This window comes from Micrasema longulum, unplaced genomic scaffold (assembly GCF_059751315.1).
Source record: "Micrasema longulum isolate JH-2025_06_02 unplaced genomic scaffold, ASM5975131v1 h1tg001617l, whole genome shotgun sequence".
NCBI lineage: Eukaryota > Metazoa > Arthropoda > Insecta > Trichoptera > Brachycentridae > Micrasema > Micrasema longulum.
In genome coordinates, this window is record NW_028278798.1 from 182,713 (window position 1) to 254,801 (window position 72,089).

A 72,089-nucleotide genomic window follows, 5' to 3' on the forward strand; every position below is an offset into this window, starting at 1 on the left:
AAGAACATTGGTTTTAATTGATTTAGTGGAATTTTAGTTTCCCTGCTGATGAAAGAAGGAAAACGGAGTGGATAAAAATAATTCAAAGAGTACGGCGAGATGAGTTTTGGATCCAACAAAGCGAAACATAGTATGCTCAATGCATTTGTAGAAGAAATGTCTTTATGGCACAAAAGATCATTTATCTAAATGTAAAACTATAATGATTATTTCTGTTTTTAAAGGCAATATTACAAAAATCTTACTCAAAAAAGGGGAAAATAAAACTATCGGGTAGACTGTACTAATATTTTCTTATTGAAAAGAAAAGGTATTATTTATAGGAATTAGGAAATTGGGAAAAAAAATACTGAACTCTTCATTTGAAGAAATCGTTGATGTCTTTCTCTCGAAAATAGTTTAAATGACTTTTTTTGAACAGGGCATAAACTTTTAATTTCTTTATCTTTTATACCACATTCTTCGAAACCCGGCACCTTGATATTTATTTGAGAATTTAGTTTAGCTTTTCAATCATGGATTAGCACTTTGCTCATCTAATAAGAGAACTAACGAAAATTTGACCTCTCGGATTAAACAACGCCTAGGTGGACAATTGGCCGAAATTATCTTTAAAACATCAAATATTATTTAACATGACATAAAAATATCCGTTTTATGTAAAATAGAATTTGTTTTATTTTTTAAGTTTAAAGTTCATTAATTTAATTACTCTAACTAAATGACTCTTCACTTGTCTACTCTATTGTGTTTATCAATATTTCCGAATTTACTATAAGATTTTAGAGAAATTAACAAATTGCTTTTTAAAAAATATAATTATCTTACATTTGTGTTATGGTTATATTTTTTGCAATCTGGCAACATTACACGGCGACTTCAAGTATGCGTGCGGCGAAAGTGGAGCAGAGTGAGGGGATTTTTTAACACAGTCCGATGTATTCAAGTATGAGTCTACGCTCCTTCTGGACTATTCCTAATCCTATGCGTATAACCTTTACCATTTCTTTGATTTTTTTTGTAAATTTTTAATTTGGAAAAAAAACGGACGCATCTTATGTTAACACACAATACATGAGGATAGTCAGTCTCCGGTCTGAAAAAAACTTAAACTTGATTTTTATTTCAGACTAGTAAACTGAATAATATTTTTTGTTGTATTTTATAGATTCACTGGATATGAAAAAATCATTATAACGCGGTGCAGGCATAAAATAAATGTTTTTCTAAATATATTTCATCGACAACAAAAACTAATGGTGCCCATATTTGAAGGTATATGTCGTAAACCATTAAGCATAATAATGATGGATAGTATATCAACGAGGATAATGAGTAGAAGGGGAAGGGTGGGGGTCAAATCCACCCTCATGATCGTTACAACCGGAACATTTTTATATGGCCTTTGTAAGCGTAACACGTCAGATCAAACCATAAAGATCCTCGAATCGTTCAATAACAATTTCATAATAATGCGCTTTCAATTTAAACCAAAATAAAATTTTACCAAACATTTCAAAACGTTAAATCATAAAAAATCAACAATGTGAAAACCATAATTTAGTTTATTTTTTATAATTGTTTGATATTAGTTATTTTAGTATGATTTTGCATTAATTAAGTTTTTGTCTAAAAAAATGTCCGGAATTGAAATATTACTTTCTGCCATATGCATTAACGTCTCGTTTTGCGAGAACACATCCAATTTTATGGGTGAAACTTATTTTAGTTTTAAGGCTGATGAGAATTCGCCGTCGCTAGGTAAATATTTTTTTGATAGGTGTTTTATAATCCGTTTTCTTTTATATTTCTTTAAAAAACAATATTTATTTAAGGAGAGTTTCAAAATAAAACGGAAGAAATTGCAGCTTTAGAAGAAATGTACAATGGAAAACATTTGAAAATCGGAACAGTACAGGTAAACTTTTAAAATTAATTCGTATACATATATAATTGATTCAAATAAAATCGCTCCGTAAGCTGTTAGTTCACATGTTTTTTGTTTTGGTAAAAAAGTAAAACTTGTTATGAAATCAAATCTATGTTTCTCTGAAAAATCAAAATGAATTGAGGTATAATCCTGAAAACAATAATTTACTATTTATTCGTTTTGGATCGACTTAAAACCATTTGCATTCCGCACAAAACCGAACTACATTGCAACATTATTTATCATTAGAAATAAATAAATAATAATAACTGCCCGCGGGGCCGAATTTATTTATTTAATGCATTACAAGTATACATTCTATAATTGAATTAAATATGTATCCCTCACTGGGAAAACCCGTGCCGAGGAAGACATATCACAATATTTTAGTCAAGTTTAAGCCCGCCAATGTACAAATAACATTATGTACAAAAAGTTAAATAAAAAAAAATAAAAAAGTTTAGTTAACTTATTTTTTGCATAGAGAATACTTTTCGAATATATTTTTTACATAAATATACAATAAATAATTGATTTCAAATTGAACTATATTACAAATAATTTTAACTTAGTGCAGGTAGCTTGTATTATGTGGTGACCATAGTTACTAGGTTGATTGCGTTTTTATATATTTAATTATTTTATTATTTCCTTCTTGTATTTGGAGTATTTTGATATGTCCCAAACATTCTTTGGTAGACTATTAAACGAGGTCCACAGTATAATTGGGAGCATTGACTATAAAATGTTTTCATTATTGGTACCGGTTACAGTTCTTCAATGGCTTCCCTGGTTCCTGTGTTTCTAGCTTTGGTTTTGACCTTATGTTTGTACTAATAACATAGTTTAAAATTTTGGCGAACATCCATAACAGCCACTGTATGGCGTGTATAGAATACGTATACCGAAATGTTACAATGGAAAATTAACAAAATTATCTACATTGTCTATAAAGTATTATATAATCGAATTTTCCATATGAAAAACTCAACATTAATATACATGATACATGTATTATTTTTCAAACATGTTCAATGAGGAACTTTAGCCCTACGGGAAATAAGATACATAAAATATTTTCATGCACGCGGTAAAAATTAAAGTACTAAATTGTAGTTCAAAGTTTCTTGAAAATGTACGAAAAAAATAATAAAAAATATTTTAATAAAAACGCACTACTTTGATTGACGTCATTGGTTCATATGAACCAACCAATGATGCGAGAGTTCGGAAGGATATCCGGTTGGCTTACCATAAATGAACCAATGGGAAGAACTAACAGAGAACAACCTCTGACGTCACACGCGGAGTTATTTCAGAAATACAAAACTTTAAAAAATCACAGCGATAATACGAAAAGTAAAAAAAATTAATTTTTTGCTTAGTTTAATAGTCTTTAAACAAATAAAAAAAGACACTGAACTTCCTCATTACGGGTTGATGATATTCAACATTTTCATTCAAATATTCTCATTTTAGATAAAAAATAAATTAACTTTATATATAATTGAATATAAATCTGCTAATTTTACATTTTTATAGGAGCTCGGGACTTCAATTTTATCCACAACGTTAAATTAAGTTTTCTGTGTGAAAAATAGAATATGCATAATTTTTTTCTAAAAATGTTCAGTTGTAAATAACCGACGAAGACGCTTTAAACTTTTATAAATATCGATTTTACTTCATAGACAGTCAAAGAGAATTCTGTTAACTTCCCATTGTAATTGAACCCAGATTTTGAAGTCTTATCAGAGTCCCGATTGCCACTCAGGTGCCGAATCCAACTAATCTAAGCAATGTCTTTTTATGTTAGAATTTTGATTAGGTGTAATATAACGTTGGCTACACTACACTGGCTACGTTTTCCACAGAGGGTCGAATACAAGCTCTGTTGGCTTATGTATAAGTCACTGCACAACTCGGCTCCGGAATATCTAAGGGAACTATGCATTCCAGATGAACTAGCTGACAGGCGTCTCACGCTTAGATCAGCTGCGTCTACGGCGAGAGGAAAAGTTATTATACCTCTACGCAAACGGCGCACTAAATTTGGTGAGCGCGCATTTGCGGTCGCAGGCCCTATGGCATGGAATGCTCTCCCAGCAGAGGTGCGAGGCTGTGAAAGTGAAGTGATGTTTCGGAAAAAACTTAAAACCCACTTGTTCTCTAAATCATTTGAATAAATCCGTAGCACGTGACAACAAAATAAATTATTTTAATTAAATTACAAATTTAAAAGCTTCAATTAAATTAACTTAACAATAGAATCACCATGTAAAGCGCCCTTGAGGTATTTTATTACGAAAATGGCGCTATATAAGTTATCCACAATAAATAAATAAATAAACGTTTTCCAGTTAATCTATAGACATGAAAAAAAATCTGATCGTGATTGGTTTATCACGTTCTTCTTCTTCCTGTGCCATATCAGATCCTGACGCCGGCGATCACTCGGGAGTCCACATCCTTGTCCTGCGTCCTGCCCCAACCGGAACGGCTCCTCAGCTTCGCGCATTTCCACCCAGTCGTGGATGTTCCTCAGATATCTGTTGTCGCCTTCCAACTCCACGCTTTTCCTCAATCTTCCTCATCGTAATTAGTTGTAGAAGCGCATATTTGCTTCCACGAATGATCTGGCCCAGATTATCCCTTTTCCAATAAATTACAAATATCAGTTCAAAATTTAATACGCGTCCATATATGCAGTACCATAGAATTAAGAAAAGTCTCTAAATTCTATGTGCAGTAAATTTGATCATTTTTTTTATCATTCGAATCATTTACATCAAACTCATATGTTATTCTCATATATTCATTATGTAGGTGCATATAATATATATGTACCTCTATGTTAATTTTGAACTAACGTACGCGTATTATCATACATACCTTGTCTATTGTTAACATTACATTTTGTTAACATATTACAACAGAGATAAAGAACGTTTTAGAGAAGATAATATAAAAATCTAGGCATCAACAGGGACATTGGACAAACTGATGGACAAACTGATGATTACATTTTGTAGTTACCGACCGTATTATATAGGACTCTTTGCACATTATTCATTCAAAATCCACCAATAGAATTTTAAAATAAAATGAGTTTTTTCAGAATAAGGTTTTGAAATAAACCAAATGTTTTAAAAATAAAATCAAAGCAACCCTAAACTATTTTTTTAAAGAGGTTTCGAAAGTAGGTATAAACCATTTTTTTTTTGTAATAATCAAACCTCTTACCAAGCTCGCTCAATTATGTAAAACATTGTCTTATGTTGTATGTATAATAAGTTTCAAGGTGGATTTTTTAATTCGCTCTAGTATTATTAATGTATTTCTATTCACTTTTTGTGTAATAGCTGTAAAAATCCCGAATAAAATCAAATAAATAATATTATTTATTTGTTACCGTGCATTTTCTTTGATTTTTTCTTTTTAATATTTCAATGATATGGACGATCTTTAAACTTCTTGAAAACTGAAAAACATTATTATTTAAATATGAACGAAATGACCCCTTCGTGTTTGTCTTCGAAAGGTAAAATCTAGTTTAAAATTTGAAATCAAATCACGAGATATCTCTAAATCTTTTTTTTTTCAGAATTATCCGCTGAGTTATACGGAGACTTTTCCAAATGGCACAATCGAAGGAAAGGGGGTTTCATTTGACGTCGTACATTTGCTGCAGCAAAAGTTTAACTTCACCTATGAAGTGGTTTTACCGAAGGAAAATTTAGAAGGCAGCGTAAAATATCTAGAAAACTCCCTTATTGGATTACTAAGCCGCAATGTAAGATAACACCTTACAAAAGTATGCTAGAACATTATAACTTACAAAGTTAAAAATAATAGAAAAAATGTTATTTTAATTGCTATCTGAGAAAATAGAAATTTATTACGGGAATTTTAATTATTAACATTTTCAGAATGAAAACATTTCAACCTTATTGTGATGCAAATGCCAAATTGATATGTTATAAATTGATTTAACGAATCGGTGTATTAATACACCTTATTTGTATTTGATTTGGTAGTAAGCTGGTATAATTCCATAATTATTTCAATAAAAAGTTAATTATAGTGAATATCAAACTTTGTGCCTTTAATTTTCATAAATTAGCTTACAATTCCAAACGTTGCTAAATCGTACTTTGTGATTTCTTTAAATTTAGAGAATCTAAAGTTATTTCTGATTTCTGTCTAATAACACATTTTGTATCGTTGGCCATAAGTTCAATAATTTATTAATCACCCACTTGAGAATAATATCACCCACATAAAGATTTCCGAAAAAAGAGAATTTAAGAATTATGATTAATCAAATACAGACAGAACGGCAAAACAGTATGTAAAGTAATCAACTCGTAAATGATAGGTGATAATCTCTGTACATGCATAGACTTAAATATTTTCTTATTTTAATGAACCGCCTTGAGGGTTAACAATTTTTATGTTTTACACTCCGCTCGATTAAAAAATTAATAATTAAGCAGACTCTTTACTCATCAGGAAATAGACTTTGCCGCTGCTTTCCTTCCGATTCTATCTGACACCGCTAACATCATCAAGTACTCTTTGAGCCTCGATGAAGGGGAGTGGCTGATTTTGATGATGCGTCCTAAGGAATCTGCCAGCGGCTCTGGACTCCTGGCGCCCTTTAACGAGAACGTCTGGTACCTCATCCTTGTGGCCGTCATTACGTTCGGTCCCTTCATCTATCTGATGACCTGGGTGCGGTACCTGATAACCAAAGACTCGAATAACATGCCGTATAAGCTTTCTCCGTGCGTTTGGTTCGTGTATGGAGCTTTCATCAAACAGGGAACTACGATGGCGCCAGATGCAAGTAAAGTCATTTTTAATTTTTTACCATTGATTTGTCGATAGCCAACACGTTTATGCTAATCAAAAATTTGAAACAGGAACTATCTCTTCAACCGTCAAATATCACAAAACAATAATTTTAAGGCTCTGTTTTTTTTATTTGAAAATTTATTTATAAACCCTTACGGATTATAACATAATTTTACATAGAATAATATATACATTTTTCATTCATACTCTGTTGTTCAAAATAATATTTTTTACGTCTTTTGAAAAGTTTGTCTGAGTCTTTTGTTTAGTTTTGTCTCGTATAAATGTCTATCAGAACCCGAATTTAAGATGTTTTGTGTGGTCCAATAATTATTCTCAATAGTCGAAAGTCACCTTATTTGAGATCATAAATGAAAAAGAAAAATTAATGTGTGGAATAAACTTTTAAAAAAGTAAAAAATATTAGTATTTTGAAATACGAACTAAAGTATTTAAATTTTGTGGCCATTTTAACTAGTGTTTAAAATGTGAATTAAGTGGTAGTAGAGCGGGGTTCGGATCTTGCATCTCTGATGCGTGAGTTTGCCAAACTACAGTACCACGGGATTTACTGTAGTTGTTCGCAATCCCTGGAAAATATCGATCAACGCTATAATTTAGAGTAGAAATGCCCCATTCTCTATTTACCGCCACATTGCCATGCAATGAAGGAAGTTCAGTGTTTTTTTTTTATTTGTTAATAGACTATCAAACTAAGGCAAAAAACATATATTTTTATTTTTATGTATAATCGTCGCTATGATTTTTAAAGGTGTAATTTTGAAATTACTCCGCTCGTGACGTCACGAGTTGCCGTCGGTGAGTTGTCCTGACGTTTAAAAAATGAACCCCGTACGTTTGAAAACACGCTAAACATGGCTTCCCGGAAACCGGAAGTATATCAAAACGCATTATTGATTGACTTTTCTAAACAACTGTTCATTAGAAATTGAGACGTTTTAAAGTAGCTTATTTTAATTTAAACATACTTTTATTGATTTTTTCTTGCATTTTCGAGAAATTTAATGCTCCAATTTTTACCCCGTGTAAAAGACGTTTTTTTTTATCCAATTTCCGTAGCACTGAAATTCCTCATTATAAATGGCTAACGATAAACAAATCGATATAGTTAATTTATATATTTCATAAGGATATCGGATTTCTAGTGGACCATTTTGATAATGATTATTCATAAATACATAGCGGGTACACATAATAATAAATCTTTTTCTGTTTAGAATAAAATTATTCTTTGCTTTATAAAGATACAACTCGTATTCTGTTCGCAACTTGGTGGATATTCATCACCCTTTTGTCAGCGTTCTACACCGCCAACCTGACAGCCTTTCTCACGCTGTCTCAGTTCACCCTATCCATAAACGACCCTAATGATTTGGTGAAGGAAAACAATAAGTGGATTGCCAGGAAAGGAAGTGCCGTGGAATATGTTGTCACAAATGTAAGTAAAAAACATTTATTAACTCGGCGTCGATGAACCTGGGTGTGAGACATCCGGCACATTTTAAAACGCTCATTATCTTTATAAATATAATTCCTCTGTATGTGTGCTGTCACCAAACTTCTCCTAAGCGGCATAACCGATTTACGTGCGGTTTTCAAAGAAATATAGATCTTTGCGCCATGCGTGTTCGTAGATATTAAAATCTTCAATCTGATATGTAAACGAGAAGTAATGAGCGTAAATGTTTTATTCATCGATCTACTAGGGTTGCATTCGAGGAGAATGCATTTACAAAAAGATGTTGTTTTTTGTGTATAAAAAAGTTTGTTTTTGAATGTTTACAAACAGCATTTGTTTTTTGTGGATCTAAATTAGATTCTTCCTTAAATTCCTTATAATTTCTGTCCATTTTTTTAGTTTTATTGGATTTTTAGTAATACTTTAAAAAAATAATTCAATACATTTTTAAAAGTCGTATTCCTACATAAGTACACCCCTTTATTGGTGAGAAGACCGGAGTTTGACGTTTGCAAAAAAGGATGCCATATTTGAAAAAAATATTTATTTTATGTTTTGGAAATCAATCATAAACAGGTACCTGCTTAAATTCAATATTAGAATATTAACAATTTTTACTTTTGGAATTTAATCACAAACATTAACCTAGGTACCTACTTATTAATGAAAAGTCTTTTTCCAAGGTAAGAGCAGGCAAGCCAACGTTTGGGCAGGACAACGTCTGTCGGGTTTGCTAGTTACTTTTATATTTTTTTCATTTTTTAAAAGAAATATTTGCGTTCTTATAATTTACGCAAATATTTAATTTTGAGGGCCATTTTCAAAGAGTTGTAAATAACTCACTATTAGAAAATGGGAACCCAGTTGGGGTAGAGTGGGATTCAAAACACGGATCTTTGATCCGTGAGTCCGAGACACTAGCCACGGGACCACAACCCGATTCAAAAAAAAAAATGACAACGTTGCATCCCCTCCCATTGTGTGGCTGGTGTTTTTTAAGGCTGACATGACGTATCGACAGCTTGTTTGTTTAAGTAGTGCCTTGTGCATCAGGTTGAGATCGGTAGGTTCAAAGTGCGTTTGGGTGCTTCACATTAAGGTTCATAGTTTGTGTAACATTTTCAGGCACAAACATAATATATAAAATTACGTCATTTTACCAAAAGGCACGGTGAAATACTATGACAATAATTTTACAGAGGAACATGGAGACTTTTTATTTGTTTTTTTTTTACTTAGTTTATTTAACCTGGTTGCACAATTTTGGATTTATTTAAACAGATATGTTAGTTAAAGTGTAAAAACTGATTACTGACATTAGTGACGTACTTTTTTATAAATTGCTAACTGAAAATCTTCTTATTAGTTTTTCGCTACTTTTTTCGAAGTTATTGGCTTTTTACAATTAGATTTCAAGATTTTGATGATATTTTATGCCATAAAATCGATTCCCTCGAAAAATTCAAAATATTATGGCAGCGGTGCAGTGGCGGGCAAAAACATAGCTTATACATAAAAAGCTGCTTTGATGTGAAAAGGTTAAGGTTTTAAAGTGTGGCAGTGTTAGTCGACTTAGTAGCCCTTCATCATCATCGTCAAACCTTTATCCGCAACCAGTGACGCATAGGGTACTAAATTGTTGAATAAACTGCAGCATGTCTAGATCTTCTGTTACAGGAACTTAATGTGATCAGTATTACGCTAAAGATAAGTAATCGTGAGATATTTGAGTAAATGTGTAAGTTTGTGACCTTGAACTACCGTCACTCGCGTCACCATCTTTAAAAAATTGCGCTTAAATCAGTTTTTGGCATGTGTGTTTTTCTGTTTAGATTTCAAAGTAATTAATATAAATATGTGAGGTTCATAGTCCATAATCGATAACACAGAGACGTGCTTAATAATTTCATCCAAAATTATAATGCGACGACCGATGAATCAAGTTAGCCTTTTTTATAGAATCCAATACAACATATCATGCAACTCCAACAGTATTGCACGTCGTCCTACTGTATATTAACATCGTCCTTACCATGGAGATATGAAAAGCAAAAAAACATTGCCTATAAAGAGACCACAGGGCGCAGTCAACGCCCAACCAGTAAGTCAGCATCCGTCACTCAATTCCAGCATGTAGTTATAGTGCAGTTACTTCAACTCCTCATCGGCGTAACACTCGCGCTAAACAATTAATTATTTATTCGCCATGTAATAAATACGCATTAAACAGCAAACTTGTGTCTTCTGACAATATCTTACTGGGGTGGGAGCTCCACCAACCCTCAACTTCTATAATCATACAAATATCATGTTATATTAGTTACCTTTATAACCATTTCCATATGGGTGCGGGTTATATTAACTAGTCTTGGAAAGTGTCGATTTGTTCTCCTTCCTTCCTTATTAAATAATAGTGGCGGAGGGTACAATATGCAAATAGCAAGATCAAAGTTTAAAAAATTGAATCTATGATCTACGTCATCATGACTTCTTCAAGATTTTCAAGTGCATCTAAAAAAAAGTTCCGCCAGTGGTTTAAAAAAAATGTTTTTTTGCTCGCAGTCGCGTTTTCTGATAAAAGTATTAAAATTTAAAAATATATGCAGGTGGTAACTAGGTTTTACAAATACTTCAAACAGTGCTCATAACAGTATAGAAATTATTTTATTTAATTTAATGCTACTTTAGGTTTGCTTGCTTTGAGAAATTTGTAAAGCATTAGTCAAAAGGAAAAAAATGTTTCTGATTTTCAAGCAAATTTTGTTTTCTCAGACTTTAATTTATTTTATTTTATAAAATCTATAGAGACGTAATTATACGCAAAAACTAATTTAAAGTGTAATTTTTTCAAAATCGCGGCATGAGATGTGGATGTTCAAGGTCACAAATTTAAGGTTTTACTAAGGGCCCTATGTTCACCGATCCTGTTAAGTTTCAAAACATCATAATCTTTTTAATCAAAAAAAGTTTTAAAGTACATTAACCTTGAACGTCTCATAATGAATTTCTGCAACCACTATAGAGAAAACAAAACCTGGTTTTCACTGTCATGTAGCGTGTCCTAAAACAAAGCTTCAGGTGTTTGTTATTTTATTTTTATTTTATAAACATAAACGGCAAATCTGCCTTTTAAAAACATTTATAATATTAACATATTTGGTTTAGTATTTTTTTTTGTTTTTTTTTAAACATGAATTATCTTATACCCAAGATTTATAAAAAAAAAAAAAACAAAAATTATACAAGATTTATATTTTAAAAAATAACCTAATAATTATACAGCATATTCAGTAGAACGTTCGAATAATAAAACATTCTACAGTAAAACAACAAGAAAATCATAAGTACTGTTTCACACAGCTAGGCAAAGTGAACAAAAAACTGTAAAAATAGTACGTCATATTGGTTATTTTAGCAAAAATTACCGTAAAATACCGTAGTTGAGCAAAAGCTGGTAAAATTACCGCCTTACATATTTTTTTTTATGTGGTATGATTAAAATTTTATTTATTCTATTTGTATCTGCGTATATTCTTTCAGAAAAAATAGGTTTTTTTTTTAATCAAAGGTTATTTCGATTTTTTTTTGTTTTTTGAAGATAGTTTTTACTGTTTCTTTTTCATAATTTAGTTTCACAATTTATTGAATCAAAACATTTTTTTTTTCAATATTCTAATAATACAATGCATATTGCAGTTTATACATCATTATTATTCCTTAGCCACAATTAATAGTGCATAGGGCACTGCATTGGTACACCAATAGCAGCGTATCTTAATCATTTCTTGCAGTTTATCCTTACAAGAAAAAAAATATATAAATAAATAAGTATAGTATAGATGATATTAAGATATAGATGATAATAAGTAAGTATAAATGATTTGTTTTTAGTTATGGGTATCCCACACCCGGTTCATTCGCCGTGTAGTGTAAAATAGGTTCTTCGACGCCGGCTTGAAAAAATCGGTTTTCGGGATACCTGTTTTTATTTATAAATCGTCTTTCATCATTATCAATTTAATATGAATATTCCTAATGGTAAATTTAATGAGGCGAGGTGATTAGCCCTGTGATTCCGCGGGCTGAGGTTTACTGTGCAGGTGACTGCTGCCTTGTTACTAGGGTGACCAACCCTATGTGCTTATTTTATTACTTGTAACCCATGAGGTCCGACCGATCTATACGATTTAACTGGGAATCTATATTGGAACTTTTCTGTGTAAGCTTCTTAGCCATTTCAGAAGAGGAAATTTCGAAAAAAAAGGACGAGGCTGATATATTTGGTTATGGACTTGATAGTTATAAAACGAGAATGATTTTTTTTTTCTCTCGCAATATAATTCTCAAACTTTTCTTTATGTTTAAAAATGTTTTTCTTTTTCATATTTATGTATATTGCATATCGTTAATATTTTTGGTGGCTTATGTTGCCTGCTTGTTACTATTGTTGTTATACAATTTTTTGTTATGTATATGTTCATAGGTAAAAAAAAACATATTTATGTTCAATATATGTTAAAGGCAATTTATGCCGTTATGCCGTTTATGTCAAATAAATAAATGAATAAAATTATAGTAAAGTTTATTAATTAATTAAATATTATTTATTTAGTTAGTTAACATCTTAAGAACTAAAATAAAAAACATTATTTTAGCTTTTTCAAAATTTATCAAAAACACTTTTTTTAAATTTATTTGATTTATTTTAAGGCCATTCATTTATTTGCCTGATTTTTGGAAGCATTTCTCTAATTCGATCCGTTCTTCGTAAGTAGTCGGGGTTAGTTTAAAAAATCTATTTTACAATTTCTTGTGAAGTGCTGCCATAAATCGATCGCAACTGTCAATATAATATAAGTTATTCTACCTGTGTTAGCGTAAACTGTCACGCTTCACATAATGTTTGCTATTATTTGTGTACACAGTTCTATGTTGATGTTTACCTTTGTATAGCATGTCCAGGGATTGTGGGCGAAGAAGCCTTTAATGCAAAAGAAAACATAATAAATTTGCTATGGATTTTGATGACGAAAGAATGTCTTTGTCATTTTCAACGGCTCTGAACGCTTAGCATAGTAAACAGTACTAACTAACGATAATTTGTATTGCAAGGTTATAAAATAGGATAGTTTATATTGCTTAGCTATCAACTTTGCTATTATCAAATAGGTAATATATGTGTTTCAGAAAAATCAGTCGGTCAGTATCAAAATACATTCAAACATAATTGACGTAATTAAATACTGCGGGTGTACCTACTAATAAATTTTCCTACAAATCAATTGAACAAACAGGAAAAAAAAGCCGTTTAGTTATACAACAATGAGGCCTCTGATGAGGCCTATAGGGCCCTGTGATTTAAGCTTGGGGGGACGATTATCTGAACACTAGAAGGTCAATCGCCGTTTTAATAATAAATATGCTAATGTAAATTTACAATTATTATTATCACCTGATGCGAAAATGCCCGGTGGTCGTAAATAAACCAAATGATAATCATGATAAATAATTTTTTAACAATATTCTGAGTATTTCATAATCTTATAGACAATTAATTACCACGAAAAGTTTATTAAGAATGATATATATATAAAAATACTAGGGTATATGAGGGTATAGACCTGTCATTCGCTGGTTTGAGTAACCACTACACACCGATCAAGTTATAACTTAGGCAGAATGGAGAATTTTACAAGATCAATTAAACCAGCTGGTAACAAAACAGGTCGCAAGCCCTGTTAATATGATTCTAAAAATATATATGAAACTAATTATTCATAGGTGGCCTTTTTTATATTTTTTTATTGAAAAATGCAATTTTTACATTTATTTTCAGTAGAAATTTAACAAAACTGTGTTTGCGGAATCTTTACACTATATTGATTGTAGCAAATATCATTACAATATAATTCACTTTCACAATCTTTTTCACAAATGGTGTACAAAACAAAAAAATATATTTTTCCTTTTTACTTTGTACACCATTTTGTGAGAAGCACCTAAATTATATTGTTATGGTATTTGTTACAATCATTATAGTATGAAATTTCCGAAACCAAGTTTTGTAAAGTTTCCATTGAAAATAAATGTAAAACTGGCATTTTTCAATAAAAAATTATAAAAGTATAATCTATGAATAATAAGTTTCATACTTTCGTTTAGAATCACCTTAATACATATTTTATTTGTTTTTTATGATTTACACATTCTCTTTTCAGAAATATTCTCCCTTTCTGTTTAAATCATGTAAATAAAAATTAGTCATGTATACCTAAATTCCATTTCCGTGTATTTTTTATTTCAGCCTGACGAAGAACTATTTTACCTTAACAAAATGGTTATTAAGAGTAGAGGAATTTTCCAGCCAGGGGACAAAGATTCGACCTTCTTACCGTTCGTGAACGATGATTACGTGTACGTAAGGGACAAGCCTGCGGTCGAACTTTTGATGTACGAAGACTATAAAAATAAAACCCAACAGAATATTGAAGAAAAGTTCAGGTGCAAATACGTTGTGACCAAAAGAAAATTCATGACAAAATCGAGAGCATTTGCCTTCCCCAAAAACAGTTCACTCAGTCACCTTTTTAATCCAGTGTAAGTACAAATACAATTATTTATTACCCTTACGCCACTTTTCCATAACCGTAGGCAGAAGAGATGAAACACCACATGCATCTATCCTAACATACATACTATTTTCTCCCACATTTACACATACCTACACATCAATTGTGTCTGCTTTTGGTATTATAAGATATAAGATTTCAATTTATTTGATAGGGTAAAGGTTTTTTTGGCCGCCTTTGTTTTATTTTTTAGTTCTTTGCCAAATGTGTGTTTTTACTATTTTTTTCGTCATCCATTCGATCCTCATGATCAAACCATCTTAGTCATTTATACCTGTCCCAGATTTGCATTTTTGTTTGATTTTTTTATTCGTAACCTTATCTTACATCGCATTTCATTTCATGGTATGAGCACCCATTGAAAATAATATTCAAAATGTTATTTTTATTTAATTGATAAACCTTTACGGGTTACATACATTTAACAAAATATTTTTACTGTTAAAATTCATGTTTTTCTGTTAATAATAACATTTTTGTAAAGGTTGTCTGAGTCTTTTGTTTAGTTTTGTCTGGTAGTTTATTGTATTGTTTCAGTCCCTGGTTATTAGTATCGACTGTCCTTGTCTCGTTTTACAAGGCTGCATATGACATTTTTCTGATATTCTCGTATTGTGTCCATGTTTACTACATTTTTTTTTTAAATTTTAGTTCTTCGTCTACAATTATATCAGTGTCTAATTTTTTAATAAATTTTAAGGATTTTAGTTAAAAGAGTTCAGTTACATTTAATTGCTTAGTTTGTTTAAAAAGTTCTTTAGTTTCTGTTAGATATACTAACTTTAATATTTTATTTTGCTGTCTTTGTAGTCTGTTTATGTCATTTTGATTTCCTGTTCCCCATACTAGTTGCATATAACATATTTTAGTTTTTACATAGGCATCATAATTTTTTTTTAAATATTTTTTTGGAACAAAGTTTTTGATTAAAAAAAAAGACTCGATGAAGTCGCCACTTTTCTAATTAAATTGTTGATATGAATTGTTCATGTCAATTGTCTGTCAATTGTTAGTCCTAAGTATTTAACATGTTCAATTTCAGTTAGTCGTTCATTATTTATATAAGCATCTACTTTGTGACACTTTTTTCTAGACTCAAAATGGATAATATTGCTTTTTTTTCATTAAGTGTAAGTAAGTTTGTGTTTGTCCATTTAGTCAACATGGTAAAGTTTTCGTTTATGTCATCGTTTGTTAATACGTCTGTTTGATTTTTATAGAATAGTCCAATGTCACCGGCATACATAATATTTTTTCCTTCAAAATTATACAGTGATTTATTAATGTTGTCCGTACAGACGTCATTAATATATAAAATATAGAATATGTAAAATATATAATAGTGGACCCAAAAAACATCTTTGTGGGACTCAAAAATTTACTGTTTGTATTTTACTTTTTTTTTTTCATTTACAAAGGTATAATGTTTCCGATTTGTTAAGTATGATTTTAATCGTTTGCATTTTTGAGATTTTACTCCTATATCATTTATTTTTTTTATCATGGTCTCAATGTGTACCGTATCAAAAGCTAATTTGAAATCTAATATTACTCCTGTGGTTGGAATTCTAGCATACTCATTTGTTTGAATATAATATAATTAATTAAATTTACTAGGGCGGTTCCGGTTCCTTTTTTTTTTTCTTGAAAACCATGTTGGTTTAAGCATATTATATTGAGATTTTTTATATGTTCCATCAATCGTTTATAAATATATTTTTCAAAGATTTTATTAAATACAGTTAACTTTGCAATAGGTCCATAGTTACTAGGTTCCGTTTGATCTCCACCTTAAACATAGAAGTGATTCTTGCAGTTTTTAATTCTTCCGGGTAGATTCCTAACTTTATATCCATATTAATTAATTTTGATATGACTGGGTTTAATATATCTTAGAAATTTTTAATAAGCGAAGGTTTGATTTTAATATATATTGGAGATGCATATTTTAAAAATTGTCTATTATTTTACATGCTTCTTTTGTCGTTGTTGGCCTAAGAAAACGAAGAAGAAAACTATTTAGTTTATTTCTTCGTTTTTCTGATATGTTTATTCATGATCCATTTAATTAACTTGCAAGGTTTTTGCTTACACGAGTGTAATATTCATTGATAATATTTGACATTTCTTCTACATAAAAATACTTTGTGAGAGTTTTCCCATTATTTTATTCGTTTTCAGGCTCCTTAGTCTTGTTGAGTCGGGTATCGTTAAGTATAAAACTACTTATGAGTTACCCGCCAATCAAATATGTCCACTAAACTTAAAGTCTAAAGAGAGGCGATTAAGGAACGGTGACTTGGGAATGACTTACAAATTAGCTGGCATTGGAATACTGACTGCAGCATTTGTTTTTGGTATAGAGGTAATTAAACTTAATTAAATTTTATTTAAAATTTTGAAACTCTGTTATTTTATGAAGTGATGATGTTTGACAACTTGCATAACCGTAATCGTTTGAAACAAGAGTGGAAAGATTTAAAAGAAGCGATGAAACGGATATCCGGTAACTATTCGGTATCCGGCTTAATTTTACTATCCGGCTGGATACCGTATAGTAGGTCAATATCCAGTGGATACCCAATATTAGTTTAACTGCGAAAATTTCTTGAAATCAACGCCACTAAATTGATTTACTGATATCGACCGTATTTGGAAAAACGGAAGTGACTATCATTATTTGAAAAATTGACTTTTTTGAATTGATAAAACGTTCGTCTGTGCACAATGTACACCCTAGAAAAAAAATTTAAGCTGCAAAAAAAAATGTTTATCAAAAATAGTTTTTTCAATTAAAAATATATTTGCCTGAGAAAAATAAGGCGCAACAGGTAAAACTACCCAAAACCATTATAATTATTTGATTATCGATTATTTTATAAACCATATTAATAAACAACTCATTGATCGATAAGTTGTCATTAAAAATATGATGAAAATATGTTTACCCTTTTTATTTTATGGACATTAACTTTTGTTTTTAAACTTTGAGAGGAATTCGAGTACCGGGGTGTTTTTATTGTTTTTTTAGACAATGAGCCAGATATTCGGTTATCCGGCTTAGGGCCTTGCCGGATATCCGTATCCAGCCAAACCACCATCCGTTTCATCACCACTTATATTATAAGTTCATGACGTTTTTTCAAAGCTTGGCGTAACCTTTTTGAAAATACAGTGGCCAAATATGCAGTTTCCATAAAAAGTAATGAAATAAAAGCTGAAAAATGTAACATATACATTTTATGAAAAGCGCAACCAATGACTTCAACAGCATTGGAAAAGTGGGTCTCTTTCAAATTTTAGCCTACTAAGATTTGAATTATCAGAGGTGTTTTAATATTTCAATGTATAAAAAAATAAGATACCTAACAAAGTCACATGCATATAACAATGTTTTCATTTTCAGTTATTCTATCGTTACTGGAACAACATTTGCATTTTGCCATTTCTTCCAAAGCCTCCCGAGAGTGAAATCGTCAAAATGTCGAAGGATTTTGTAAAAATGTCACCAGGACCTCCACCGTATCAATCGATATTTGGGCAACCCTACGGTTTTGTCGACACTTCCGACGGGAAGAGGAAAACTATCAACGGAAGAGATTATTGGGTCATACAGATTCCAGGAGGAGATACGCGGCTCATTCCTGTCAGAACACCTTCAGCTTTTTTATTTCAATACGCCTCTTAAGGAAATATTATATTTGAAAAATTAAAATTGCTATCTCGCTCCCGATAAAACAGTGCAATGGTTAAAATCAGTTTTGAAATCAATGTAAAACGTACCTTAGTGTTTTTTTCGACCTTACCTTTGAAGTAAAAGAATGGGGGCAAAAGTTTTCGGGTCGTTTATTTATTTTACTTAAAAAACTACAGTCTTACATACAAAAATAAAATATATTGTACCTAATAAGAAAAAGACCAATCAAGTTTCTTAAACTTTACGTAGAACGAATTGAAAATTGAATTCTGTTACTTTTTATATAATTTGATTGGATTGACATGTATTTTTGCTTAAAAAAAAGCTTTCCAACTTATGTTACTAAAAAAATAACAATTGAATATGCTCCTTCCATAGAACTAAGAATAGTCCAGAAGGAGCGTAGAATCATATTTGAATACATCGGACTGTGTCCAATAATCCCCCCACTATGGCCTACTTTCACCGCGCACATTCGTGATGTCGCCGCGTAATGTTGCTTGATGGGAAAAAAAATCATAACACAAATGTAAGGTTAAAAAAAAATCAATTTGTTAATTTCTCTAAAATTTTATTGTGCTAGCCGAAACATTGATTGACACAACAGAGTAGATAAGTAAAGGGTCATTAATAAGAGTAATTCAATTTATGAACTTTGAACTTAAAATGTAAAACAAATTTTACATAAAACTGTTATTTTTATATCATGTTTAATAATATTTGATGTTTTAAAAATAATGTCGTTAAAATGTCCCTCATGGCGTTGTTTAATTCAAGGTCTCATTTTCATTAGTTCTTGCATTAGATGAGCAAAGTAGGGTAAAAAAATTACTACCCTGGCAACACTAACAAAATTTCCATTTTGTTTCTTCGACAATCTGACAGATGGAAAAATAATTCACTTACTTAAAAGTAGTGCATTTGCTACTTGAACATTCGTTTGCTAATTACACGTGAAATGTGACACCATCCTGTTTCTTTAAGATCCTAGCAGTATTTCTACACTTTAAAAGGACTACATGGCATAGTTGAATTCAAATCAGGAGTTGCGTACTGAGCGACGTCTAAAAAGAAACTAATGAGTCAAAACGTAAACCTACTCATTTATGAGTAGTTTAGTCGTCTTTTGTTTGATGTGCGTATGCGGTTTCTGGACTATTCTTAATTCTATAGCTCCTTCATTTTTTCATGTAAGGATAGGTACGCAGGTTTATTTATCATTTTGTTTAAATTAATTACTTGAGTTACTTAGTAGGTACTTTTAGTAAAAATATTCAAATCAGTTATTTTAGTCGGTAGAAGTAAAATATATAACAAGTTTCATTACACAAAATAATATGTAATGAATTTACTCTTTTCGTTTTTATTTGTAGTCGAAATGATATAAAACCTATTTATACAAGTACGTTTAAAAATTTAATATTTCAAATCGTGTTATCTTAGTAAGTGAAAAAAATAATAATCATGCACAAGTTAATTATAAAAGAAGTTATACCTTGTTAAATAAGTACGTGTCTGTTTTACATTTTTGTATAAAGTCTAACGGAGTTACATAATTTTAAAAAAATCAGATGAGTTAGTGTTATAATTGAAAAAGCACTGTTTGAATAGACAACACAATGTTATTGTTTCAGAGCAATATTTTCCAAATAAAAATATCACAAAATCACAAAAATGCATTTTCTTTACGAAATTTAATTTTCAATGTTAAAATAAATCATCATTTTTACATACTGATGATTAAACTGTCAGTAAAATAAAAGAAAGGGAATGAAATACTAGGGGAAAATCAAATAAAGAATGAACAGGATAAAAAAATTATAAATTAATACCATCAACTAGCCCCTGTGAAAGTGTATCGCTAAGAGTAAAAACGACAACATGGCATTACCATTAAATATCTTATTGTCTATGGAGTTGTCCATAAACAGCTGATTCCGAAATCGCCGTAGGTTGTGGGTGCTGTGAAAATCGTCGAACGATGTGCTTGTTATAGAAATATAAAACACAGTTCTGCTGTGTAACTTATATTCCACTGTTAAGACCAAGGTAGATATTCGGTAGATATAAATCATTTATCTAATATCGATTACGAAAGTTTTTACGTAGTTAACTGTCACGTACTTTTCAGATGTCACTGTCGATTCAGCAAATCATTTTAGATGCAAAAAGACTAGCAGGTCGTCTAAAAGAACGCGAGAGTGTAGCTGATTCTCTTTTGAATGATACCCAAGCAATTAACAAACAAATAGAATCGATGAAACAGGTATGTTCCAGTTGCTCATTCATATCATATACACCCATACAATGAATGCTCTCTCTATAGACAAAGGTGTTACGGTGCTTGATTTCTAACGTTTCTTTAAACGTTATTCTTCAATATTAATTAATAATCGAACTTTAGCGCACGTAACACCCGGTTAAAATAGTTTTGTATTTGTATTAATTATCTATAGAACATTATCAGTTCAGGACAAGCTGGTGTTTTTAGTAAAACATATTTATTATGAACCACTATTACATTTTCTGACTTTTTCTCCAAACGTCTTTTTTTCAAATAATTATGTTGAACCTGCAATATTGTCTTATTTATTTGTATTATTGATAACTTATGCAGGTAGCACCATTTTTGTAATATAATACCTCAAGGCGCTTTACAATGTGGTCATGTGAATAGTGAATTTAATTTGCCTTTAAATTTAAGTAAAGCAATTTATTTTGCTAAGGATTTATTCAAATGATTAAGAACAGGTGAGTTGTAAGTTTTTTCCGAAACGTCACTTTTTCGCACTTCTGCTGGGAGAGCATTTCGTACTGCAGCCACAAATATGAACTCACCGAACTTAGTGCGCTAGTTGCATACTTTTCTTACCGCTGTAGATGAAGCTGATCTAAGCGTGAGACGAACTGTTAGCTAGTTCATCTAGAATGTTCTTATAAACTTTTCTAACCAGAGTTGTGCAGTCACTTATACATAAACCAAAAGAGTTTGTATTAGATGCTCTCTGGAAAACGGAGCCAGCGAAAATCCCAAAGTAGTGGAGTGATATGACTGGACTTCGAGATTCTAAAAATAAGTCTTGCTGCGGCATTTAATTCTGACTGTAGGTCAATCAATCATCATCTTTTTACATACTTATTTGAAATGTGAATGTAATTTTAATGTTAATTTTATTAATTTATTATATTATTATGAATTTTATTTTTTTATGTACTTCAAATGTTTTTTTATTGCATGTTCTTTTATATGTTGATATGCCATGTATTTTTTATCATGAAATTAATATTATAATATTTTTAATATTGAGAGAAAAAATACACTTTATTTTTTCAATGAAGGGTTGTTATTCAAATTATATTTAGTAACTCATGTGTCAAAAATTCGGATAGTTGCGTTTTTTTTTTATGAAAAAAGGATCTATTTTAATTAATTACTGTATGTATGCTATAAATAAAAATGAATGATTGAAAATGAAAAATTAACTTTTAATTTATTAAATGAAAAGGCAACACTTTTTCATGTTAAGTTTAGTTACAAGTGCTGTACATTAGTACAGTATGTACGTACCGTACTGTACATGAAAGTCATTGCTTGCTAAACATCTCGGTCAAAGTAAGCTATTTGTCCGTCATCATCCGTTTTCGGGCAGCCAATTAGTTATTTTGCGAATCGCAGTACGTTTCCATCTTATTTTTTTTTCTCTGAAATTTTGAAAGGGATTTGAATAATCAGCGATTTGGATAGTCGGAGCTCGGATAATGAGAGTCCTATGTATTTACAAATATGTCGTATTTTGCTTAATTTAATTCGACATTACATTTGCAAAGGCATTTTTTCACCCTCTCTTAAGAGTTTTTATGGAATTTATGGAATTAAAAATAATAAATTTGCATAAGTGCAAAACCACTTCTGGGGATAAGTCTGACAAGAAAGGGAGATTATTATGAACAGGGTTTTCTAATTTTTTCTAATGCTCTAATTTTAAGCCTTGAATGCAATTATGTAAGGTATCAATTTGTTGTTATTAAAAGTGAGATTATTTTGTTAATTTTCCATAAGTTTGATCAGATTCACTCAATTGATAAAAGTCATATTAAGAATTTATATTTGTATCGGAAATATAAATTAAATTATTATTTATGATGTGCGTATTCATATTTAAAGTGGCAAAAAAAACATTTTTGTAAAAACGGCATATTCAATACTTTCACATAGTCCTGATGATATTAACACTTAGATGGAAATATCCCTTTGCACCACTTTTTGGAAACACCCGCTTCAGACGCAGATACCAAAGTTTTATGAGGTTTTCTTTGTGAACTGGCAGTTTTTTCGTTACTTACCTTCCAAGGTGCTGAAAATGCTCACATAAAATATTATTTTGGTTCAAATCATTTAAATTTGTTAGAAAATCAAGAATTATTGTAAATGAATAACTCTTAGTATTTTTAAAAACAAAAGTTTATTATAAAGTATTTGTATTATAACATATTTTTCAGTCAAGTTAATTATGTGAATGATAGAAAAAAAAAAAAAACACATACCTACATGCATAATCAAAGTACAAAAATATGATAGGAAAAAACAGGTTCAAAAAAATAATCTACTTATGTTTAGAGAGGCCTTGGGTAAAAAATATTGTTAGAGTCTTATTGAAACATTAATAATAATTAATTATCTAAATCAAAAATTAAACTTAAATTCCATGAAATCTTCTTATTCTAAAATAAATAGGGATAAAATACTTGCATTTTGCGGGAATATTCACATGTGAGAAAGAGTGATTATCCGGCGATCTGCAGTTTTAGCGGGAAGAAAGATTCGGCTTACAGTGTGACCTTCACGTGTGACCCATGTTCAATAGACACCGATTGAGACTCTCCTAGCCGGCGAGCCAGCAAATATACATCATAGAGCTGTTACAGACAAAAAAAACTATATCTGCCTGTCAGGCAGATGTTCCTTTCTAAGTGTTAACCTAACTGTTTTACAATATAATTTAATTATAATACTGACCTTTGTTATTTATATTAGTACCAGGAAGAAGTCCAGGCGTTGAATGAGATTTCACACCCGCCACATTCGGTGATGATCTATAGCACTCAGAAGATGCGAGAGATGCAGCAAGAGAACCAGCGGCTGCAGGCAGCTTTGGATGATCACCGCCGGGCCCTTGAGCATATCATGTCTAAATATAGGCAGCATGTGCAGAGACAGATATGGAATTCACGAATAGATTTTAAAGGGATCATCAACAAACGTCAACAAGAGGTTGTTTAACATTTCCAATAAAACTAATGCTTAGTATGTATATGTAATTTTTTTCCAATACAGTTTCTGGTAAACTATGAAACATCATAGTTCTAGGATTTTGTTAGCTGTTGTAAGGGAAGCTCCTTCACCAGTTGGAGATGATAGAAAAAAACGATGTTATACTTTGATCTGTATGTATTACATGTTGAATAAAATACTGAATTTGGTTGTGAAGCGTGAGATTAATGGCAGTAACTAAATGAGAAAGTTCAGTGCCATGGAAAATTAAATATAAAAAATCTTTTCTTACATGTAGTAAAATTAGAGCATTTAATTGTAAGCGAAGTTTTTCAAAAACGAATATAAATATGTTTTGATATAAATGTTGAATACTGATCAACAGTAATGTCATTCCGAGTCAAGACAATAAGGAATAATTTTGTACATGCTAAATAAATAATAATCATGATTTTCTTATTTTATAATTTACAAAAAAAATTCTTCATGTACAGGTAATTCGACAGCAAGCTGAAAAAATAAATGAAATGGCTTCTGTAATGCACCGGGCTGCATACATTGATGATGAAAATGCTCCTAAGGAAGAAGAATTGCTTTCTCAACTTGTTATAGAAAACAAAGTAGGTTTTTTCAATATTTTTACATCTAGAGAAATTTTGAATATAAAAGTACTGTTTTTTTTTTTTTACCACAACAGGCCAAGGGACCTAATAACAGCGGTGAATTACAGCACAGAACACTCAGCCTTGAGAAAAATCTAATTTATTTTTGTGTTCTCTCCGGCAATCAAACACGGAACCTTCCGTTTATGGTATTTAATAAAAAAAAACCACCGCACCACCGAGGCCTCACATAATGTCGATTGATATAATGGTTATAGACATAGTAGGTAATTTAATATAATTTACATGATTAAAACAAGCATAAGCTGTTGTGTTCAGTTTTTGACCAAATCAACATTAAAAGAATATTATGATTGAATTGATATTGTGCACATACAATTGAATTTAGTGGTTCCCTGAAATTTGTTCGCCAGCAGTTGTTTGTAAGACATTTGTTCCTGGACTTTTTTTCGCAGAGACAATTCACTGCCGAGCGGCTGGTTCGCATCAGCACTTCTTTGCCGAACATTTATTCGCAATGACATTTGCACGTTAAACATTTAATCACCAAACCGTTTGTTCGCGAAATATTTAATCAAAAGATTATTTTTAACCAAAAATGAAGGATTCAAGTTTTGCTTAAATATTTCATTTAGAACGCTTTCAAGTAAAAAGGTACAAACCATTAAAGGGTAAGTGTAAGTTAAAACCTTTGGCTGAAAAGATAAAACGACTTATCGGCACACCACTACACTGACTACTCTAACGGGTAGGCAGAGAGGACAGAATGCCATTATTCAACATTTTACAAACTTAGTTTTTTTATTTCTAAATACATATTTATTTCCACTTCGCGCGCCGGTTTTTTGGCAGATATGAATGATGCAATTTTTTGAAAATATTTAATTCCGAATTTAATGTTTCTTGAAAAGGTAGGCAGAGCGGATAGAACGCCAAACTTCTTCATTTTTAGGGAAACATTTTTTTTCGAAAATAATTATTTTCTTGTTTATGCATATATTTTGATACTAATATCTAACATTACAAATATTTAAAAATACATATTTGTTGTTTAAAGAAATTGCGAGCATTCTACCTGGAAACGTAAGTAGAGACGATAGAATGCCATGCTTTCACATATTTATACATAAAATATATTTTTATTATCAAAAAAGAATCTCCCTGCTTTCTTTGAATGGTAGGAAAAGTGGATTTAACATTTTATTTTTACAGTTTTGTCCTCACAAGATTATTTATTTTAAGCATGAGCTTATTTAAACTAAGCAGAATTTGAGATTTATGTCTTACTATCGCGATGTGCTAATTAAGTAGGCAGAGATGACAAAACGCAGTTTTCCTACATTTTAAAAACAATTTTGATTAAAAAATGTGGAAGTCTAGGCATTTACAGGGCTTATGTTCTGTCATCGGCTGATTTAAGTGGAAAAAATAAACTACAAAAGTTATGACAAACTCAAAACATTGTTCACTTTGATTACCTGGGGAATCTTTCAAAAGTATTTATTATTTAGCTAAGCCTTACTCAGTTAACCCGAATACGTAGGCAGTGAGCATAAAACGCCATTCTTCTACATCTGTATTGGTACCTGCATATAATATTTTAAAATTTCTAACTAAATGTTTTATTTTATTTTCAATATATATATGTTTTTAAGATATGATTTTTTCTGCAGACGTAGACCGAGAGGATATAATTCTATACTTCTTCATGTTTATACTTACAATAATGAAAAGTTATTGGATATATAAACTATAATGTGTAACTAAATATCACGCATTTACCTGGAAGGATAGGCAGAGAAGATATAATTCCATTATTTAAGATCGTATCGTATTCTCAAAAGTACTGAATGTAAATATTTCATTCACAAATAATTCTTAATACTTATTGAGATAATATAGCATATAAGCATTTTTTTGCACCACAATAGGTCAGGGGGCCCAATTACAGAAGTGAATTCTCAAATATTTACCGTAGGTCTTGGCTTGTTCATCATCATCATTCCCTTTCCGCACCTAATGGTGCATAGGTAACTCCATTGGTACACCAATTGCAGCGTATCTTGATCATTTTTGTTACATGAAGGTAAGATGATCAGTCTTACGCTTCAGGTACCAGTCGAGGCACTGTGAAATATTCTAGTGTGAAAACACCCTGTTAAATAAATGTTTCATATCAACTGAGTCGGTAATCGAACCCGAGACCTCTTGCATGGTAGGCAGCCGCACTGATCAGTTCACCACGAGGCTGACGTGTCTTGGCTTTTTAGTTCAGTTATAAAAAAAACGCAAAATCTGGTGGTCGGTTTGTCGTTGGTCGTTATTGTTTTTTTTGTCACAATGCAACCCGAAAGGCCACTAAATACCCAAATTGAGTTATGTGACTTAAACACATGTTGAACCAATGCATTTTTTTAGCGTTTAAGAAGCAAGCCCCAATTGACCTGAGTACTGACCCAGGTCATTTGGTACTGACACAGGTAATTTCGAAAACACATTCGCCAATCCTGATTTAACAAAACAAGCGGTAAATGTAGAGGGACCTAGATCTGTATGCAAAGACAGAGTGATATGGAGTTCTATCGTCTTTGGAGGCCAAAAATCTCCTTGGCGGTGCCCTGAAACAAACCATTAATTACCACTACTCTGGGTAATTAGCACACCATGTTGGAAAGACATAAATAAAATACATTAAAAAATATAGCTTGTGTTTATCATACTGTAAAAATATGGCGTTCTATATTCTCTCCATATGGCTCTGGTTAAGCCATTTAAAAAATATTTTAACTAAGATAGCATAAAAACGAAGAAGCACGGCATTCTATCCTCTCTGCCCTACTCTGGGAAATTAGCACACCGTGGTAGAAAGCCATAAATAAAATACGTTAAAAAATATAGCTTTTGTGTATGAAACTGTAAAAATATGGCGTTCTATCTATTCTCCCTTCCATTCAAGTAAAGCCGTGAAATTTTAGAAACATTTTAATAATATATATATATGTATATATTAGGTATAAAAACGAAGAAGTACATCATTCTATCCTCTGTTCACGTCTCCGGGTAGAATGAATGCTATTTAGTAAGGTGACACATATTTTAAGAATCTATCTTTATATTGCAAGAATTAGAATATATGTATGAATATAAGCATGAAATATTTCTGAAAAAAACATATTTTCCTAAAAAAACTATAAATGTTGCATTCTATTCAAAATGTCTATTTTCAAGAAACCAGGGTTATGCTTAAAATTACACAATGTATTTTTTTTACTTATTTTTATTAGTTATTCTAGTAGGTCTAAGTATGGCATTTTATATATTTACTTCTCCAGGAAACCAGCGTCAAATATTATCAAAAAGAAAATTCGTCATAAAATATTTTTGAAAAAATTCAGTAATTCCTACATGTCAAGAAATTGCCGCGGCAGCATGATGTTTTTCAATTAGGAAATAAATATGTAAAATATTGAAGTATAGCGTTCTATCCTCCCTGCCTTTCCCCTTTATACAGATGAGTCATTTTATCTTCCCATCCAAAGTTATCATATCCTTACCCATTCATAAATTTTACCTTTTTACTTAAATGTGTTTTGAACTAAATATTCAAATCCTTTGTTTTTGCTTAAAATTAATCTGTTGATTAAATATTTCGCGAACAAGTGCATTGGCGATTAAATGTTTAACGCACAAATGTCATGGCGAATAAATGTTTATTTATTTCCTAATTGTTTTTCAATTAGGAAATAAATATGTAAAATATTGAAGTATAGCGTTCTATCCTCCCTGCCTTTCCCCTTTATACAGATGAGTCATTTTATCTTCCCATCCAAAGTTATCATATCCTTACCCATTCATAAATTTTACCTTTTTACTTAAATGTGTTTTGAACTAAATATTCAAATCCTTTGTTTTTGCTTAAAATTAATCTGTTGATTAAATATTTCGCGAACAAGTGCATTGGCGATTAAATGTTTAACGCACAAATGTCATGGCGAATAAATGTTCCGCGAAGAAGTACTGTGGCGAACAACTAACTCGGCGGTGGATTGTCTCTGCGAAGAATTGTCCGGGAACAAATGTCTTGCGAGCAACTGTTGGCGAACAAATTTCCAAACACGAAATTTAGTAACGGTCAAATAAACTAATTTAGGCCATTTCGCTGGTAAATGGTTTAAAAGCTCTTGTAAACCAATGAATGAAAGGTTGCAAAAAAATTGTAATATAAAATTAATTAGGGGTCGTATTGGAGTGGAATAATTGTCAAACAAACATAATTTAAAAAAATATTTTTACGTGAAACCGAAAACTAAGACAGTATGTATTTCCTGTAGGTTAGTTTTTAATTCATGGTTATAATTCTTATTTTTATGTTCTTAAGTGTTTGGTTTATAGAAATCTACGCATGTTTATGCAAATTTGTTAATCATTGCAGGGTCTTAGAGAAATGTTAGGACTATCTCGGAAGTACGGGTCAAATGGGACATTGTTGAATTCTGGTACGCCAACACAAGACAAGGATGTTCAGACTGATGCAGTGAGTGGTTCTAACACGTGACGTAAACATAATTCACCTAGCTCATGTCAACTCTAAGACTTATTGTCTTTTACCTAATGAATACCTGGAAAGACGTCTGTTTGTGTGTTTTTAATTTTGTAAAATTATTCTACATACTGGTAAATAAATTATAGGCGCTGTATTTCCGCCTTTATACTGCAGAGCATTTTAGTTTTAGAGTAATCATTCTTACCTGAAACCTGAAGGTAAATAGTTGATAAATGTTACTGAAGTAAGGGTTAATAATATTTAAAGTAATCGTTAAATAAAATCTATTAAAAAACAAAATTGTCTAGTAGTCTATATAAAATTCCAAAAATGTGAAAGCATACTTCGGAGTATTTTATTATGTATAATCATATTGTTTTAACTTAATGTTACTTCTAAAGGTAAATGTTTTTAATCATGGTAAGTTCGTATGTTTCATTACAGTTAAATAAATAAAGTATTATAAAATTCAAGCAGCTTGGACATTCAAATTTATTTGATGTCATTTTCTTATTACATATGTGATTGTTTTGGTTTTAATAATGGTAATACAACGTAATTTAAATGTTTTTACCGCTCATTGTTAATAATATTTCTGTTAAATTGATGAATTTGACTAATAGTCTGTAAAATTATCATATATGCTTTTGTTATCATACATACTACAACAGTAGAAACCCAATCGTTGGCCATTTAAATATGTTAAGCTCAAATATTTGTTTGATCGTTCATAATACACCTTCAATTTCTTATTATTCAAATGAAACATCTCTAACAAACATTTAAAAACCCGTGAAATACACATCAATACACTGACAGACATTTGCCGGCATACAGAGATTGGCGAAATGACACACGCTGTATTTTGTAAATGTAATAGGAACAAATTTTTATGTTTTATAAAAAAAATTCCAACGTAGTCAATGAAAATCAGTAATTTTGGGTGTGACACTATCAAGTAAAGAAGTGTTCACGATGTGCTACATATGGACGGCTACATACTACTGAAATACCAAGCAAAACTTCTGTCTGTTAAGCCGCATCGTGTCCATGAGTAAAAGACTTATATGCACGAGTGTCGTACCACATCCCTAAAACAAGGCCAATAGACGTGTCCGTGAATGTGTCAAAAATTTAAAACCGCGGATCCAAATAAAAGAAAAAAAAAATATTGTAAAGGTTAGTTACCTTCCATTATATTTAATGTAAGACTATTTTTCTAATAGCAAAAGAAATTGTTAAGTATTTCTTCGGATTTATTTAATTCAAAAAAAGGTAACCGAATCTGATTATATTAGTAAATACTGTCTTCTAAGCTAATACGTTTTCGTTTTAAATACGTTTCCTTCTAAAGTTTCTATTTTTCTACTGAAATTGTTACATGGTCACAAAAGTGCATCAGGGATTATGTGTAATTATTTAAATACTGTACGCTAAGCTATTACATACAAGAAAAATACTGAAATCTCAATATACGATAAGTAATTAATCTAATAATATCATTGTTTTCTTACTTTCAAAAGTATTTATATTATGTAATTCATAATTTAATTTTACTTAAGTAAATCTATGAATAGTTGCAGTGCTGTGCACTGCAAATATATACATATACGTAAATATAGAAGGTAGAAAAACCTCTTAGACTAATTATGTACCTATGTATTTGCAAATTTATATTTTTTGTTGTAATATCTAACAATGTACAGGAAATAAAAGTAGTATTTCAATAGATCAAACCTCAAACGAAATAAGTCATAAACAATATTAAAATATATATCAGGGATTGTTTGTTGCATTAATTTTTTTGCAATAGATACTACTAATTAACCCTTTCAGACCTAAATTAATTCTTGTGGAAATAAAAAAATATTTTTTATTCTGTATGTACTAGTGGAATTATTTGAATTTTTTTGCCATTTAAAAAAAAAATCTTTTATACTTGAGAAAATATTAAACACTAATTTTTAACGAATTATGAGTCTCAAACTGATAATAAATCAATAAACTTGGTGAAACATGTGTTATCATCTTACAACATATATTTATTAAATCAAATTATTTTAATCATCTAGTTTAAGGACAACAGAAATTATTTCAGAACAAACCGGCCAGCTGTCAAACTAAAAAAAAATATTTGTGTAATGCCAACTTTTAACGTTAGCAGATTATTTTTTGTGTATTTTTGAATAAACACTCGGGCTGAAAGGGTTAGCAAATAAAGGGTTTTCGGAAGGTTTATTTGACTAAAACATACTCTTAAAACGGGAGTTGAATAACTTTTATAAATATATTAGGCTTAATACACATTTTGAATGCAATTTTAAAGAGTAAGCAATATAATATGTTAGTGTTCTAATATTTTATTTTGGGTGTCGCATGAAAACATTATTTTGAGAAGTCTCTAAATTGCAAAAATAAATAAATAGTAAAAGTGTATACTGTATACCTCGGGTTAAGCCTAGATTATAATGTTCTTTGAACAACTTTTGCATGCAACTTGTATGAAAGCACTAAAATTAAGAATTCACGAGTCAAGGTCTCGTAAGAATATGTAATTTTCAGTTTTGTTTCTGTTGCATCTTTTTAAAAATCTACCATATTGACACCAAGAAAAAGAATATACTACCCTGTATACATTTTATTAGTAAATAAATTATTAATATCTGCATAAAAATTAAAATATATTTTTGCAAATATCGTTTTTACTTCATATTACAAGAGAATGTAACTAAACTGGCTTCTATATTTTCCTTGTTAAAATGATCTTCATTTCCATTCGAAAATTGAAAAATTTGTACAAAATTGCAGATAACGTGCATCATTTAGATGACATTGGTATCTCTGTTAAAAAATAGTATTTTGATTTTCATAAAGAAAATTTGAGTTATATTGTAGCATGTTGAGAATATTTCACTGAACGAGTATTTTGGCAAATTAATGGCTATGTGTACCATATAAATTCGCGTTTGTCATGTTTCTGCATTTGGTTCACTTAAGAAAAGCAAGCCGTATTATGACCATTAAAATCGTTTGGCATTGTGGAATGTTCATGGATTCAGTCGACAGGCAAGTTTAAATTAAAGTTAATCTATGAAATGAATAATCAAAATGTTTATTTGCTACAAGATAAAATTTTACATCTAGTAAATTTATTTTCTACTTCAACACATTTATTAAAATGCATAATATTATTTCAACGTAATAAATTAAAACCATTAATCTATTTTCAAAAGTTATATGTTTCCATCAAAATCTTTCAATATATTGGTAGCAAGTATTGTGTACAGGAACATAACTTTACTTTATTTTGACTTTCTTTTTTATGCACTCAGTCTGCATTACAACTTCATATGCAAAATAAATATGTTAAGCTGTGATGGATAAATAAAATAGCAGCTCAGTAAAATTCTCTTATATGTACGCATAACCAATTCGAGACATAAGTCTCTAAAATTAGTGTGTTAATAAATCATAATATGCAAATTGACAAGTACAAAGTGTAACAATGCAATACTGCAGATGCATAATGAATTATATGAATGTAGTGATGGTAATTCAATATTTCATAATTAGCGATTTTTCAGAAAGTGTTAATAGCATCATATTATTTCTAAATAAGGGCATAGTATTATTGTAAAAATAGTATTACGAAATAATGGGAAATCATAAAATAGTACATATAAAACTTTTTAAAATATGGATTACGTACTTACCTGTCGCTGCATTAAACATGGTGTTTTAACCTTTTTAAAATTGCAAAGTGATTTGTGATTTTTGCAAAAAGATTTGTGGTCTATATTTACAACCATCAAATTCTCAAAACAAATGTAACTATTTCAGGATCAGTTATTTTATTATGTACAGGAATTCATAAAATCAAAAAATCATACCAATTTTTTCATGTTTGTATTCATGATTATTATTTCGTCACATATTTTTTTTTAGAGTTATCTAATTTAATTTAATTGATTTGAATAAGTAATATTTTAGATTAGGATTAATTTGGATATATGCATACTACATAGCACTAAAGCAATTGATATTAAATGCTAAATTGTCTTCTTAACATTGTGTTAGTTGAATGTAATCTTAGGAAAAATAGATACAATGTATTTATATATTGATACTGATTGATCAAAATATTTCTTTGAAGTTAAAAGTTCGAATGCATTGCATATTGTACTTATGTACATTACCAGTTGCGGTTTAAAACACTACTATTGGGTATTTTTTTATATTTAATTATGTGTTTGTTATTGATTAATGTTCTAAATAGGGCTCTATTATATTTTTATCAATTATCACGGTCACTTGTGATATAAAATTATAAATAAATTGTAAATCTATACTCATGATAATTTGCTCTCTAACACGTTTCAAAGGCGCTCTTAGTAATATTTTCTATTATTGTGGAAATGAATGTTTATAGAAAAAAGCTCGATTAACTCTATGAATATTATTTTACTAATACGCATTGGGTTTTTGGGAAACAATTTCTATTATTAGTCTATGATTTAATTTTTTTTTGTTATTTAACCTTGTAAATAGTATTGAAATATATATAATGCAATCAAAACAGCTGGTGTAATTAAGTTTTTACTATATTTAAAACTGTGTAAGTATTTTAGCCTGGTGTATTTGTTCCACATAGTGTTTCATAAAATTATTTTCACCTCTTAAATATATTTAATAATAAACATACATTCATAGTTAAAATACTGTAATTCAATGTATTATATACATATATGTAAAAGCATTTGTGAGTAATAGAAACAAGTTTGTTTTATTTCCTCCTATTTAGAACCCACGGTCTCGATTGCAAAAAGAATTACAAATATTTAACATTTTCTTTATGTGCCGCGACAGGCTGGTAGTCTCAATTACAGTGGTAAATCAGAGCACATGACAACTTGGCTCGAGAAAAATCACATTAAAAAGAGTGATCTCACTGGCGATCAAACCTAGAACCTCTGTGTGTGGAGCAAGGTCTCTTAGCCACAAATATAAAACATATTTGTATAAAATTTCGAGTTATCTGCCAATTAAATGTTATAAATCATTTTATTTCATTGGAAAGCCAACAGACATTTATAAAATACAATTATATTATAGATACATATCATAAAGTCCAATTAGAGGCTTCCGCATAATATTGTTATTGTAAATGTTGTCACATAAAAATTATACATGACATAAAATAATTCATCATACACAACTTATAATATTACTAAAAATGTAAATCTAATACATATTATTAAAAATATGTCTACTCTTGAAAACTGGTCACATAGTTGCACATTATAATATATAATACAACTATACTTGACCATACAGTGTACACTTATTATGTGCCTACGCACAGAACTGCACATAACCTGCCTAATATAAGCTGCGGATTCAAGGCGGCAACATCGTAACTTGAATTTTTTTGGAAATTTCATTTTTAAAGGAAGTTAAATGTATGTTATTAATATCAATTTAATTTATGATTACACATATTGCAGGTTCTATTTACAAATGAATTTCAAAAAGATTTAGTGGAACATTTAGAAATTGTAAATAGAGATTGGTTTCTGGTCTGCGTTACTGGGACTATAAAATTAATGAGTGCTAGAATCTTAGGGCAATCTATATGTTATGGTGTCAGCCATGTTCCTGCGACTTTGGAATTTAGGTAAGTTTGTAGATTCATCCGGACCTGTATTCAGAGTCAACCATCTAAAATTGCAATACGATAAAATTTTTGAATGTATTGCTATAGATTCAATTCGGTTAATGTAATTTTTGTATTGAGGGCTCCAAGCGGGAGATGCGAATTCTAATTGACTTCGAACATATGTAAAGTATAGAATTCTAAGAGTGCGCATGATTGATACGGAAGAGGAAACCTAATATTTGGTATGATTTTTTCACAATTGTGATGACATGTTCCTTAAACATTAACTTATGGTCAAGTAGAACCTCGAGATCCCGCATCTCATTAACTTTAGTAAGTACTTGATAGCCAAGGCAATAATTATGGATAATTTTGAAGTTGTTTCTTGAAAATGTGAGCACAGAGCATTTTTTAATATTCAATTTTAGTAAGTTTTGTTTACAATATACATTTAATCTATTGAGTTCCTCGTTCTATTCCTTATCATGTTCCTCACCTTATTTTTGTAATGCAAGCCCCTTATATGAGGTGTATTCAGAAAGTAAGTCCTGTTTGTGTTTCTTGCCATTGTAACACTGCAATTGCAGTTTCGCGCACTTGTACTTCCCCTGACATATTGAGGAGTTGACGCCATTATAAGTTAGCTGACCGTTGTGTGAAAGAACTTCTGGATGTTAGAATCTATAAAGGGGCCGACATTTATAGTCACCACAAGTTAGTCCTTGCTAAGATCTGGCTGCAGGTAAACATTCTTCCAAGACCTCGGAAAAAGATAGTTAACGTGGAGAAAGTAAAGTCTGATGACATGCAACGGAGATTTGAGAACCTGGGTCAAGTCAACGCATTAATCTGATTGACGACCGACCCCCGCTACAGACTTTATTGAAGTGGAGTGGGGAAATCTCAAATCAGCACTTGTTTTTTCAGCTAATGAAATACAAGGCCAGGAGATACAAAACAGGAGAGAAGAGCCATTTGGATTTTGGATTGTATATACATGGGAGAAAACAGTGGAACACACCAAACTTAAAGCACTGAGAGATAGTGAAGATGGCCTTAAACAAGTGGACACCCATAGAGATGACTATAGGCGCCAGGATCATTAAGTTAAATTTTCTGCAAGACTTGACATTTTCATCTAGACTAGGCATCTAGGGAGCAGAGTTGATGAAAAGAACATTAAAACAGTCCACATTCATCAACAGATCTGTGAGGTGTACAGGGAACATGCAACAAGTGATAAGAAGATGGGTGAAACATTTTAATGAAGGTTGTGTAATGTGCACAATGACGAACGAAGTGGGCGTCCATCTTTGATTAGTGATGAACTGGTTCGTGCAATTTAAATAAAAAATTAAAGAAACACTGAATGCATAGAATTAGAAAGCTTAACTTGTTCTCATTATGAAATCTCCTCAAATTGCAAGAGCTTGTGCCACGTTTTGACGAATGCATACAAAATGAGGGAGTTGTGTAGAAAAATAGGTTTAAAGATTTCTTCTCAGTATGTACTTGAAACCTGTTAAACGGAACATATTTTCTGGATATAAACAGAATCAGTGAGAAAATAATGTGTCTCATGCTTGTGTAGTGCAAAATATTTTCCAATTTGACGAAATTTAGATTACCATGCCTAGTTACTGATTTAAATATTGTAAGTGTTTTCCTGCTGTGGATTAAGATAATAAATTGTTAACGAATGCTGCTTTGTAATACTTACATAATAATAATACAGGAATGTAAAAATGTGTGCAAAAAAATTGGTCAATAGTTTATTTATGTCAATAAAGTACTCTGCTGTTGTACACCTTTTTATTTTATAAAGATTTTTTAAAGTTTAGATAACAAGGAATAGTAATTCAGTTTGAGCCCACCCAAAGTTCTTGGGCGAAGTATAAAAATACAATACTAGTAGCACTGAATTAACAAGATGTTTGTGGAAAAACCAGACAGTTTGTTCAAACTAAGTAATCACTCTACCCACAAAACGATGTATAAATGGCAATTTTCCATTTATTTTAAACAACAAATTAGTTTTTCATCAAACTCTCGAGTGAGTATATTCAGTGGGAAAACTAAAGGAGTGAGATCCGAAAGAAGATACACTGGGGAGAAGTCCAGCATTTGGTATGATGTTCCACGATAAGGTTAATGTCACATTCTTGTGGCCCCTGTAAACAAAAGTATTTTATATACCGTGAATACAAATTAAATCAATAATATCCATGTAAGCAGAGTTTCAAAAATTAAGCTAAAAAAATACAAACAAACCATCATGCCGTTTCTCCGTAGGGGTAGGCAGAGATGATAAAATGCCACATCACTCTGTCTTTGCATACATACCTCGCTTCCTCTACACATTCATACGTGCACGCACGCCGATTATTTCTACTCTTGACATGTCCATCTACAAGTATATGAAGGACTTGATTGTGCCATGTCTTTCTCGGTCTTCCTTGTTTTCTGCATCTATCAACATTCGCATCGTAGATCCTTTTAGCTGTTTTTTTGCTGTCCATTCGCTCTGCATAGCCAAACCAACGCAGCACCCCTTCTTTTGATGCATGTTTCAGCCTTACATAGATCACAGATTTCCACATTTGTGCACCTATGATACATCATTTTACCACACATTTGCCTGAGAGATCGCATTTCGATAGCATTCAATCTACTTTCATCATTATTTTTCCAATTCCATACTTCGCTCCAATACATTTTCTTTTTATAACAAACTACAACGAACTTCCGCCCAGAATTTTCTCTAACAAATATGAATGCTTTTATTTTTTGATTTTACTGGTTGTTTATCATATGTGTCATTCGTACAATTGTTTTTTAAAAAGTTGTAAATAGTATTTGATATCACATTGAATAAAAAAAATTAAAAATCTAACATAACAAGCATCTCTGCATAGATTTTATTGGAATTTTTTAGGTATTTTATTTTTTATATTCTATTTATACAAAAAATTTGGCCACAATAAATTTTGGCTTAAAAAGGCACTTTTAAACACATGGAAACGTGATCAGCTTAACCGCTTGATGTCAAACTAGCGGCTCGTAAAAACTGCTGAGCATTTTGCCTGTGTGCACTGATTTTTGAGCCTTTATTTGCATCATAATTTTTACGTAAAAAAGGAACATAATCACCGATGGATTGCAATTCTTGGTTGGCCTCTATATAAACTGCATATTGATGTGCTTTTAACTCTGCAATAATATCTATATAAGATTATCGCATGACATTCTTAAGAATTAATAGATTAATCACAACTAAAATTTTATACTTCGACTACTAATAAAACAAAGACTGCATCCTAAAGTGTATTTTTTTAAAATAAAAACCATAGTAGGATATACCAACAGACTATTCGAAAAAGTAGTAAAACAGTATGGTATTTATGCAAATACTAAAAAATCTGAAGTCTATGGTGTTTCTTTTTCAAATCAATTGTACGCAGTCATTGTGCTGATTTGTTTTTAAAAATCATAATTTTGCTATCCACCATACTATGTATTATTATATTTCTAAAATCTTCATAAAATTTGCTATAAACTAGCATAAACAATGTATTATATAGTTTTGAAAAAAAACTCATATTGAATTTATTTTGCGAAAGCTACTCTCACGTTTGAATAAAATTATTGAAATACTGACAATGGTGGTGATTTTATTACTTGAATCTATCCCTAAATACAACCAATAATGAAAAAATATTAACATTTATATTTATATTTCTGAAAAAAACACCTTTATTTCACAAAATTGAAAAGCACTAGATGTTAAATTTGCGATCTGTTGATTAGGGCACTGTTATTTATATTTTTTTTTTCTTCAATTTACTGAAATCTATAGTCATATACACAATGATACAGTTATAATAATAGATGATTAATACTAGACTGAAAATGATTTCAAACTTAAAGTTTGTACATAATATCTATGTCTTTGTAAATTTAAAATGAAAATGAAAGTTATGATGACAACGGCATTGCTTGATGACTAATATTCATTAGTTTATTCAAGAAGTAGAATGAAAAATCAATTTTGGGCCCTAAAGCATGGGCAGCCAAAGTTTTAACCACTACGGGTTTAGTTCAAAGCTTCTTATAGTTATTCGTAAACATGCTGCCAAATGGTTATCTATCAAAAGGGAGTGATGTTTTCTTTTGATGGCATTCACTGCAGAAAATGTAGATTTGCATAGGTAAGTGAATCGATTTTTTTTTTTAAATACACCGCACATCTGCACTAAGTCAATTTCTAAAATAAATCGCATAAGATAGGCGGGCGTCTAGGAATTGATATGCGGTCAACTGGCCGACCACGGTCGACACATTGACCACCCGTGCCCTGAAGTGTACAATAACAAGGAAAATAAGTCAAATTCCGCTTGAAGATTTCGAAGAGCAGATTTTAGCTCCGGCAGTTGACGTGTACCAAAATCGACAGCTGAGATCTATGTTCCGGCATTTTAGCGGTTAATCAATTAAATTTGAGCAATCCTTGCTGATATCCTCTTCTGGGAAGGGCTGAGAGATTTTTTTTACAGTAAAAATAATGCTTAATATTTTGAGAATATAATAGAATATCTTAAATATGAAAACCAAGAAAAAAAATCCAAGGAAAGATTACTTATGTTATTTGCATGTTTAAATAAAAACAATGGACATTTCTATGTTCTTCTAAATGTCTAAAGGAGGATGATAAGACACCGCATACGAGCCCATTGCAGGTAAATTGAACTGACTGACAGAGTTTTCTGGAGTTTGGGGTTTCCATAGCTTATATTACATTTCTGTAAACAGGATATAATCCAAAATCCTTTTATTCTGGTTCTTTATGAATAAAACATCTATGTTAATTATATTTATCAAAATAGTTCACCAAAAAGCTCACAGAGCCACTTTGAATACAAAAGTTTGACCATATTGTCAGTTGGTTCCCTTCACATGCAATGGGCTTGTATTTTTTATTCAAGTTAGGGTTCATTTTTGTAGGATTAAGGTGAAATATTTAATCTTGGTTAGAACCGCTATTTAGAATATTTTTTATTACAATGACATACTCGAATGCGTAGTTTATATTATATCTGTTAATTCTGAGTTCCTTTTAAAACATGGTGAGTATAAAAATAATTTGCGCACTGGCAAAAAAATGTTTACAATATTATTTATGTACAGAAGGCGACAGATAAGCTAAAACTTACTTTAAACCATTTCCATCATCCCAGAAATAGTATTTTGTATTCATATTTTTGAAATCTAAAATTGCATTTTCTCCCCTAAGAATAATTTTGTCCCATAAGACAACTTGATTCAATTCATTGGTAGGAGTACTGTATTCAGCAGTTAGATATAAAAATAATTGTTTAACATTCCAGTTAAATAGGTGAGATAAGTCTGTTTTCATATCAAATGTAAGGAAACCGAGATCGTTCTTTTCCCTAGATGCTCCGTAGTCGGGTACGTTTTTTCTGTAAAATAATAATGATTTAATTAAAGAACGCTAAAAATTTAACAGCAACGCAAAGCAATGTAAATTTATACTTACACGACAACTTTCGCTATGTTCATCGAAGCATCAGTCCTATAATCGATGAAAACAGTGGATATAAAACAGAAAAATGTTAAACATGCTAATACACTTAAAGTATATGCAAGAATCCCATTTCCCCGGGTTAAAAAGTTGTGCATTTTAGCGGATTTATTTAATAATTTAGGAAATTAAATTGTTAATCCATCGATATACAGGCCGGCCAGATGCAAAACGGACACGTCAGGAAAATGTCAAAACGCATCAGAAGAACCACAAACAATACCGCTTGATCCATAGATATTTGACTTAAAAGATTCAAGTAACCATAAACATGTATATTTTGTAGGCGATCAGTGCACTAAAAATACAAGAAATAAGTTCTAAACAAAATTCAAATAAAATTTTAAAAATGTTTATTTTAAAAATTTACACTTTATTTTACACAATGATAACAAAAACAATAAAAGTAATGATATTAAAAACGCAGTTTTTACAGATGAGAAATCATAATATCGGTTTGTGGTCCCGTGGCTAGTGTTTCGGACTCACGGATCGAAGGTCCGTGGTTCAAATCCCACTCTACCCCAACTTGATTCCCATTTTCTAATAGTGAGTTATTTACAACTCGTTGAAAATGGCCCTCAAAATTAAATATTTGCGTAAATTATAAAAACGCAAATATTTCTTTAAAAAAAAATACATATCATAATCATAATCATAATATGCATTACAATTGAACTATCCGTTTTTACACCGATGCCTAATTAAGTGCTTACGGAAGTCCGTACTATTACATTATTTAAAAATTATAACACAATTAATAACTCCCCTCAGAATATTAACTGCGATAGCAAATTTTTAAATCTTTCTAGTAACACTGCTTTAGAAAGATTCTACCATATCTTAAGGGAAATTATATTTGTAAATATTCCCACGAGAGAACGCAAAGCAAATAACTCGTATCCTATGGTACAGTCCAGCGTTAATTAAACTGACCAAAGAAAAATACAAAATTTTCAAAAAACTAAAGAAATTTAATAACCCCCTTGATATAATTGAATTTAATATTCTGCGCGCAAGACAAAAACAAACGGCAAAAGATTGCCTAAAAAGTTTTGTAAATGACTCTGAGATTAAAATTAGTAAAAATCCAAAGCAGTTTTGGAATTTTGTTAAGAGTAAAAACAAAAGTCATGGTTTGCCGCAATTTATGGTTCTTGATGATATTACAACGGACAATCCCAGTGATATTTGTGAATTATTTTCAAAGCATTTTGTTACTTCCTTCAATCGTTGCACCCCCAACACATTATTATTTCATACAAACATACAAATTGATGATCATGTCAACATATCTTCTATTTCAATTGCAAAAAGGATGATTCAATAATCATGATCAATGTCATAAAAGTTTGTCTAATAGTTACAAGTGGAGGTAGTGAAAACATATCTTCATATTGCATTAAAATGTGTTGTTATGAAATTGCCAAACCATTATTTCTACTATTTCAATTATTATTAAGTGAAGGCATATTTCCCGATATGTGGAAAAGCGCCTTTATTACACCTATATATAAATCTGATTCCAAAAATTATATAAAAAATTATACTCCAATCTCAAAATTAACTATTGTAAAAAAACTTTTTGAAAAAATAGTCTATAGTCAACTTTATAATGCTGTAAAAAAAATTATTATCGAGAACCAAAATAGTTTTGTAAAATTTAGATCCGTCACTTCTAATCTTGTTGTATTCTTAGAATCTGTTTTAAAAGCAATTCAGAGGTCTTTGACACTGTTCGCATGGTATATTACTCAATAAATTATGGAATTTGGGTATCCACGGTAATCTGCATGAGTGGCTGACGTCTTACCTTAATAATAGACTACAATCAGTAATCGTAAACGGGTTTAGTTCCGATGTTGTAAATGTACCCTCAGGCGTTCCACAAGGATTGCATTTGGGGCCATTACTATTTATAATTTTTATCAATGACATTGGTAAGTGCTTTAAATTTGCAAATATTTTACTTTTTGCTTATGACATGAAAATATATTTAAAAATAAAATCTAATTTAGACTGTGTCGAACTCCAAGAATATCTCAATATGTTAAATTTATATTGTAAACAAAACTTACTAAAATTTAATATTAAAAAAATGCTCTGTGCTCACACTTTCATGGAACAACTTTAAAATCATCCATAATTATTGCCTTGACTATCAAGTACTTACTAAAGTTAATGAGATGTGGAATCTCGGGGTTCTACTTGACAATAAGTTAACGTTTGAGGCACATGTTAACTCAATTGTGAAAAAATCAAACCAAATGTTGGGTTTCCTCTTCCGTATAGGGAGAGAATTCAATCATGCGCGCACTCTTAGAATTTTTTACTTTACATATGTTCGAAGTCAATTAGAATTCGCATCTCCCGCTTAAAGCCCTCAATACAAAAAATACATTAACCGAATTGAATCTATACAATCGAAATGTATATCGTATTGCAATTTTAGACGGTTGACTCAGAATACAGGCCCAGATGAATTTACAAACTTACCCAACTCTCCAAACTACAGGAACATGGCTGACGCCATTTTTATGTATAAAACTTCAAATAACATGATAAATTGCCGTAAGATTCTATCACTTATTAATTTTAGAGTCCCAGTAACGCAGACCAGAAACCAATCTCTTTTTACAATTTATAAATGTTCCACTAAATATTTTTGAAATTCATTTGTAAATAGAACCTGCAATATGTGTAATCATGAACTAAATTGTATTAATATAAAGAACATATCTTTAACTTCCATTAAAAATTAATTTTCCAAAAATAATTCAAGTTACGATGTTGCCGCCTTGAATCCGCAGCCTATATTATGCAGGTTATGTGCAATTCTCAATGTAGGCACATAATAAATATACACTGTATGGTCAACTATAGTTGTATTATATATTATAATGTGCAACTGTATGACCAATATCTTCTCCGTTGCTCTCTATCCCTGAATATATATAAGTTTTATAGTGAGAAGATCTTTTAATATAATTATGTATCCCCGTACTGCGGGCCAACTGTTTGTGACACCTGATTTTTATAATCCGAATCATTTCTATTAAACTTATATGTTATTCTTATTTATATATTATGTAGGTGCATATAATATGCGTTTGTGTGTTCGTTTTGAATCAACGTTCGCGTATTGTCAAACCTTATTTTATTGTTGTCATTATTTCGTATTTACTGCATTTTGTGGTTACCTACTGTATTGTATAGGACTCGTCGCACATTATTCATTCGATGTGTATCAGTTAAATTTAAAAAATAAAATGCTTTTTTTTTCAGAATACGGTTTTGAAATTTAACATACTTAAAAAAAAAAAAACAATTTATATTATTTCGTCATTTGAATTTTAACGAAAAGATAAGGCCCGATGACGCTTCCAGCGTAAACACCAGCTCATACAGTAATTTTGAGCGAGTGCAATGGCCCTTCGTGGATTATACGCGGATTTTCTGTTTACCTCACAAATGTCAAAGCAGAACTGACATTTGCCGTCATATGCAAAAATTATAGCATTAGCGACTTTTGATTAAAAACTACTATAAGCTGCACATAATCGCTTGCATGGACGATTCGCCCTGCTTTATAATATATCCTTAGGTATTATAAAAATAACATTTTTGTTTTTTACTATCTAAATTTTACGTCAGAAAATTGATAATAGTTTGTTATCAATGTTATAATTATCAGCAAAAATAATTATTCCAAAATGATATCTAAAGATTATGAATTCTAAGGATAAATCATGAAAATTTGCGATACCGCATTGATAATACATTCCAATATACAAAGCAATTAGTTTACAGTTAAGTGTCACCTCACAAATGTTGTTTTTTAGACTATATTTTAATAAAAAATAATATTTACAAGTTATTTTCATGTTTAAAATATTTTAAACATGTGCAGTGTAAAAGTGAATACTTTTATTTATATTTTTATTGCAATATTCACGTGTAAGTATTTTCCAGACAAACAAATATGAATATGCAACAAAATAATATTATTAAATAACCTAACGTGTTCCCTTCATTCCGTGTCCGGGCAGATGAAGAGTACCTACGTTTCTGTGTGTGAAATAGAACCAGAACCTTGGACGAGCATTTTCGAATAAATTTCTACTTTCTGGTCAAAATCTTGAAAACGAAAATCGAATGGAGATAAGCCCGCATCGTAGAGTAACTAGTGATTAGCGCGGTCGTCGACTATGCTTGTGATCCCGAGTTAGATTCCTGGCAGGGTCAACTTCACTGTTCCTGAACTGGCACCTGAAACGTAGGGCCGATCACGTTACCTTCATATAACAGAAAATCGAAAAATGCTGCATTTGGCGTATCAATGCAAAGCCCTATTCAACACATAGTGGGGAAACGTACCGGTGTTCAATTCAACAAAAAAATTACTAATTTTTGTTTGCTTATCGAATAAATTTGTATGTACTATTAAATTGTATATTTTCTGTATGAAGGTTTAAATTAAAAAACCATAATAATAATTTAGAGAAAGGTTTCGGTCCCGTCGGTAGTGTAGCGGGCTCCTGAGCAGGAGGTCCGAAGTTCGTATCCTGCTATACCACAACTTTTTTCGCATTTTCTAACACGGTTACACGGTTATTTACATTATGGCTCCAAAATTGAAATATTTGGGTAAATTATAAGAACGCAAATATTATTTTTTGCTAAAGCTTAACACCTTCGATTACAAACGGAAAAAAATCAAACTGCGACGTAACTTGAAGTGAAAAAACTGATGATTAAAAATGAAAAATAATGTAATAGCTCCTTGCTAAAGTTACTAGTAATCTACTCAACTACAATAAAACGCTAATGAGGAACTTAAGCCCTACGGCAAATGAAATACAATAAATGTTTTCTTAAAATTGGAGCATTACATTTTACGGCAAAGTTTCTTGACAATGTACGAAATTAAAAATAAATAAAAACGAACTACTTTTAGCGACATCACTCGTTCATACTAATCAACTAATGATAAGAGAGTTATGGAAGATTTCCTGCTTGCCGTCAATGGACCAATGGGCAGAACTGATGAAGAATAAGCGGAAGAGAACCTCTGACGCGGAGTTATTTCAGAAATTCAAAACTTTAAAAATCATAGTGCTGATAATACGATACATAAAGACTCGCCTAGTTAAAAAGTATTTTAAATGCATATTTAAAAAAAAAAACAATGAACTTCATCAAAGGCTGCATTAATGAGTGACACACGTTATCCGGATAAGCAGAAATCCGGATAATTTGATTCACCGTTAAATTGGCAATGTTTTGAAAGAAAACGCAAAATTTACTCAGACTTACAAACTTACTAAGATCACTTTTTATTGCCTTTGAAATAATAAAGCGAATTAGAATCACATTATTAACTTTCTTAAGTCCAGAAAAGTTAATTGCTATGACGAAGAAACTTGTTGACAAGCGTTTATTTGTTATTATAACATCTCCTTTATTTTTGATTTCCTGATATCGATCCGGATATTTGGCAGTCCAGATGACTGAAATTCGAATAAATGGAAGTTTACATGTTAAATCATTAGATTTGACATATGAAATTCCAACACAACAACAACAACAATATTTATTAATTTGACAATCTTTGTAAAAATTAGGTAACTTTACACAAAAAAGAAAGTAGATATGTATCAAAATGAAAAAAAATGCATAAAAAATGTACAAACAACGTATGTGATAATTTACTTTTTTGTCAGCATGTTTTTTGATTCAATCCTATATTAAAAATGATTAAAAAATCATTCAAATCAATTCCATTTTCTAATAGTGAGTTATTTACAACTCGTTGAAAATGGCCCTCAAAATTAAATATTTGGGTAAATCATAAGAACGCAAATATTTATTTTTCTATTAAAAAAAAAAAAAATGAAAAGACACATTAAAAAAATATATAATGTAAATTAAAATTTATATTTTTAATTTATAATTAAAACTGTAACCTCCAAAAAAAGAGATAAGCTCTTGTTTTTGGAAAGTGACTTACACACACTGTTATAGTTATTAAGCAATTTGAAGTTACGTAATTTTGATTATAGATGAGCAAAAAATTATACGAAATAAAGAAAAAAGCAGAGAATATTAAAACGGGTTCAAAATATTTCTTTAAATTTACTTTGAATTTATTTAGTGATAAAATAGTTTATAGTTAATTGTGGCGATAATTGTAATTTTTGATTTCTTTAAAAAAAAACGATTTTGACCATGACTAGTTTGGAATTTAGGAATTTTGATATTAATTTGGTTTCTGATTGATTTATTAAACTCAAATTCGTTTATTTTTTCTTCTTTGACAATTTTTATAATAGAATTTATTTTGTAAATAGTGAATACTGTATGAACTTTTGAGGATTTACTGGGTGTTCTTAAAACCCTGTCATATCCAAAACCATGATGATCAGTATAGGCAAGAAGACATATTAGCATATTAAAAAAAATATTTAGAACAAAGAAATTTTTTTTAAATTAAATATTAAAAAAAACAAATGGTTGGTTACTTCTGCAGGGTAGACGTGAGGAAAGCGCGGTGCAGTATCAGATTCCTTCCTCCCTCTCTTCACTTCTCCCCTGCAGAAGTAAGCAACCATTTGCTTTTTTTTTTTGTTGATTTTTTCGTTCTAAATAATAATTTTTATGTGCCTAAATGTCTTCTTGCTCATACTGATTATCGTGGTTTCGGATGTGACAGGGTTTAATGCACAACTTCTTTATAGATTTTCTGCATTGAATGTTAAAAATTGTTACATAGATACCTGTTATAGTTAGAAAGTAATATTTTTAAACCCATCATTTATTATTTCTCCTTGTAAAAACGGATCAGTTATATTTCTTCTATCTAAAGGAAGTGATTATTTTTTAATGTGTTTTAGCATGTGTTTTGGCGCAGAAGAATTCAACCAAAAAATACTGTTACAATTTCACTTGGATTGGTCCTATGTACAGTAATGACACAACTATCAACAACGCGACATGCGATGACTTTACCATGCTAAATGAAAACGTTCCATGCAGATATCCATTGGTCATAACATGTAACTAGTTATTTTTTAATACATTATCATAACTAAAGCCCGTATTATTAGTATTATATTTTTTATTTATTTATTTAATTTTACAATACGCCCAAGGGGCATTTACAAAAAATATACAGGTAAGAACAAAACAAAGTAAGTAAAAATTTTAAAAATGAAAAAACGCTTTTTAGTATACATGTAAGAATAATAAAAAGCATACTGCTATACAAAATGAAAAGTGAAACTTTACATGGTAAAAAAGAAAAACATATGGATATAAGAAAAGTGATTGAATTAAAAAGCAAATTGTAAAGAATTTAAACAAAAATATATTTATATATATATAAATATATATTGGAAATTCAATGCTTGTTTTTTAAAATTACAGATTTTCTTTAAAAATGACGTAAATCTTAAATGGAATAGAAATCGAATTCGTTCAATATTTATTTATTGTACAGTTTTTATGAATATTTACAGCCAAAAAGCTTCCTAAGAACAAATTATGGCAACACAAATAGTATCTCAAGAGAAAATTCGTGAAATGGAACGCAGTGATACTTTTTGATAAAAAAATTACAGTAAAACGTGTTTTTTTGGCACCCTTCAAAGCTGTAGTCTGATTAATGGTCAGGAAATAATATGATTTTCCCATTTTACTTACTTTACTTTTCGTGTGGCTTCGATACTGGTATCTTCTTCGCCAATATGGGTTGCCCCTAGAGGCCTAGAGCCTTGGCTCCAGTCCACCGCCTCTGGCCACGCTTCTTGGAAGTCTTGAAGGGTATCCATAAATTTCTTGAGCTGGCAGTCCTGCAATATGTGTCTCACCGTTTGCCCATCTCCACATTCACAATCAGAGTTCTCCCACTTCACCCATTCCTAGAGTAAGTGTTTACAGCAGCCCTTCTCTGTTCTCACTCTGTTTTGCTGTTTAATAAACATGAGATAAAAACAATAATTTCCAATAAAAAATATGCTTTCGACGACAGAATATGCCTCTTAAGATTTAGACTGAACTTAGATAAATAATATATTCATAATTCATAAACATTATAAGCAGTCGAGTAAATTTGTTTTTGAGATTTGAAGATAATAAATTAAGTGGAAACGTTTTTTAAAGAAAAAAAACTTAAATTGTGCTTTAAAAATAATATAAACATTGTAATTCATCACATACTATGTGATATATATTTAAAATTCTTGGTTAAAACGACATTTAATTTTTTTTTTGTATTTTAAACAGTTTTTTTTTCCCTTTTTAGGAATAATATTTTGTTGTAAAAAATTACTAGAGTATGTTTTTAGCAACATTTGGTGTCGTAGAATGGTTTATAAGATTATCCTTGGTTCCTTATTGCTTAAAATACCGACATTTACGTTTTAAAATTTTCACTTATTCTGGAACTAATTTTAAACAAACCGTCTACGTGAACCAAATAATGACCTTAGCTCTTTAAATAGTGACGCAAATAATATCGAATAAATTTGCTTCTAAATTTTCACCTCAATAACATCTTTTTATCATCTATAAGAATTTTAATGAACTATTTGTGGCTAAATTACCTACTCTATTGTATTGGACCTACGGTATTGGAATGAATAAGGAGGAAGATATTTTAGTAAAAATCATTAATGAAGTATTTATCATATTTTTATAAATTTTCAGATGACGGTACATATCCGGATATTGACTACATATACGAAAATCATTTCGATGATGCAACTTGTCTTTTAACGGCATCACAAGTTTGCGCTTCTTACACATACAGCTTCAATGGATTTAGTAAGTATAAAAACAAATTTAAAAAGAGTATTATTTTTAATTCAATAAACAACTATAAAAAAATCTCAATATATACTTCAATGGCGAAAACACAATTAAGTGTCTAGTTTCTAGCCCTAATCTCTGTTCTCTTGAAAATAATTTATTTTTTATACACTCTTCATTTTAATAAAAAGATTTGGAAATGTATTCAAAAGTCTCATTTTTAAATCAGACTAAATTATAAATAAAATATACGACATGGAAAAAACAATAGCAAAATTGAATGACAACTGGGCCCCAACTACAATGAGAAGTTAACAGAGTTATCTTCGACTCTGTATAAAGCAAAATCGAAATAATGTACGAAAATGAGTAAATTTGTGTGAAAATTTTAAGTGTCTTTGTGGGTAACCAGCAATTGAACTATTTTTCATACAGAAAACATAATTTTAATTTACAGATAAAATTAACAATAACTGTTCACTTCGCATTGTAATTTTGAATACTGGCCCTGAAATGGCTCAAAATTAGACAACGCGCGGTAAATATATTATCAGACCCTTTCACTTACGTTCACTGTAGTCCATGGTAAAGTTAGGGAAGAGTTAGGACGCTCGAGCTCCACTATATGGTTTTTGAAATGCGTATTGAAACAAAAAATAAACAATATTTTTTATTTTATTGATTGTTGATTAGAAATTTCTATTTGGCAATAAACCCGTTAATCAAATACGATACTAAAGATAGTCAAATAAATCAAATAATAATATTTACACATATATATAATACAATATATATACACATTGTAATTGTTTTCATAGGAAAAAGGCGTAGAATTAGCATGCTTATAATTATAGTTTCAATTGACTACTAATATAATTTTGTACTAGACAGCTAATCAAATAACAATGTACTTATTGTATAATATGTAGAAAAGATGCTAATTTATTTGTCAATAAAGATGTGATCTACAATTATCACTTTAATTATTTTGTTTGATTTTGAAAGAAACGTACTTGCCGAATGCTAAGAATCTTTTTACTAATTTCATAAGAGTAAAATGGTTTCTTCCCATTTCTTATATAATTCTGTCATTGTAAATATACAAATTATTGCAGTTTTCTCAGAAGTTATTTCAATTTACCTCGGCGAGTCAATTTGTAACCCAATTATTTATTAATTGACTGCATATTTTTATGGTTCTTGATTTCTTATAAAATATACATGTTGAAACATATTAAATTTACTAATTTATGACTAATTTATTTGATTCATTGACGGATGTTTGTTATCTATATTAAAAATCGTTTTTATCAAAGATCTTTGATAAATCATTTTCAATTAAAAATACGAAAATAATCCAAATAAATTCGCAGTCAACAATGTTTGATAATGTCCAAATGCTTGCAGACTGGCTGGATTTCAATTTGAAATTCGCAGTCGACTAAATAAGGTACAACAGTTTTTCTTGAGTCATATTGATTTGTTTGAAAATACATAGTCTAACAAAGAATCAAGAGCCCTCTGATAAAAAAAATATAGATAATGTAGTAATATTACTGTCCTGTATTTTCTCAAAAGTAGGATTATTACTGTTTGCGTTCCTTAGGTTTAAAACATATAAACATATGTATATAATATATTAATAAATCAAATAAAAAATACAGTTAAACAGATAATGTTCCTTTACTAGGGTGTCCCGTCCCGAGGGAGACATTTTATATAATTTTGAAACACGCCTTATTAAACATAATTAAATCGTAATACCAAAAAAATAATATGTAACTTTTGTATTGTGTTAGTACATGCATATTATGTACATACATATATAAATATAAATATATGTATATAAGTGCTCATATATGTCAATTAATTATGTTTTTTTTTAGTCTTATATTTTTTCAACTCTTACTAGTTAATTTATTTTTGTTTCTATTTTATATTATTTTGAACACTTGCTTAATGAAGGTTTACTTATAAATAAATATTTAAAAAACATTAAACGTTAGTATTACAGCATCAAAAACCAATTACCGAAATGTTTGTTGACAATTTCATTTATCTTCCTTTCAGGGGTGCTATTCTGAACCACCCTCGCGGCACGAGAACAGTTTTTCGAAATACACGAGATAATACGGTCGCGAGAGCGCTTGGAATACCAGCCCTGATCATTGATCATAGTGTATCATTTCGCCCGTCTCAAGAGAGAACACTTTTGATTCCTCGTCATACCACATCACTCTCCAGCAATCCTTTTTTGTTCAAAGTGCTAGACTTTGGAATGAGCTACCTCTTCATACAAAAAATGAACCTTCCTTTGCCACCTTTACGAAATGCCTGAAACATTATGTATATTATGTCATTAGAACGAATAGTTTCATCCGTTACATGAACGGACTGCGCATGCTTAGAACCTTAGAGCAGGTATAATACTCTAAGCTTAGAACCCTATATTCCCTTAATTTTTTACTTTTTTTTCTGGATTCTCTTCCCGTCCCTTTCCAAACTCTTTACTTGACCATACATTCCTCACCATAAATATAATGTGCATAATAAAACTGTTTTATTTGTTTAAATGATTTAATATGCAAAAGCTCGTTCTGCGCACTAAAAACACCCGTAATTCGAAAAAATACATATTTAAACACTTTTTAAAATATATTTTTTTACCAATTGTTACCAGTCTATTTTTGGTTGGTTGGAAAATATTGCTTTTAAAAGTGAATATAGTTTTCTACTTGAATTAAATAAATAATATTTTTTTTTTGCACAGCTCTTGAAGATTATTAAAAGCTTACTTATATCTGTCCTAGACAAACTAACTCTACCATTTTTATTTTATTTTTGATAAAAAGTAAGTTCGAGACGTTTACATTTTTTCCAGTGTTGATAAGATCTTTTAAATAAGACACTCAATCTTAAAGATGTTAGAAATTCATCGAACAAGTTAATATATTTCGCCTACAATATTTTTAACATGATGAATTCTTGGAAGAAACGATTTATCACCAATAAAGGTTTCAGCCATAGGTCACGAAACTCTCAAAAAATCGACAAAGCAAAATATCTAATAAATATTCAATTTTAGGCAGATAGTTAAATCTTACATAGTGTGTGAAGTGATTGTAACTAATCAATCATACCATAAATTACTGTAAATGCCTAAACTTCTCTTTCTCATTAAAATATTCTCTCACTTATGTTTCTTAAACATTTATTTTTCTAGTTGAAAACGTGACCTTCATGTGTACCAAGGTTATGGATCAGAATGACGTAGCTGTGACGTCGGGATGCCACAAGATGAAAACCGGAAGCAGAGAGGTGGACTTATGCGTGTGTAGTCGGGATGGAGGAAGGCCCTGTAATACAGCCTATCAGAATATAATTCCTGGATTATTAGTCATTATACTCACTATGCTTTTGGTAATAAAACAGGAATTAATAAAACAATAATATAACGTTATGATTTTCACATTTTGCAAACAAAAAAAACTACTGTTTTAATTTTTATTGTATTTTTTATGCACGTAATAAATATGGATCCATTCTGCTGAAGCCGTTCTTTCTGTGTTGTTTTAGTTGTTTTTTTGGTTTGATTAATTTTATTATTTATTTACGGACTTATTCACTCGATTTATTTAATTATTTAAATATTTTTTGTGCCATCAATTTGAGAACAGTTATTGGCCGGTTTCTGTCTGTACTGTACTGTCTCTATATTCATGTGATATGTTATTATTATTATTAAAGCTGATTGTAGGTTCCTTAAATAAATTCATAAATGCATACATAATAAATACATAAATAAATAATATATACATAACTTCATAGTAGGTCATAGATATCATTATATTTGTCATTTGAGGATGATAAAAACAATACGTGTAAGACAAAAAAAATAAAATCATTGAAATGAACTTATCAGTGTATCAAATTTTCACAAAAATAGATATGAATTTTTAACTTATTCACATAAAGTATTTTATTTTCCTTTTCATTTAAAAAAAAAACTTATTTATTTTTACGTTTTTAAAGTAACTTATTCCACACTTAAAACTAAAATAAATATGAATTTAACTTTACACAATTCAAAATAATTTTATAACATTTATGTACGTAAATTATAAATCATTAAAAAATTGGGTGTATTTTCCAAGTGAATATTTTCGATAGAATTTTTAAAATTTAAATTGATATTTGTACGATTTTTTGAATTCTTGACTTTTTTCCGCTTCTGTTTTCACCTGTTGTAACCGAATAAAAATCTTATCTCAAGTTAAAAACAAATATTGACGTAATTCTGATATCTTTCATATTTATGTATTTAGAACGGCTTTTATAGTGTCATCCACAACGCATTAAACAGTGGTCAAGTGATTAACTCAAATTATTACATCAAAATCAAAAGCAAACCGAGTTTTCTTATCATGTTTGCCAGCAAATATGTTGCGTGGATCGCCATTATTTTGTTAAGCGCCTCTCTTGTGACTGGGAGACCAGAAGTGTATGAGAGTTCTAGAAGCCTATTCCTAAGACCAGTTCAGCTTATTCAAGCCAAGACCTTCGCCATTAATGCAAGAAGAGCCAAACGCGCTGCAGCAACTTCGAACATTCTCATTTTTCCGCAATACAAAAAATGCCCCGGAAACGCCATAAAAGTAAGGGGACGATGTAGGAAGCCTTTTAAGTGAAAAGTGTTTTTATCGTTGGAAAATGTTGCATAAAATAATACCACATTTATCTTTTTACTTTATAAATTTCTATCTACATGCTTGGATGGGGCAGGATATATATAATATTACAGAGTGATTTTTTAAATGTTTTCTTTGATTCGCCGATAAATAATTTCCGAGACAGTATTTTTTAATGCAAAAGTTACAAATATTGAATTGAAATGTTATACCAAATTACTTAGCATTTGTTTATATTTTCTGTATGTTTATTCAATAGTAATAAATACATTAAAAAAAATACTTAGTGTGTATCCAATATTGATTTCAAAAGTACGTAAATCGAAAGGTAGGTAGGAATGATTATTTACTCACTTTGGACGTGTTTTTCATTAACTTTTTTTGGTTAATCGAAATTAACGCATTATTATAAAACTAAACAAGTGTCCATTGAGTAGTAAGTACAAAGATGACGTAGTTTTCTTTATTTATTATTTTTCAGGTTGTAAAACATTTGCTTATAAATGTAACTTATATTATTTCGTAGTATTTCAATATGCGAATGAAAAAATACTTCCAAAATAAAAATGTTTTATCCAAGACTCCCACCTTTTATGCCAGAAATACAAATGTATGTAGCCTACAGCTTGCTTCAATAGATGCCAGTATAGTATTGATTTTTACCTTTCAAACGGGACATTGCTTTCAAAATAATATAAATTTTTTTAAAATATTACCCCAGGTGTATGATAATACAGCAGAAGTTTTATAAAAATATACCACATACTATTAAATTTTTTGAATTGAAAGATAACTATTACACACATATAGTGATAAAAAAAATTGCGTAAAATTTATTTATACACCTGAAATATTTGTTAACTCTAGTGTGGCGTGGCTGTGATGTCACACTAGTCGACATAGGACAGAAGACTTCATAAATCTCTCTTATTTTTTAAAATGATGAATTTGTATTTTTTGTAATCTTCAAATGAACATTTTCACACCCGATTTGGAAAATAAAATTTGTATAACTATGCTAAATGTTAATACAAAAAATATTTATCCATGCTACGCGAAGAATGCATGTCCGTTAATCCAGCAACACATCTATACAGATACCTTATACAAGAGAGAGCACGAAGATAGAAGTCATAACAAGGAAGACAGAGACGCTATTCTGCGATGGGTGTTGTCTAAAACAGATTCAGTCGGTTGATAACAGTTATGGGGGACGCACGCGCGTAACACGAGCGGCGTATTTGTGATTTTAAATTAATTTTGTTATAACAGGGCTAAATTATATGTTTATTCGCATAAATTAGGAAAAGGCACTATTAAATAGTATTTTTCCATGTTTTTTTTTCAAATGTCTGAACTTTAGAATATTCCGTCTTTTACTAATGGTAACACGATGTTACATCAGCGCGCGCAAAGGAAATATTTACCACAGTATTTTAAGAGTTTTTTTTTTTTTTTTTTTTTTTTTTAATAAAGAAATATTTGCGTTCTTATGATTTACCCAAATATTTAATAATAATAACACATGTATATGGTAGAATATGTAATTTAATAAAAATATTAATAAATAATTTTCCGCTTCGATTAGCAAAAGTTAAAATATATATTCACAAATTATTAAGCATACTATTAAGTTTATTCAAATATGATATGCATATATGAATAATAATGAAGACATCATTGATATTATATAATATTTATTCTCAAACCAATCTTATACAGTGGTTTCTACCCCTCGACAAAATCCGGTTACGGATCTTCATCTTAAATATACATGGACATTGTTTTAGAGAACTTAATATGTTCATCCAAGACGTTGCCTAATATGAAAAGTGTTTCCGAGCAAACATTGTACGTGTTCTCAGTATTAAGTAGTTTAGGTTATGCGAAAACCTCGTACGGGCATTCTGTTGAGACCTCCTTCCGTAGTCGCCTGACCAGAAAGTTGTCAATACTTTCTTGATATAAATTTGTCGGATATCATGTAGCTTTAATAATTTAAATAATGGCATGGTACGTCGGAAGGCACCGAAGCATAACTCTAAGAGTTAGCTTTTGCGTCTTGATTAGGAGGTTCATGACACTTGTCGAGCAAACCGTATGTCGTGGATATGATCCGCGCATAACCTACCGGGTAGGAAACGCGCCGGTTCTCTCTTAATACTCGCATAATGGGTTCTCGAACTCTTTGCAGTAATATGTATGCTAGTACTTTTTCCGGTACACTAAGCAGCGTGATGCCACGATAACTATCTAATCGATCACCCTTTTTATGCAATGCAGTGATCTCCCCGTTCACTCAGTCTTTTGGGCGTTTCTCTTGTTCCCACATTTTGGTCATTGTTTGGTGTAAAGGGCCAGTAATGCCTTTGATGCTGCTTTTGAGATATTTCTGGTGTAAATCGTCAACTTCTGGTGCCGTTTCACTTTTCGAGTACAACACGGTCGTTTTTATTTCAGACATTGTCGGAGGACCGTCAGGAATGCTGACTGCCCGCGGAATGCTTGATACAGTCTCTATGGAAATATCGATGGTGGAAGGAGGGGGCCGATTAAGTACTCTCTGGAAATGACCACGCCATATTTCCTTTACGCGGTCTGTGTCGGATTCGATCGTTTCATCAGAGTTGTTTTACAGATCCTGGGGTGATCGAGCGTTTACCACAGTACTTACGCGTGATTCGAAAAAGTTTCCGTTTGTCATTTCTCAAGCAGCTTGTTCCGCAGTTGCAATTATTAAGTCTAGATGACGGCGTTTATCCAGTCGACCCTAGTGCCTATAGTCATATCTACGGGCGTCCACATGGTTAGAACTATCTTCACTCTCTCAGTGCTTTAAGTTTGATGTGTTTCTCCATTTTCTCCCGTGTACAATCTGAAATCCAAACGGCTCCCGTGTTTCGGCCGAGAATATTGTTCGCGGAAGAAACAAGTGCTGATTTGAGAGTTCCCCACTCCGCTTCAATACGGTCTATAGTGGGGGATTGGTCGTCAATCAGCTGAATGCGTTGACTGACCATGTCTTCAAATCTCTATGTACTAATAATAATAATGATAAAATTTCTAACTTATATAAATTACAAAATAAAAAATAAAAAATAAAAAAATAAAAATATTAATTAAAATCTCCGAAGTATCTGTAATTTTGCTAGTAAAAAATATAAACTACAAAGGGGCGTAGGTATTTGGAAATAATATTATACAAAATTCTACAAAATAATTAAAATTAACTTTATTTATTTATTAATATGTTGCTTCCTTAATTGTTATTCTTCTTTTTAACCTGATGTATATTATACTTATGTTACATTGCTGCACTTGAATGTATTACTAAAAAATGTAAAAGCCCGTAGGGCGTATAAATAAATAAATATACACGGCATGCAGTGCCTTTTACCATACAAATAATACATAGTGTGTAAAAATAAACACTTTAAATAATAAAGATTAAATAAACGAAAAAAAAACATTAAAAGTTTATAGGTACATATTATAACACAGTAGTTTCATACAATGTAGACGCTAACACATTGTGTAAAAAATAAATCATTTAAAGGCATATAAAAATCAAAAAAGTGAATACCATACACTTTTTCATAGTTATTCTAAATTGATGTGACCTGATTAAAATGTTGATAGGAAGTACTTGCTATTATAAATTCAATACAGTGTTAGATATTTCTCAATGTCACTGATTTTTGGGTTAAGTGATACCGACTTTCAGGCTAGTAAGCACTTATCACACTCACGATATATCCATTGTCCTCTTAATGCAAGGTTATCACCAGCCCCTACAATAATAAGGTTATAATGTACACAATCGATTTTTTTTACATATGACACTCGAAAATGTGGGTAAGTATTGAAGATACAACGCCTTCGTATTAGATTCGAGGTGAACAGGATGCTGCATTGAGAGATCAGGCAAATTTAACTAATAATAAAATGGTAAATCATGTCCACGTAGTTCTAGGCTTCAGGGCATATACAATATTGTTCCATACGAGATAAAGGTAAAACCGATGAGTGTTTTACTATTAATCAACGCTTTCCAAAAAAAAAAACATCATTTTTAGTACTGGAGTAGTGTGTTATATTGGAGAGTGAAGTAGGAGGCCGGGGCAGGAAGTTCCGTTTAAAAAAAATACAAAATTATCATATCAGAATAAAGTGTTGGCTTTGCAACTTATCTATTCATTGAAATAGTATTTATCCGTGTTTAAGGATATGTGGCCATTTAAAAAAAAGTTATTGGTCTTCTCCGCAAAAGCATTATTTCAATAAAAATGGAAGGGAACAATTGACCCTGCAGTGGGGCTAGTTGTTCCGTCGTTGGGATAAGTTGTTCCGCCTACATTTTTGCCACAATAAACCAAAATTAGGTAGTTTTTTTAATAAATTAAATACAGGTATTTTACACATACACAGGTGTATAATTTATGGCTATTCGTTATCAAACTTGATAAAATAAGTGAACTAAATGAAATTGTTACAAGAAAGGTATTTTACAGAGCCAGCATAATCAGCATTACTGAACTTAAACTAAATAATTACAAAAAAGAGATTCAAAGACAATAATCATAATTATTATTGATAACAATCAAAATTTTGTAATTTTGCACTTACTATAATCATTATCATTTAGATTAATCAAATTATAAATTAACCTGTGTCTTACTACTATCATTCAAAAACAACTTTGGCAAAATAATCTTGTACATCCACTAGTGATGTATCTAGAAACTTCATCAGATTCACAGTTATAGAGGTTGCTACTTCATGCCAAGCTGTTCCTTTCACGATTTTAGGTATTTTGCATATCAACATCTTGGGCGTCTTAGGCTTTAATACAATACATTTTAAATAGTCCATTTTCTTCTCCTACCACTGTCTTGTGCTTTCGTTTCGCATACCTACTTCAACAATAAAAAATGTTTTAAAGTTGTTAAATACAAATAAACATCAATCGTGTCCGGTTGTTCCAGGGAACAACCAGCCTCGTGACAAAGAAACTTTCAAGCCCATATTCTTTTAACGGGACATATTTTTCCAATTTCTATACTTCTTCATGGGCCCGGTGGATTTATCAACAACAACACTTGGTCCATGAAGAAGTCAAAAAATCGTTTTTTTTTTTTCAGGTGTTGCCTAGTATGGAGGTGAAATAGTTCAATCAGATGTATCTCACCCGCATAAACAAAGGTTTCAGCTCTTTAACTTCACAAACATCAACAGATGAAATCATTTAAGGAATAAAGATGTTCAAATATGGGCAGAACGGTGAATGTTACACAGTGTGTAAAGTGGCCACTTAAACCAGCTAATTCATTAGCCCTTATTTCGATATAATGAACGTGTTAGTATTTTGACTTTTAATATTACGTATTTGAAAACATTTTTGTTTTTACTTTGCACTCTCCATGTTTGGAGTGCCGATTAGCAAACACTGGTACACATATTTTATTAGCATATTTCTCAGTTAACAATGTGAGATAACAATAGACATGTATATTACTTCGCAACAAACATCAAATTAATATTTTCAAGGTGAATTCCTAATAATTGATTTGAGGTATGCGCCATAAATTGACGACAAATAAAATGCTCTACTTTGCAAAGGTAATATTTGGTACACGGTGTTCTAAAATAATAAAAACTCTTGTAATGTTAAATCAGCCGAATGAAAATATACATGTAGAAAATGGTTTATTATTAAAGTCATCTTATATATATAACTGCCTAAATTTTTTAAATGATTTATTTGTCTTATTCAAATATTTTTCTGTTTCCGGGAGGATGAATGTGAAAAGGAACCAGAACGTAGGACGAGTGAAAATGAGTTAAAACCTTGAACAAGGAAATCGAGTAAAGATATATCCGACATATTGTGTGGTGGTTGGCGCGATTGCCTTCACGTTGAAGATGTTCGAAATACACTGCATTTTATTTACCAATGCAGTTCCCCTGCACCACTGGGCGCGCAAAGGGGAATGATGAATTATGATTCTGATATAAAAAAACATATATATATATTTCTAGGCGATTATTTTGTGTCCGGGTGGAAAAAGAATACAGTTCTGTATTTGAGATAAAACCAAAATCATGAACAGGTGTTTGTGACTCGATAGCAACTCTCAAGAAAAATATTGAAAGATGAAATCGAATGTGGAATAGTCCATCTCGTATTATGTAGACTAGGATAGATTAAATAAGAATACGTTACATTATATTTTGTTAGATTAGATTAGGTTAGATTTCCGGAAAAGTAAGAAAAAAATGTTTAATAGGTGGTTTAAAAAAACTTGAATATTTCACTCTCTTGGGACTGGCCCTGAAGCGTAAGACTGATCACCTTGCCTTCATGTAACAGATAATCGAGATACGACGCACTGGGTTTACTAATATAGTGCCCTAAGCACCATCAGTATTTTTAAGTAACCACTTATTTCGTTCCACCGTTCAATAAATTTGCCATAGTCTAAACTGTTTTTTGTTAAGTGATTCAAAATGATTTATGCGACTAAATCAATTTATATTTGGCGATATTACATAAAGAAATCGAAATGAAATAAATTAAAGTTTTTAATATTATCCATTCATTCCAATTCCGATTTAGTTTCTTTGGAAAATAAAGCAGGTGTGAACTATTTATTGACTCGGATATCAAAAATTTGAAAGGAAACATAATGCATTTCAATAACTCGTTACCGAGTTAGTAAAGATCGAATATATTAAAACTTTTTTTATAAACAATCATCGTTTTTATAATATCGTAAAGTAGCATTTTTCTGACACTGAAAGAAACATATTAAGGAAGATAGTTGGTGCTTTTAACCAAAATGGAGTGTGAAGGAGACATATTCTTATTCTTAGAGGTGGGGGTCAGTGCTGTTCAAGTTCCTGACGTCACTGTGACCTATGAAGATCTATTGTGACGGGTCCCCGTGAAAATTTTTCGCCCTCCAAGCCCAGGTCTATAAAAAGTCTGGCTACTGTGTGAAGGAGACTGTTTAATCACGAATTAGAGGCACTGCGTGGTGATATGGTGAGCCCACAATGCGTAATTTATAAAAATAAGAAGATTACAATGATTGAGCCATGTGAACAGAATAAATGATAACTGTACCCCGAATAAGATTCTCAATACCACTTCGGAAGGCAGACGAACCAGAGATATACCAAAATTAAGATGGCTGGATGATGTGAAAAGTGAGATGAGATTAATTGACCTGATGAACTGGGGAAGAGCCGCAGGGTGCAGGGAGGAACGGAGACAGTTTCTGGACGAGGTCAGGGCCTACAGCGCCACTGGTGATGATTGAAGAAATCAATATAAAAAATAAAATCTTTAATCAACAAGGTTTTGAGTACGTCCAAATGTTTGTAGACATGTTGGATTTTCTCCCCAATGGAGTTGCCTAGTAGGTAAAATGGTTGACCCACATGATAAAGGTTTCGGCTTTTTTACTTCACAAAAGTCAACCGTTGGATGAGTTCAGGAAATGTGAATAAAGGAAAGCCAAACAAAGCAAAGCCTTTATTTAGAGGCTTGTCAGCAGGTGGAATAGAAGGGATATGGCAGGAGGTAGTGAAAAGTGCATCACAAAACCCAGAACAATTGTGAACAAAATATTTCTTGGATTTTTTCTCGCAATTGGCGGGAATCGACGTCAGTTTTACAGTTGGCCGTCTAACAATTGCGCCACGGTGCCTGTCAAAACATGTTTAAACATAGGCAGAATGGCAAATGTTAGACGGTATGTAATGTGCCCACTAAAACCAGCCTATGACGGGCCCTGTAAATGCTTAGATTTCCATAATCCGTCTAAAAAAATGTTTTCCCTCTTAGTGGCAACAAATTTAACAGTGTTTAATATTACCCACTCAAATCAATTCTGATTTAGTTTTTAAGAAAAATAAAGCTGGTGCGAACTATTTATTGACTCGGATATCAAAAATTTAAAAGGCAATCACAAGGAGACACGCAAATGGTGGAAATTTATAGTGTGTAAAAAAAAAACATCGCTCTAGTGCCATAATCCAGAGAAAAAATACGGGAATATGTTTGCACGAAGAAAAGTCAGACCGCGCTTCCTCTTAAGCTATACGGTTAATAACTTTGATGCAATGTATTGATCTTTTACTCTCCAGAGATAACCAGACCTCTGAGTTTCAGAGAGGAATTAGTTTTGATTGAGTAGCAAATGGCAATCTGACTTCAACAGCAACATCCCCCAAAGTCGGAAACGCAGAATGTATGACCAATGTGTACTTTTTCTAGTTTTGACATATGGAGCAGATATACACGACCAAATCGACTATACAAACGCTCTAAGTAGCAGAGAAAACATGAAAGAGCCATGCTTCATATAAAACTCTCAGGGTGCTATTCTGAACCACTCTTTCAGCACAAGAAAACAGTTTTTCTCGTGTATTTTGTATGTAAATACACGAAATAATACGGCCGCGAGAGTGTTTGGAATACCACCCCTGATCTGATAAGAAACACAGAGATACGAAAAAGGTCGGGAGTAATGAACGTAATCGAAAGATTGGCTAAGCTTAAATGGTCATTTGCCGGACATGTTGCCAGATTAAAAGACCAAAAGCGTAGTTGATTGACCCCCTCGTGAAGACAAAAGAAGTAGAGGGAGACCCCCACACGATGGTCAGCTGATATAAAAAGAATTGCTGGTGACTGGATACAAAAAGCGCAAGACAGGAACGTATGGAGGAGTACGGGGGAGGCTTGTGTTCAGCTGTGGACAGGAATGGCGTGATGATGATGAATGTATTATCGAATTTATTGGTTCAGTTGCTTTCGCCCAAGAAAGCATTATCAAGAATGGAAGAAGCCTACTTGACTGAGGAAGTGTTCTATAGTCAATAATATTTTCAATACAAGTAGGTGTTTTTAATCCGTATTTAAATCTATAATTATCATTTATATAATTGCTAAATAGGCAGGTAATTAGATATCTACATGCAAGTTTTAAAAATACATTAATTCCAGCTAAGCAAATGAAGTATATACTTCTTTAATTCTTAACTTTGCCCTGAGGTGTAATGACTGTTTCTGAGCTAAATTAGTTACTCTATTTCTCAACTATCAGATAAGGTACGGTACACAAGAGCTTAATTCGGTACACGAAAATATTCTACACAATATTATTATTATGTGGGCCTATTTTTTGCACCTACGTAACGTGGCACTTCCGCCAGTAGTGGGTTATTTTTTGCCTATGCAAACTTGTGCCTATTAAAAATACGGTTTCATATTTTTTCCAGGAAGCAACGTTGTGCATTGTGAATCAAATAAAAGTGACGAGTTTTTATTTCAATAAAAAAATATACCTATGTTTAAATATGAAAGAGTTACATATTGTATAATGGAGCAACCAATATTGTGAGAGAAATATGAATTTTCGTTAATAATACCTTTACATTTTTCTGCTTTTTTTTTAACAAGCGTTGAATTCCCGCTGTAATTAAACTATAAAAATGAATATGTTTTATTAATTGAATCAGCATTTATTTTGCTAAAGGTATTTTGTGATGAATTATTGGAAACAATAAAGATTGTTTTCAGGTGTTCAATCTATGTAGATCCGCATAGTTAACTTATCCATTAAAATATTCACGAATTTTACACGTTCGTTTAAATTGCGAATCAGCAGGCATCTTTTGATGCTTATGTTATTTCTTTCTATAACATAAACGTGCCTGCCTCGTGATCCAATAGCCAGCGCGTATGCTTACCATACTCGGGTCTCCAGGTAACTAGAATAAACAAAACATTAAGTCATTCAGTCATTTTCTGCTTTGGTAATGTACTGTTTTGGGTCCAGTATAAACATATTTTTTTAAATGATCGATTTACCACTAAAGGGTGAAATATTTTTTTACGCCTACGACATTGCGATGATTTTTAAAGAACAAATTTGGACTGATGTTAATAAAATGGCCAATGTAGATTTGGAAGTGCGGTTAAATCAGAGTTATTTGACGAAAAACCATGAAAAAATCCACCATGCCTTTACATTAAATAACCAAAACAGACCCAATCATGTATACAGTATATCTAAAAACTCAAGTTAGAAACCGGGGGGACCATAAAAACTGCCCGTTTTAATGTATTGTTGGGGTAGGGGAGAGGAGTAAATATGTTTAACGTACTTTTGATCAATATTATTATTCACTTATTTGTTTATAAATTTGTATAAACCACTTAATTTTTTTAATTACACTTTGACCGGTTTCGAGGTTACTACCTCGAACCTCGAAACCGGTCAAAGTATAATTAAAAAAATTAAGTGGTTTATACAAATTTATAAACAAATAAGTGTAAAATGTCATACCACAAAGTGAAAAATGTTTTTGATAACAATAAAATATTATTATTAATCACGACACTTCTGTTAGATATTAAATCCAAATTTGGCATATTATTCAGACGTGTAATTCCAATAACTTGGAATTGTTTTTTATACGCAACTCATTAATCTTGGTCAGAAACGTCTCGCTGGTCATCCTTCGCGACAGTTATATTTACTGTGGTTTTAGAGATCACGGGTTTGAAATAACCTTAGGCTAAACCAACATGAGGCTTCAATGTAGTCTGAGGTACGCTGTACAGTTATGCTACTTTTCTGAACCCTGCTGTTTTGCTTAAAAATGCATATACGGCCTACATTATGATTTATTTAGACTTATAAAGCTTAGCTTTGTTCTTATAAATTTCAACCCTGTCATAGCATAAAAACAAATAGGTACAATAGCTTTATTAATCAAATGAGTCAAGAGTACGGCTTCATGGAGTACCCCATCATGTCCCATACCTGTGTCTCCGTTATGCCTATATGTCTAGTAAAGCATAAATTAATTTTTGTGCATTATTAGATTTTCACTAAAAGATTTTTTAATTTAAAAAAAATCCACATCTCCTTTGGTCGCTTCGGTACTGAGCGCAGAATTTCGATCTGAAGCGGACTTCCTGTGCAACACACAGCTAACATTTATTGTTTTATGTAATTTTTAATTTTCCGTTATTTCCACTTTTCCGTTATGCCCTCCTTCCCCGACGTATTTTTTTTCTTTGTTTTTTTGTTGAATAAAGGTATGTTTTAATAAATAAAACATAACATAAATATAATTTACACATTTTGATTTGGTAAAATATTGACGGGTTAAATATTGTCATACTATTAACAATGCTCATTGAAGATTAAATGACGACTGTTGCAAAACATATTTCTACTGTTTGAAATTGTAGGTACGTAAACCAAATAAATAAATGTTATGAAATATCACATTGCAGAATGGAGCGCCGGCATCGGTCGGCATCTTGTCTTGGCAGATATTATAAAATGGCGTCAAATAGAATATAGGTATGAAAAACTTTTAAATCATATTTCACTCAATAGCGTTTTCGTTTTGATACTACATAATGTATCATACTTGTACTTTTGTCGAACTTTCGGATTATTTAGTAAAACAAATACTTTTTACATAAACACTATGAATTTAATTAAAGGTCTGAGGTGTTCTTTAAAAAAACTGCTCTGTGTCACGCAATCAGTTTAGAAATAAACATATATTTTTTTAATGCACACGTACCCGGTGAACTTATATAAAGGCGCGCAACACATCACTTGTTTTTCTCTTCCTCCGAAAGCATTTGGGTTTACAACTCTGTAATTGTGTATTGAATAATAATTGTAAATGTAGCAAGCGTCGTGGCTCAGGCGGTTGTAAGCTTTAATAATTTGCATACATTTGATGAATACTTTTAAAAACATTTTAAATATAATAAAATAAATTAAACTATATTGTTTTTAAGATTTTTTTTTTCTTTCCACTGACCGGTTTCAAAGCTAATCAAGCTTCTTTCTCTAGGTTTACTTAACTAATGAATTCTTTTCTATTTTATTTTATCTTGTAAGTATGCTGCCAGTGAAACGAATAAATCAAGTCATTTTTAGTTAATGCTTCAAATATAAAATTTATACCTTTTGAATATTTATTTACAACTAAAAAGCATGTGAATTGTTTTTAGTATAAAACCAGTGTGTGTTTAATTTACACTTTGTTTTTGCTAATAAATCTCCAGATACTGTGTTATTTAAAAAAAAACAGAATATGTTGAAAACCCGCCTTTTTGATTATGAGGGCAATATTAAACAAAGAGCCTTGAACGTGGTACGAAAATACTATTTTCCAATCTTGTTTCTGTAAAAAATAAAAAAGAGACGCTTTCACTCTATGAATGTGGATTTAAAACTTAAAATTTGTTTTTTGAAAAAACTTATTTTGATTTGATTAATTCACGTATTTATTCATTGAAACAGTAAATAGAAACGTATCCAAAACTCCATGAGACCTACGCCCCATTTATTTAAAAGTTGTGGCTAAAGACAATATTACAAAAAAATTTGTTTGTTTGTAATTCTCTTCAAATTTTTAATTTGCATGTAGCTTTTTAAGGCTTATTTTTTTATATTTTAAAATCATTTTTTGCTATTATATCATACGATTTAAAAAAAATCATTTTCGCTAGGAAAACCTTAAACCTTAAGATTTGTATTATAAGGATAATTGCTTTAATATGATAAATTAGGCAAACGCAGTATTTGTTGATTATTTATTTTATTGATTGATAAGTTTAAGTGGTGACTAGAGGCACTCATTTCAGAACATTTATACGTAGTTTTCCTTACATACATTATGTGAGACTGCAACATGTCCGAACACTTAATTCCCTTGGCAATAAATTGCAGCACATAAACTTCGTCCCATAGAGTGGCTAGTGTATTCCAGTATTCTGTGTAGGTTTTGTAAAGTTCGCTTGGTTTATTATCCATCTTGAATAGGTAGTAATTGGCAGAGGAATGGGTGCATAAAACAACAAATCCTATTTTATTTGACTCACGCAAACAGTTGAACTCAACGATAACTCATTGGCGTCGTGGCCGAATTAAGTTAATGTTTAAAGACTTAAATTTAAATGTAGGCATTTAAATTTAATTACACTGCATCGATACATATTGTGTAAGTTCACTTAACGGTGTTAATTTATTTCCTTAGAAATGGATTTATTTGAATTTGTTTATGTGAACATGTCAAAAAAAAAATTACACTTCCTGCGATTGACTGTATTTTTGTGATGCAACTTCATCGAGATATTTAGAGACAACACTCTATACGAATCCGACCTAAAAAATTACCAAAGGAAAGGGAATGACCAACCAATTTCATCAAATCATATCACGATGACTTTGACAAGCAAAACAAGTAGTACAGTAAAAAGCACGGACAGTTTACATCGGTGCATTGTAAGTTTTATTCAGTGTGTCGCTCCCTTCCACATACGCGTCACCTTTGTTTATCGATTATACGCCCAACTAACTAAGCAGGACAGAGACAGGAGATTAACTAAAAAATACTGGTGACATAATAACAAAACATTTTTTGTGATTAAAATAGGTATTTTAAACAAGTATTGATTAATATTAAAACATTACTTACCGGTAAAAGGTTATACCATCGCCTTTTCGATGTTTTCCAGATTGATTTGTACTGTATCTTAGCGTACATATAGGCATTTTAGTAATTATGAGGAGAAAAGTAGCCGAGAAACGCTCGCAACAGACTTAAGTCCGTTCTAGTAAACATATGCCAATTGGCCCCAGGTAGAGGGACAATATTTCTAACGCTCATGTTTACTCTAGTTATTTACCTAGTGTAACCTGCCTTTTGGCCTGTATGTTTATATCTTAGAAACTAGGTGGCCTAAGTTTTTCTTATCTAGGTACATCTAGAATCTAAGGACATTAAATAAATTAAGTCATTAAAATCTAACATATTTTTTAATGTTATCTGGCTGAGGGTTTTATGTTCAGTTTTTTAACCTATTGTTAATATTAACTAGTTTATTGGTCATCCAACAGTTTAGTGTCCATTGTAGCATAACATATTTTTATATTTTGGATACTTCTCATGTTAATTACTTATTTTATTTTTATTTATTTATTCAGATTCTGTTTACATAAAATTCAGATTTTTAAAAATAATTACTGTAAAAACGTTTGTATAAAAATAAAACTATTTGGGGATTTTTCACAGTTGGTAAGACAATTGACTGTGAAACAAGCGTCACGGGTTCCATTCCCGCCAGCTGCAAGAAAAAACTAATTAAAAATATATTCTCAATTATTGGTCTGGGTATTGTGGGATATTCTCATAACCTCCTTCCGTATCTCTCTTTTCCACTTGCAGACGAGTCTTTATAATAGTGGCTTAGCGGGTTTCTCCTTCAACAATGGATTTAAGGCTGATGTTACAAAAGCATGTTTTTAAAAATCATATATATTGTCTTGTCTTGATGGTGTTGGAAAAATAGTTGAAGAAAGAGGTATGACCATTACAATGGCACATTGTATAATGGGCTATATTGAAAGGTTGTTTGATAATTGATTGGGACCTTATTCTTTCAAACATTTGGCAAAATGTTCGACCGCAAAGTTTATGCTTTAAATATAAATAGTCACCTTTGGATCAAGATTCTGAGAGTAAATTTTTTTTTATCGATTTTGTGGCTTGACAAATTTTTGCATAACAACATCCAATAGAGTGTACTTATGCAAAACAATATGATATTAGAGTATAAAGCGTTTATAATTCCAAACTATTTTGAAACCAGCATTTAATAATTCCTAAACTAAATCATTATCACTGTGGATAACGATAATTATCAAGTGCTGTCTTCAGAATCTTCGGTTCTCTGTAGCGAGATAATTAGCACTAAAATCAGCATACTAGTAAAGCGCAGAGCTCGAACAGAATCGGGTTGTGGTTACGTAGCTAGTATCGCGGACTCATGCATCAGAGGTCCATGGTTCGAACTCCACTCTACTGCAACTTGATTCTCATTTTCAAATAGTAAGTTATTTACAACTCGTTGAAAATGCACCAGAATTTGGTGTATCTGGATAAATCATAAAAAAAACGCTACTATTTCTTATCTATTTTAAAAAAATGTTAAGACGAAAGAGAAACGAAGAAAAAAAATGAAAAAGAGGAAATATAATTCAAACAAAAAAAATATAAGTAAAGAGTAAAAAAAATAAAAGTAAACAGGTGCTAAGTGGGTTGAAATATATTTATGTTTTACAGATTCAACTTTGAATACGTTTTTGATAGACAAGTATAAATAGAGCTTTTGTTATTTAAATTTAGACGACACGGATGTTTAAAAAATCTACACCCGTAGCTAAACAGGTACTTGACAAAATTGACATGAATAGAACTTTTTAAAATGCCTCATTTCCTGATTTTTATACGCATGCTCTAAAATTTACGGAGCTTTATTTCATTGATCTTAAATAACGATGGGTGAATAAAATCAGTTCTCGATAAATCTATTGACAAGATTCGTTTTCAATTTAAATACATTCATTAATTCCGTATCCAAAATGAAAAATTCGTCATGTGCTTTGAATAGACATATTTACATGGTGGTAACATGAGTATAAGTTTTTTTTATCTTGATCATTATTTAATTTTATTTAGGTATTAGGAGGTCAAGAACATGCTGGCGCATAATACGTTATTGTTCGTAACTTCAATAAAATATTTAACATTTAACAAATTGGTTGTTAAGATACAACATAATATTACATGTATATTGTATATGGTTCGAGGATCCCAATCGAAGGAGATTCAAAGAAATATTAGGAGCGATATTTTAGGAAAAGAAAATTGGGTACTTAAAGTAGTTTATTGAAGTAAATATAATTTAAGGGTTCTGAAAATACAACAAAGCTAGAAATTGTGTAAGTATTAAAATGAAACGTAAAATATTTTTGAAGGTATACTTGATAATCTACATTATGTCATTAGAGGTAATATTTTCTTTGAAAATAATAAAGTAACTATACTTCTCTGAAAAACGTACAAGACGATGACATAACATAAACTAGAAATGCTGAAATATACAAATATAACCCCGGACAACGACACATCCACTTTTAAAAAGCAAAGACAAACGTAAAACAGTAAAAAATATTGTAAAATGGATTTGAATTTCGAACACTACAGAGACAAACCTTTTTATTCAAAAAAATATACTGGAGACAAATTTTAAATCAACCTAAAAAAACACACTATGACAACACTAATCAGATAAGACATTACATGATTAGACCTTATAAAATTTCTTATATAAACAAGTTTAAAAAAATTAAAATTACGGAAAAAAATGACCAAGAATCCAATTATTCATTTGAGTTTGCTTCAATTTTGTTTTAAGCGACTATGAAATATTGTTGCCTGCACCGCATAGAGAGTGAAAACCTACAAAAGTAAACTACTAAAATAAATAAAATATATATTTTTTTTAAATAAGTTACTGAACCGTGCAATGAGAGTAGTATTTAAGTGCCGTCAATATTAAATTTATGTTAGGGAAATTAAGTATCCCAGGCATTAAAAAGCGACTAGGAAACTACGAACACCGATAAAAATTAGTTTTTTAAAAATCAATTGTATTTTCTAAATCAATGTGAATATTGTGAAAAAAAGTTTTCATCCATAACTATTAAAATATATTTTTTTAAAAATGTCTTCACAAAAACGCAACATGCTTGGCCTGGACAATTGTTACGTTAAGATTCGTGACGATGTTCTATTTAAATTTAAACGGTCGCAAACAAAGTTAAAATTTTAACCTAATCGTGACGTATTAGGGGCGTAGCCAATACAATGAACGTTTTCGCGGAAATTAAAAATATTTTTTATGCTACCAAAAAGTAGATTTTTTTTTCTTGACGGTATTTTATAGACTCTTATTAATTGAAAATTGAAAAAAAATAAATATATATACATATATGTTTCTCTATTCTATTCAGTACTCTTCAAATGAGTGTTCAATGAATACATATATTAAGTTATCCAAAACGAAAACCATTTTCAGGGATATGTACAAGTTTGGATTTTGTCTAAGGGAAGAGATCATTACAAGAGACTGCTGAGAGACGTTGCATAGATTTATACTAAGCGTGATGTCCAGATGCTTATTGAAATTTATGTTTATGTAATAATTTGCTTCCACTTTATATTTAATTGTTGTCGGCCTCGTGGTGCATTGGTCAGCGCGTTTGCCTACCAGGCAAGAGGTCTCGGGTTCGATTTCCGACATGGTTGACATGAAATATTTATTAAGAAAGGTGTTTTTACCCTAGTATATTTCATAGTCTCTGGACTGGTACCTGAAGCGTAAGACTGATCATCTTACCTTCATGTAACAAAAATTATCAAGATACAATGCGATTGGTGAACCAATGCAGTGCCCTATGCACCATTAGGTGCGGAAAGGGAATGATGATGATGACTTTCTATTATGTTTTATTCCAACTCCACACAGGGCTTTTGGCCTCATAGAGTTAGGGATATGTTTTTTTTCAAATATGTATCTTTAAATGAATAAATCAATTTATGAATTGAGAGTCGAAAAACAGACTACTTTCTGAATACATGTTAGAAGGTATTCAATACAATTAAACATGGTGTGTAATAGATTCCGGTACGTGTTAATAATACTTCAACGGGTTGAGTTTTTCTTATTCAATAGAAAACGTCATGCAATATTTATTTCCAGTAGTTCAACATGCGACAAACAATCACCCGTCAAAAAATAATAAAGAAGACTGATCTTTGAATATTTAATGGTATCCACTTTGATCCGTTTTTGGTTGGTTGTTGAAAACGATGTAGCGTTTATAATTTTGAAGCACAACTCAGAGAAAAAACCAAAATTGTCGAGTCTTCGTTTTAGTTTTCACAACAACCCCGGGCGCGGCAATACCGATCGTGTGAAAACGATGCCCGCCATTTCTGAGTAAGGAATTCAACTACACATTAAATTGAAAAATTCAATTAAATGTGCAGTCATAAATCGATTTAATTAATCCCTTCTTGACAGGGATAATCATCGCGTCAAATTGAACCGATGACCACAACACATGGAACAAAAAGTGAGACTCAAAAATCAGATCCAATGTCAGTGAATAGTGAATTTCAATTCTCACATGCGGATGTATCTTTAGAAATATGCAATGTATAAATGACATCAAAAATGAAGAGATAAAATATGTACGTTTAAATACAGGCATAATGATACAGAGCGTACAGTTATTACTCAAATAGATTGCAAGTCCTGTAAATGTCTTGATTTCCATTATTCTTTTCTCAAATACTTGCGAGAAGATCTTACTTGGATAGCAATAAAAAAGAAACTGATATGCTTGCTTTT

The 72,089-nt window shown here is 30.8% G+C and overlaps 4 protein-coding genes across 4 annotated transcripts; 3 read left to right on the top strand and 1 right to left on the bottom strand.

The window, feature by feature from the left end:
* The first annotated feature begins 1,637 nt into the window (after positions 1-1,637).
* On the top strand, positions 1,638-18,732 carry Ir76b (Ionotropic receptor 76b). The gene is made up of 8 exons (XM_088236892.1): positions 1,638-1,761; positions 1,869-1,918; positions 5,535-5,723; positions 6,443-6,779; positions 8,053-8,246; positions 14,572-14,864; positions 17,078-17,261; positions 18,303-18,732. The coding sequence occupies exons 1-8, from the start codon at positions 1,638-1,640 to the stop codon at positions 18,582-18,584; spliced, it is 1,653 nt and encodes a 550-aa protein (XP_088093018.1). The 3' UTR covers positions 18,585-18,732.
* Positions 18,733-20,526: 1,794 nt separating this feature from the next.
* LOC148274606 (FGFR1 oncogene partner 2 homolog) lies at positions 20,527-33,804 on the top strand. The gene is made up of 5 exons (XM_088236894.1): positions 20,527-20,642; positions 20,725-20,859; positions 23,629-23,865; positions 24,360-24,485; positions 28,921-33,804. The coding sequence occupies exons 2-5, from the start codon at positions 20,725-20,727 to the stop codon at positions 29,041-29,043; spliced, it is 621 nt and encodes a 206-aa protein (XP_088093020.1). The 5' UTR covers positions 20,527-20,642; the 3' UTR covers positions 29,044-33,804.
* Positions 33,805-36,485: 2,681 nt separating this feature from the next.
* Positions 36,486-40,507, bottom strand: Spase22-23 (Signal peptidase complex subunit Spase22-23). Its single transcript, XM_088236895.1, has 3 exons — positions 40,242-40,507; positions 39,898-40,164; positions 36,486-36,858 (listed from the first exon to the last, which is right to left on the bottom strand). Exons 1-3 carry the CDS (start codon positions 40,382-40,384, stop codon positions 36,729-36,731), a joined length of 540 nt encoding a protein of 179 aa, XP_088093021.1. The 5' UTR covers positions 40,385-40,507; the 3' UTR covers positions 36,486-36,728.
* Positions 40,508-44,080: 3,573 nt separating this feature from the next.
* LOC148274608 (uncharacterized) lies at positions 44,081-54,064 on the top strand. Its single transcript, XM_088236897.1, has 4 exons — positions 44,081-44,243; positions 47,180-47,341; positions 48,993-49,109; positions 52,318-54,064. The coding sequence occupies exons 1-4, from the start codon at positions 44,189-44,191 to the stop codon at positions 52,542-52,544; spliced, it is 561 nt and encodes a 186-aa protein (XP_088093023.1). The 5' UTR covers positions 44,081-44,188; the 3' UTR covers positions 52,545-54,064.
* Positions 54,065-72,089: the final 18,025 nt, after the last annotated feature.

What these genes read in the sequence shown, in the direction of transcription:
- Ir76b (XM_088236892.1), top strand. Translation starts at nt 1,638, where the DNA reads ATGTCCGGAATTGAAATATTACTTTCTGCCATATGCATTAACGTCTCG. An exon ending in TACGATGGCGCCAGATGCAA is followed by an intron (nt 6,780 to 8,052) that starts GTAAAGTCATTT and finishes TGCTTTATAAAG; the next exon opens with ATACAACTCGTATTCTGTTC. An exon ending in CATTTGTTTTTGGTATAGAG is followed by an intron (nt 17,262 to 18,302) that starts GTAATTAAACTT and finishes TTTCATTTTCAG; the next exon opens with TTATTCTATCGTTACTGGAA.
- LOC148274606 (XM_088236894.1), top strand. Translation starts at nt 20,725, where the DNA reads ATGTCACTGTCGATTCAGCAAATCATTTTAGATGCAAAAAGACTAGCA. An exon ending in AAATAGAATCGATGAAACAG is followed by an intron (nt 20,860 to 23,628) that starts GTATGTTCCAGT and finishes TATTTATATTAG; the next exon opens with TACCAGGAAGAAGTCCAGGC. An exon ending in TCAACAAACGTCAACAAGAG is followed by an intron (nt 23,866 to 24,359) that starts GTTGTTTAACAT and finishes CTTCATGTACAG; the next exon opens with GTAATTCGACAGCAAGCTGA.
- Spase22-23 (XM_088236895.1), bottom strand. Translation starts at nt 40,384, where the DNA reads ATGCACAACTTTTTAACCCGGGGAAATGGGATTCTTGCATATACTTTA. An exon ending in AACATAGCGAAAGTTGTCGT is followed by an intron (nt 40,165 to 40,241) that starts GTAAGTATAAAT and finishes ATTATTTTACAG; the next exon opens with AAAAAACGTACCCGACTACG. An exon ending in GATGATGGAAATGGTTTAAA is followed by an intron (nt 36,859 to 39,897) that starts GTAAGTTTTAGC and finishes TTTTGTTTACAG; the next exon opens with GGGCCACAAGAATGTGACAT.
- LOC148274608 (XM_088236897.1), top strand. Translation starts at nt 44,189, where the DNA reads ATGTGCAGTGTAAAAGTGAATACTTTTATTTATATTTTTATTGCAATA. An exon ending in TTTTATTGCAATATTCACGT is followed by an intron (nt 44,244 to 47,179) that starts GTAAGTATTTTC and finishes AATGTGTTTTAG; the next exon opens with CATGTGTTTTGGCGCAGAAG. An exon ending in ATACAGCTTCAATGGATTTA is followed by an intron (nt 49,110 to 52,317) that starts GTAAGTATAAAA and finishes TTATTTTTCTAG; the next exon opens with TTGAAAACGTGACCTTCATG.